At 44.9% G+C, this 60948-nt stretch overlaps 1 protein-coding gene across 4 annotated transcripts; it reads left to right on the top strand.

The window, feature by feature from the left end:
- Positions 1-22813: 22813 nt before the first annotated feature.
- On the top strand, positions 22814-60537 carry LOC138774550 (protein unc-93 homolog A-like). 4 transcript variants are annotated; one of them, XM_069955528.1, is made up of 8 exons: positions 22814-23044; positions 34837-35018; positions 44312-44541; positions 45040-45177; positions 53425-53636; positions 55044-55179; positions 59144-59275; positions 59823-60537. In XM_069955528.1, exons 1-8 carry the CDS (start codon positions 22955-22957, stop codon positions 60104-60106), a joined length of 1404 nt encoding a protein of 467 aa, XP_069811629.1. In that variant the 5' UTR covers positions 22814-22954; the 3' UTR covers positions 60107-60537. The 4 variants fall into 4 exon arrangements, with proteins under 4 accessions (XP_069811629.1, XP_069811630.1, XP_069811633.1 ...); XM_069955529.1 differs by having other exon boundaries at positions 34842-35018; XM_069955530.1 differs by lacking the exon at positions 22814-23044 and adding an exon at positions 32951-33024 and having other exon boundaries at positions 34842-35018.
- The last annotated feature ends 411 nt before the right edge of the window (positions 60538-60948 follow it).

Genomic DNA, 60948 nt, shown 5'->3' on the forward strand with positions numbered 1-60948 from the left:
GATGTCAGAGACGTGACTTTCGTCGGTACTCTTGACATCAAGAGCTTATATACTAATATACCATGCCCTGAAGCCTTGGAAGTAGTACGTGAGAAATTATGTGAAAATGCAACAATAGACAATTCCACAATAGGCTTTTTACTGTCACTTCTGGAGATTATATTAACAAAAAATTATTTCAGATTTGGTGAAGAATTTTTCTTACAAACGCAAGGCGTTTCAATGGGGTCCCCAGTGGCCCCCAGTATTGCGAACATCTTTATGGCAGCATTAGAGGATAGATGTCTCTCAACGCATGAGCACAGCATTCATTTGCATACTTGGTTAAGATTTGTGGACGACGTCCTATTGCTGTGGACCGGTACCAGAGAAGAATTAAATTCTTTTATTCTGCATCTGAATGCTGCCCATGAGTTGATAGAATTTACGGCGGAGATACATAGTACCACAGTTCAATATTTGGATGTTGAGTTGACAGTACAGAATGGTCAAATAGATACAAAACTGTACACTAAAGAAATGGATAGGAGTAACCTTTTGCACAGAACTAGTCACCATGCCCCCATGACGTTCTGGGGGATCCCTAGGAGTCAGCAAATGCGGGTGAAACGTATCTGTAAGGATGAGACAACATGTGAAATGCAAGGGGTTAAGATGGTGCAGAAGTTCTGTGCGAGAGGTTATAACAAGAGTGAAGTAAAGAAAGCATGGGAAGAGGTTAAGGTAATACCAAGAGAGGAACTAATGAAGACACGAGAAAGAGATAAAAAAAGAGGGACAAATAATGTTTCAATCTAAATTTGACAAACATTCTAAAATGGTGAGAAAAACTATTTTGAAGTATTGGAGTATGTTGAAACATGATGATAAATATGGTAAACTGTTTGGAGAACCACCAGTGTTTGTATATAAAAAAGGACAATCAATAGCTAATATGGTAGTTAAATCTGATATAAAAGGGCCACAAAAAACTAGACAAATGAAACTAAGAACTTGCCGCAAAGGGACCTTTGCTTGTCTGTCCTGCCAGAACTGTAATGGGATTATCAGAGGAGATAGTGTTAACCACCCTCAAAAAGGGAATAAAATCATGATAAAAGGCATGTATACATGTAGGAAGACTAACGTTGTCTACATGTTGCGATGTCCATGTGGGCGTGTGTACGTAGGGCAGACTAAGAGAGAAATTAGACTAAATGAGCACAAATCTGCCATACGTACATATGCACAAAAATCACAGAAAAATGAGAGATCGGAGGATACCAAAAAATTCGGGGAAACGTCAGTGGCACGTCATTTCCACGAATTTAATCATAAGGTTTATGATCTTAAATGGCTCATACTGGAGGAAGTACATGGGATAAACAAAACAGAGATAAAAAAGAAATTGTTGCAGAAAGAGACATACTGGATATACTTGCTAGAAAGTCTGTACCCGAAAGGGCTTAACGAGATGTGTAATTTTGCTGTATTTTTGTGAGTGGGGTGTATATACCATCTTATATTGCTTATGATGACGTTTAAATAATGGTGACGTATACTAAAGTGAAAGAAAGAGCTTCTATTAAAAGTTTAGTAGTCATCTTTATTAGTGTATAACTTCTAATTTTTATATCTGATTGTTTTTAGAGTAAATGATATGCAAATGATCTACTAGTATAAATTGGTGAAGGGTGCACTACTGGATTATGCTTGAAAAAGGGGGCGGACCCCGAAACGTAGCAGCACGCTCAGTCATCATACCATCTGAAGAGAGTAAGAGTCTCAGAGGAGGAATGGAGCCGGCCAGAGATTTGGCATGAACATCTGAAACTCCTGAATCCTGCGCACTGTGGTGATTTATTTTGTTATATTTTTGTATAAGAAGATTTGTTCTATCGCATAAGAAAAAAGAAAAAAAGTAAAGTAAGGAAATTTCTGAAGATATAAGTGTCCTGATTACTTTATTTTTACTGTTGGATTGACCAAGGGGAGGCGACTTGGTATAGGACTGTGCACACACAGTGCGATTAGGCACATGATTTTCTAGTTTTTGCTATGGCCTTATATACACGAGGAGGGAAAAATGAAAACGCAAAAATGAAAACTGGCTGTGTCCCCTAAGGGTTAAAAAGCCCCACAAAGCACCCCATTTCAGAAACTACACTCCCCAAACTCTGCAAAAGCACATCCAGAAAGTTTTTTTTAACCCATTAGTTGAGTTACCCAAATAAAAGCTAAGTGTGTAAGAAGTTTGAAAATTTTTATTTTCTGTGCAGATTTTATTGTAATCCAATATCTTTCATAATTGTAAACCTATTACCAGATAAATGCACCCCAATAATTATTGCCCCGTTTCTATAGTTTATAGAAATTTCCCATATGTGGCCCTATTGCGCTAATTGACGCAATTACAAGCCTCAGATACAAAGGAACACCTAGTAAATTTCTATTATATTTGGTCATTTCTGACTGTACCACTTCAGGTTGGCAGAGGCTCTGGGGTGCCAAAACATAAAAAACACCCCTAAAGGGACACCACTTAGAAAACTACACCCCTCGAGGAATGTAACAAGGGGTGTGGTGAGCATTTGGACCCCACAGGTGCATCACAGATTTTCATAACAATGTGGCGTGAAAAAAGTAAAAATGAAACTTTTTACAGTAAAACATTGTTCTAGCCTTCAATTTTTCATTTTTACAAGGGTATAAAAGAAAAAAAACACACGTTTCTCCCGAGTACGGAAATACCCCACATGTGGACATAAAGTGCCGAGCTTGCGCAGCACGAGCGTCCAAAGGGTAAGGAGCGCCAATTGGCTTTTGGAAGCTGGATTTGACTGGAATGGATTTCAAGGGCCATGTCGCATATACAAAGCTCCCATACAGACAAAACAGTGGAAACCCCCCACAAGTGACCCCATTCTGGAAACTACACTCTGCAAGGAATCTAACAAGGGGTGCAGTGAGCATATGGACCCCACTGGTGACGGGTACAAATGTTGAACAATGTGACGTGAAAGGGAAAAATTTCATTTTTTCTCTTTCATGGCACAAATGTGGTCTTTATCAAGGGGTCCATATAATCACTGCACCCCTTGTTCGATTCCTTGAGGGGTGTAGTTTCCAGAATGGGGTCACTTGTGGGCGTTTTTCACTGTCTTGGCAGCACAAGGGCTCTGTAAATGTGAAATGGCATTCATCATCCATTCAGGCCAATCCAGCCTCCAAAATCCAAATGGTATTCCTTCCCTTCAGAGGCTTGCCCTGCACCCACATTGCATTTTATGTCCACATGTGGGGTATGTATGGACTCGTATGGGAAAACGCTCTACACATATTATGTCTTTTTTTTCTCTTTTAACCCCTTGTGAAAATGAAAAACTCAAGGCTAGACCAACATTATAGTGTAAAAAATTTAATATTTCATTTTCACGCCACATTGTTCCACATTTTTGCCCGTCACCAGTGGGGTGCATATGCTCACTACACCGTTTTTACATTCCTTGTGGGGTGTAGTTTCCATAATGGGGTCACTTGTGGGGGGTTTAAACTGTCTTGGCAACAAATGCAACATGGCCCTCGAAATCAATTCCAGCCAAATCTAGCCTCCAAAAGCCAAATGGGGCTCCTTACCTTTGGAGGCTTACCCTGCACCCGCATGGCGCTTTATGTCCACATGTGGGGTATTGTTGCTCTACACATCAAGACAAGATCAATGATTTAGTGTAAAAATTAAAATTTTTTACACAAAATGTTGGTCTAACCTTGATTTTTCCCATTTCCACAAGGGGTTAAAAAAAGAAAATGAACGTAAAACGTGTAGGGTAATTTCCCTTTGAGTACAAAAATACCCTACATGTGGACATGATGTGTCATATGGGCACAGGGCAAGTCACCAAAAGGACAGAGCGCCTTTAGAGTCTGGAATGGAGGATGGAGGCCTTGTCGCAATTACAAAGCCCCTGTGCTGCCAGGACAGTAGAAACCCCCTACATGTGACCCCATTCTGGAAACTACACCCCACAAGGAATCTAACAAAGGGTTCAGTGAGCATATGAATCCCACTGGTGATGGGCACATATGTAGAACCTGTGGTGTGAAAATAAAAAAACATTTTCACGGCACAAATGTGCTAGTCACCAGGGGGCCATATCCCCGCTGCATCTCTTGTTAGATTCCTTATGGGGTGTAGATTCCAAAATAGTCACTTGTGGGCGGTTTCTAATGTCCAAGGTCCACACAGAGGCTTTGTAATTGCATCATGGCAATGGGAATGGGGGCCATGCCGATTTAGTTGGGGAAAAGGGACAATTTTTAATTTAGGGTCCATTTACACAGAAAGATTATCTGACAGATTATCTGCCAAAGATTTGAAGCAAAGCCAGGAATGAACTATAAACAGAGATCAGGTCATAAAGGAAAGCCTGTGATTTCTCCTCTTTTCAAATCCATTCCTGGCTTTGGCTTTAAATCTTTGGCAGATAATCTGTCAGATAATCTTTCTGTGTAAATAGACCCTTATTTGGGGGTATTAGGCCAATTATTAGTTTATAAGGTTGAAAAGGACCGGAGTCCATAAAATTCAACCTATGTTGATCCAGTGGAAGGCAAAAAACCCTTGTGAGGCAGACAACAGGGAATCACAGGAAAAAAATTCCTTCCCGACTCCAAAATTGCAATCATAATAATCCCTGGATCATCGTGACACCTGAAATAGGAATAAGGGGAAGAATTTAGAAAATCCTGTATGCAGAGGTCGGGGTGATCAGGACAGGTGTCACACTGTAAAATGGTGCCCCCCTGTTACGGCACACTCTGCACTTCTTCTGGGGTCTCCTGTTCTCCAGTGTGAGGGACATCACTTGGAAAATGTTGCCCTGGTACGATTTGGGGTCCTTCATATCCAGAAGCGCTTGGTCCGCTCCATGGATGCTAAATATTAGGGCTCTAAGTACTGCTTCTTATATTTTCAGATCGTGCAGCAAGCTACAGTAGCTCGGGCAGCGAGGGACCGGAAGAGGGGGATAAAAGTTATCCCTGTATGGGTGGTAACCTTTATCCAGCAGTGGAAAGATCAGTTCCCGAACAATCTTCACACTCACTCCAAGGATGGGGGGGCATCTGGGGGCTTGATTCGGGTGTCCCTTCCTTCATACACTCTAAGGCTGGGTTCACACTACGTATATTTCAGTCAGTATTGTGGTCCTCATATTGCAACCAAAACACAGAAAGGATCTGTTCACACAATGTTGAAATTGTGTAGATGGCCGCCATATAACAGTAAATAATGGCCATTATTTCAATACAACAGCAGTTGTTTTAAAATACCAGCAAATATTTGCCATTAAATGATGGCCATCCACTCAATTTCAACATTGTGTGAACAGAGCCTTTCTGTGTATTCAATCCACTCCTGGTTTTGGTTGCAATATGAGGACCACAATACTGACTGAAATATACGTAGTGTGAACCCAGCCTAAGGGTACCTGCCCAATGGCGAAGGATAACTCGTTGTCCATTCCGTAGCTGGCACCCGTCGGTGGACTGATGCGGGCGCACGCGTTTCCGCACGTGTCATGGACTCCATTCTATGCACTGGCGGATTCCGCCCTCTGTCCAAAGAATGAACCCCCCCCCTGTGAAGATGAGCAGAGATGACCTGCTATACATTATGTACACACACAGCGATCGGGGAAACCTCGGGCGTAAATGTAGGCCCGTTTGCGTTAAGGCACGGGCTGCAGGGGCGTACGCCCGCTGTCGTTTAGGGGTTAATAACTCATCAAATTCAATTTAATCTTTCATTTATTTATTTTTATTTATTTATTATATCGAATCAAATTGAATATTTGAGGCACCCCGTGGCAACAGGCTAGGGATATCTGGCTGACGTCCAGGGACGTCATGAAAAGCAGTGGCAGAATGCATCATGACGTCCCTGGACGTCATGCTTTCCCTGCCTCCCCCCTCTGTCCCTGGATGAGATCGGGCAGCAGGAGGAGGCTGTGTCACACAGCATCCTCCTGCTGCCACTGCCCGGAGGGGAGCCGCGCTCCCCCCCGGGCAGTTAACCCCATAAACGACGCGGTCAATGCGACCGCAGCGTCTATGGGGAGATTCAGTGTCCCCCGCCGATCGGGCGGCGGGGGGAGGCTGCAGAACGCTGCCTCCCCCCACCGCCACTAACAGTGTGTCCCCCGGCCCCCTCCCCTCGTCCTCCGATACCGGCGGATCGCCGCTACTACCTCTTTAGCGGCGATCCGCCGGTACCGGGCATTACCGGCGCCGCCGATAGCTTTCATCTCCCCCCACCGTGGATTCACGGTGGGGGGAGATGAAAAATGTCCCCTCAGACCCCAGATCAGCCCCCCGATCACCCTACCCGGGCGGCCATCAGATCCAAGATGGCCGCCCCCATCCCTGCGAACAAACGATGTTTGTTCGCAGGGATGGAAATGAATAAGTGATCAAAGCCCCATGCTCTCCGCCACTGGAGGTAGCGGAGAGCATGGGGCAGTGATCGGGGACCCCCCCGTGTGGTCCCGGAGCAGGCGATCGGCGGTATATACTATATACCGCCGATCGCCTGTTCCCAGTGCTGCCGGCACTTTTTATCCCCTGTCACCATAAATCATTGGTGACAGGGGATAAAAAGTGTCACCGTGCCCCCCCCCAAGTCGCCCCCCACCCCCCCAGTCACCCCCGTCCCCCAGTCACCCCCCTTCCCCACATACGTTACCTGATCCACGGAGCTCCGTCCTCCTCGACGTCCAGGCTGATTCTGAAGTGCGCATGCGCTCCAGAAGCAGTTAGCTCTGAAAATTTAAAGTGACAGAGACCAATTTGGTCTCTGTCACTGAACTATGATTACTGTGATAGAAAATATCACAGTAATCATAGTAATACAGTGAACATGAATGTATAAAGTACAAAAAGTGACAAACATACAAAAAAAATAAAACACACACTTTTTATTATAGTAATAATTGCAGTTTACTCCCAGATTACCCCTAGCCCCCCCAAATTACCCGTAACCACCGCAGGTTGCCCATATCCGCCCCAGATTGCCCGTATCCACCCCAGATTGCCCGTAATCACCGCACGTTGCCTATAACCACCGCACGTTGCCCATAACCACCGCACGTTGCCCATAACCACCGCACGTTGCCACTAACCACCGCACGTTGCCACTAACCACCGCACGTTGCCCATAACCACCGCACGTTGCCACTAACCACCGCACGTTGCCACTAACCACCGCACGTTGCCACTAACCACCGCACGTTGCCACTAACCACCGCACGTTGCCCATAACCACCGCACGTTGCCCATAACCACCGCACGTTGCCACTAACCACCGCACGTTGCCACTAACCACCGCACGTTGCCCATAACCACCGCACGTTGCCACTAACCACCGCACGTTGCCTATAACCACCGGACATTGCCTATAACCACCGCATGTTGACTATAACCACCGCATGTTGCCCGTAACCACCGCACGTTGCCCATAACCACCGCACGTTGCCTGTAACCACCCCAAATTGCCAGTGAGCCCCTCCAGATGGTCCGTAATCAGCCCCGATTGCCCGTAACCCCGCATATTGCACGTAACCACCGCATGTTGCCTCTAACCACTGCACGTTGCCTCTAACTCACACACGTTGCCAGTGACCCCCTCCAGATTGCCGTAACCACCCAAAATTACATGTACCCACCCCTGGTTACCTATAAGCACTTCCGTTTATCCGTAACCACCCCAGATTGTCTGTAACCACCCCATGTTGCCCGTAACCACCGCAGATTGTCTGTAACCCCCCCAGGTTGCCCCTAATCACATGTAATTCCCCCCAGATTGCCTCTGACCACCGCACGTTGCCTCTGACCACCGCACGTTGCCTCTGACCACCGCACGTTGCCCCGACCACCGCACGTTGCCCCCGACCACCCCACGTTGCCCCCGACCACCACACGTTGCCCCCGACCACCACACGTTGCCCCCGACCACCACACGTTGCCTCCGACCACCGCACGTTGCCTCCGACCACCGCACGTTGCCCCCGACCACCGCACGTTGCCCCCGACCACCGCACGTTGCCCCCGACCACCGCACGTTGCCCCCGACCACCACACGTTGCCCCCGACCACCGCACGTTGCCCCCGACCACCGCACGTTACAGGTTCCCATCCCAGATTACCTATAAGCACTTCAGTTTATCCGTTTATGGCCCCCGTTCCCTGGCTGTGCACGCCTGCGGGGTTGGTGGCCACTGACTGGCACGGTGTGGACTTAGTGTAGGGACCCATGTGTATCAGATACCGGCACGAGGTACATGGGGCAGTATGGCTTGATCAATTCATACACAAAATTCTGATGTGTTTTTTATTTAGCCAAGCGGCACTAGTATCAGCCATAGGTGTGATGTGCAGCACTCTGTTTCTTCCCTGAGCCACATTTTGTTTCTCTCTTTTCTCCGTGTATTGCACTCCTCCTGGTGAGACCCACATGACCGCAATTAGCAGGAGACACCTGAGTGCACATGGTTTTAATCCCTCCTGTTTTTTTCCCATTCTGTTTGCTGCAGCTATGGTGAGCGCAATACCTTATCCAGACTTGTGCTGCTTGGGGGCGACCTTCTCCGCCGGCGGTGCTGGCCGGGTTCTGGTGTGGTGTTTTTGGGTCTGGTCCTGTGGCATGGGGGTCGCAGGGCCGTCCCATGGCCCCCGTTCCCTGGCTGTGCACGCCTGCGGGGTTGGTGGCCACTGACTGGCACGGTGTGGACTTAGTGTAGGGACCCATGTGTATCAGATACCGGCACGAGGTACATGGGGCAGTATGGCTTGATCAATTCATACACAAAATTCTGATGTGTTTTTTATTTAGCCAAGCGGCACTAGTATCAGCCATAGGTGTGATGTGCAGCACTCTGTTTCTTCCCTGAGCCACATTTTGTTTCTCTCTTTTCTCCGTGTATTGCACTCCTCCTGGTGAGACCCACATGACCGCAATTAGCAGGAGACACCTGAGTGCACATGGTTTTAATCCCTCCTGTTTTTTTCCCATTCTGTTTGCTGCAGCTATGGTGAGCGCAATACCTTATCCAGACTTGTGCTGCTTGGGGGCGACCTTCTCCGCCGGCGGTGCTGGCCGGGTTCTGGTGTGGTGTTTTTGGGTCTGGTCCTGTGGCATGGGGGTCGCAGGGCCGTCCCATGGCCCCCGTTCCCTGGCTGTGCACGCCTGCGGGGTTGGTGGCCACTGACTGGCACGGTGTGGACTTAGTGTAGGGACCCATGTGTATCAGATACCGGCACGAGGTACATGGGGCAGTATGGCTTGATCAATTCATACACAAAATTCTGATGTGTTTTTTATTTAGCCAAGCGGCACTAGTATCAGCCATAGGTGTGATGTGCAGCACTCTGTTTCTTCCCTGAGCGTCAGTTTATCCGTAACCACCCCACGTTGCCCGTTACCACCCCTCGTTGCCCGTAACCACCGCAGGTTGCCCGTAACCACCGCAGATTATCCGTAACCACCCCACATTACCTGTAATCTCATTTTTTTTTTGTATTTTAGTAACTGCGCTATTCTAATAACCATTACTAGCTGCGGTTTTGCTCCAGCAAATTGGCGCTCCCTTCCTTCTGAGCTTCGCTGTGTGCCCATACAGTGGTTTATGCCCACATATGGGGTACCGTTGTACTCAGGAGAACCTGCGTTACAGATTTTGGGGTACATTTTTTCTCCCATTCCTCGTGAAATTGAGAAATTTTAAACTAAACGAACATATATTGGAAAAATTCGAGTTTTTCATTTTTACTGTCTTATTTTAAATACTTTCCTCTAATACCTGTGGGGTCAAACCGCTCACTGCACCCCAAGATGAATTCTTTGAACGGTGTACTTTCCTAAATGGGGTGACTTTTGGGGGGGTTCTCTTCTGCTGACACTACAGGGGCTCTGCAAACGCACCTGGCGCTCAGAAACTTCTTCGGAAAAATCTGCACTGAAAATGCTAATTGGCGCTCCTTCCCTTCTGAGCCCGGCTGGGTGCCCATACAGTGGTTTATGCCCACATATGGGGTACCGTTCTACTCAGGGGAACCTGCGTTACAGATTTGGGCATGCAGCTTCTCTCCTCTTCCTCGTGAAATTGAGAAATTTCAAACTAAACAAACATATTATTGGAAAAATTCAAGTTTTTCAATTTTACTGTCTTATTTTTAATACTTTCCTCTAATACCTGTGGGGTCAAAATGGTCAACACACCCCAAGATGAATTCTTTGAGGGGTGCACTTTCCAAAATGGGGTGACTTTTGGGGGGGGTCCTCTTCTACGGACACTACAGGGGCTCTGCAAACGCACCTGGCGCTCAGAAACTTCTTCAGCAAAATCTGAACTGAAAATGCTAATTGGCGCTCCTTCCCTTCTGAGCCCCGCTGTGTGCCCATACAGTGGTTTATGCCCCCATATGGGGTACCGTTGTACTCAGGAGAACCTGCGTTACAAATTTTGGGGTGCGGATTCTCTCATGTTCCTTGTGAAATTGAGAAATTAAAACTAAACGAACATATTATTGGAAAAATTTGAGTTTTTCATTTTTACTGTCTAATTTTAAATACTTTGCTCTAATACCTGTGAAGTCAAAATGGTCACCACACCCCAAGATGAATTCTTTGAGGGGTGTACTTTCCAAAATGGGGTGACTTTTGGGGGGGTTCTCTTCCACGGGCACTACAGGGGCGCTGCAAACGCACCTGGCGCTCAGAAACTTCTTCAGCAAAATCTGCACTGAAAATGCTAATTGGCGCTCCTTCCCTTCTGAGCCCCGCTGTGTGCCCATACAGTAGTTTACGCCCACATATGGGGTACCGTTGTACTCAAGAGAACCTGTGTTACAAATTGTGGGGTGCAGATTCTCTCATGTTCCTTTTGAAAAGGAGAAACTTTAATCTAAACATATATATTATTGGAAAATTAAAATTTTCGATTTCTTTAAGGCCTAATTGTGAATACTTTCCTCCAGCCCCTGTAGGGTTAAAATGCTCATTATACCCCTAGATTAATTCTTTAAGGTGTCTAGTTTCCAAAATGGGGTCACTTATGGGGTTTTACAGCATACAAGCCTCCTAAATCAACTTAAAAAAAGAACTGGTCCCTAAAAAAAAATCAGTTTTGGAAACTTTCACAAAATGTGATAATTTGCTAATAAATTTCTAAGCCCCATAACAGCCTAAAAAAGTAAAATATGTTTCCCAAATTATGGCAGAATAAAGAGGACATATTGGTAATGTGATTTAGTAACTAATTTATGTGCTGTGACTTCCTTTTTTAGAAGCAGAGAATTTCAGAAGTTCATAAAATGCAAAATTTTCACATTTTTCATGATTTTTTGATGTTTTTCACAAAAAACACACAAAGTAGTGACCAAATTTTGCCACTAATATAAAGTGCCATATGTGACAAAAAAACAATCTCAGAATCGCTAGCATACGTTAAAGCATTACTGAGCTATAAGCGCATAAAGTGAGACAGGTCAGATTTTGAAAAATGAGCTTGGTCATTAAGGCCAAAACAGGCTGCGGAGGCAAGGGGTTAATGGGGTTTGAGTTTGAGTCGAACTTCGAACTGAACTTCACTACTGTTCGAGATTCCACTCGAACTGGAACATTTTACTTTTCAATCATCACTACTATGAACTCTCAAGACTTACTCTTCTCCACTACTTTGAACTCACTCTACCTTCTCAGCACGCAACCAAGTCAGCACTGTTATTTTACTTCTACCTCAACAGTTCTCGGTGCAGGCCTAGCACCTACACATCAGCTACACCGTCCTTGGGTCATCTCCCCTTTTTTGTGGGGGCGGTACTGACAGTCTGGGTGGGTCATAACTCCACTCCGGGCCACCGTGATAAGTGCTCAAAGGACCCCCTCACAGCCCGGCAGGTAACCGACCATTGGGGGAAGGGTAAAGCCAGGTGAAGAACTAAAAGCAGGTGTGCCTCCATACCTGTGTGCAGATTCAGCACTGGCGTCACAACACTATACCATCTGCCTGAGTTATACTTCACCGACCAACCACCAACACACCACACATTGTCCTCTGGGAAATACAAATATGCAGAAAGAGTCTGTGAAGCCTCATTTAAGAGTCTTGAAACACAGGACTAGCCAAAGGGTGGCACCTATAAAGAGACCTCCAAAACCACCATATTAAGTTGCCTTTTCGGTCATTTAACCCCTTTCTGTCAGTAACATGTATATATATGTTCTGACTGCACATACCCCGTGCAGTAGGAATGTATATATACGTTCCTGACTGAGGGGCTTCTGATGTAAGCGGGACCGCTGTAGTGAGAGCGATCGTGGCATTTAGGGTACTCAGTGACAGCCACTAAGTGATCAGTCCTGATCGCTTGTGCCGACAGGCGGGGGTAAGTCACTTACCTCCGTCCTGTCGGATCGGCGATCCATGTATAGAGTCTGCTCTTAGACAGGCTCTCTACATAGATTGCCGATGACACTGTTCTATGCTATGCTATTGCATGTTTTACAGTGATAAAAAGTGTAAAAAAAAGTGTAATCAAAAAAGTTTTTAAAAGTATTATAAAACCCTTATAAACCCTCTCGCAATAAAAGTTTAAAATACCCCCTTGCCCATTATAAAAATAAAAATGTTAAAAATTAAAAAAACATATTACATATCATAGCGTGCGGAATTGTCCGAACTATTAAAATATCATATTATTGTTCACGCACGGTGAGCGGCGTAAACAAACAAAAAAAACCCAAAACACCAGGATTGCCGATTTTAATAAATTATATATCAGAAAAAAATGTATAAAAAGCGATCAAAAAATGACACCCCAACCAACCCTGTAGGTGAAAAAATAAAAGCGCTATGGCTCTAAGAAGGCGGGGAGAAACATTGCATTAATTTGACCCGGACTTTGGTGCATCAAAGGGATCTGTCTTGAAGGGGTTAATGATAGGAGATCGTTGCTATATTATTGCTCACCAGTATTCTTTGCAGCACAGATCTCCATTCCAACACAAAACAGTAACACATATGTGTGTGCTTATATAGAACCATAGAAATGAATGGGTCATTATTAGTGATGAGCGAACATGCTTGTCCGAGCTTGGTACTCTTCGAGTATTAGGGTACTCGATGGTACTTGTTACTCAGACGAGCATCTTGCGATACTCGAGAAAATCGCATCATCGGTTTCCTGTAAGTTTGGGCGCAATTTCTTAGCCAATCGACATGCAGGAGACTCTTTGGTACATCCTGCGATCACATGGGACCCATACATGTCGATAGCAGTGATTGGTTGGCCAGATCAGATGACCCTGCCATATAAAAATCTCGTCCGCCGATGCTCGGCTCACATGCATGCTGGAAGAGAATAGGGACAGAGCTGCTACTTGTCAGGGAGAGCGTTCTGGAGGAAATTAGCGTTCCACTAGGCAGGAAATACTAGAGAAAGACGCAAAAAGCCCTTGTAAGGGCTTAAAATTGTTTTTTTTTTTTTTGTTACTCCACACTGCTGGCTGGGACTTGCAGTGCAGCTACCATGATTCCAGCAGCACACTGTAGTGATCGGCTGCTGGCAGAAAGGGGACAGCAGGTGTTGCATACAGATCCCTAAGAAGTGCTCAGTACTATTTTATTATTTTGTGGCTGGTGCTGCTGCTGTTGTACATTGCTGTGATTTGTAGTACACATAGAACTTCACTGCTCATTGTCCTGTGTAACAGGTGGCATAGACCACAGACGACCACTTACACACAAACTCTATACGACAGCCTCCAAATACTAGTGTGACCACCAGTATATTTTCTTATTTCTTAGTGAAGGCACATCCAGGCTCTCTGCTGATTGCCCTGTGTGAGAAGGTGTCATACACTAAATAGCTGCATTCACCAACAGATAGTATATGACAGCCTCCAAAAAAATAGTGTGACCAGACCACCAGTATATTTTCTTATTTCTGTATTTCTTAGTGAAGCCATATCCAAGCTCACTGCTAATTGCCCTGTGTGAGAGGGTGGCACACAGTATATAGCTGCACTTACACACCCAGACTCTATACGACTACCTCCAAAAGTAGTTTGAGTATGCTTTCTGTGATCTTTAGTGCAGCTATCTCAGTCTTGACTGTGCAGTGTCCATAAAATGGTGAACCCCAGGGGTAAGGACGTGGGCGTGGGGTTTCAAGCGATGCAATGGGCAGAGGCCGTGGTTCAAGGCAGGGTGACACAGCAGCACCTGTTGAGGAGGAAGCAGTGGCACAGCGCAGACATTCACTCCCTAGCTTCTTCTCGCAAGTTACGGGGTCTCAGGGTACACCGCTATTGAAACCGCAGCAGTGTGAACAGGGGATCATGTGGATAGCGGATAATGTGTCCAGTAACTTATCCACCAACCAGTCTTCCACGCAGTCCACCCACGCTACCTAAGGGAGTGGAACCCTTGCTCAGCCTCCTTCCCCACAACCTGGCCCCTCCAAAGAAAGGAGGGATTTAGATCCACCACCATGCTCCCAGGAACTCTTTTGTGGACCCTTTCCTGAGTCTGAGCAACCAGAGCAGTCGATATGTCCCAATGCCCAAACTATGCAGCTCACGCAGTCAGTGGGTGATGAGAGTGGGGACTTGCACGCAGGGTTTGAAGAGGTGTCTGATGATGACCATGGGACGCAGTTGTCAGACAGTGAAGTTGTTGTCATGGATGTAACTCAAAGTGGGGAGCTGAGTGTGGAATTGGAAGAAGAGCTGGTGAATGAGGACGAGGTGACTGACCCGAGCTGGGTGCATAAGCCTAGTGAAGACAGTGCTTCTGAGGGGGAGGCAAGTTCAGTCACAGGACCAGTTGGAAGAGGAAGAGGGGTGGGCAGAGGGAGAAGCAGGGGCAGAGCAAGTAGATCAGATTCAGCAACTGTTTCACGGAGTCAAAATCCCGTGGCCAGGCCTAGATGTTCCCAAGTCTGGAGGTTCTTTAAAGAAGGTGCGGATGACCTGCAGACTGTAGTGTGCAACGTGTGCCACACGCAGGCATATGAGTGCTCAACACCCCTCTCAGTTCAGTGACTGCAAGTCACACCTCTGCTACTTCCCCGTGTCACGTGTTGGCTCTGTCAGTCCACTCGCCCAGGCCCCAGGCACGTGCGCCTCCCGCCCCGACAGCCTCCAAAAAACTAGTGTGACCAGTATATTTTCTTATTTCTTTATTTCTTAGTGCAGCCATATCCAAGCTTACTGCTAATTACCCTGTGTAATTAGCAGTGAGCTTGGTTGCGTGTGAGAACGGGCGGAACCTGTTGGCGGCTCTGCAACTCGGCAGCCTCACACATGTACTATGCCTGGCCCACGCCTTCAACCTAGTGTTGCTGCTGTTCCTTAAAACCTACCCCAATTTGGCTGACTTGCTCACCAAGGTGCAGCACATCTGCGCGCATTTCCGCAAGTCAACCAGGGAAAGTTACCCCAACTGCTACAGTCAAATTCAAAGTCAAATTTAAACTCAAATCTGTGGTGGGGAGAAGTGGTGAGTCACATGATGCAGGGAAAGTTACCCCAACTGCTACACACCCCACTCAGTGGAACTAAGGCCATTCAGTTACTGCAAGTCACACCCCTGCTCCTTCCCCTGTGTCACGTGCTGGCTCTGTCAGTCCCCCTGCCTAGGCCCCTGGCACAAAAGCCTATTGCCCTACACCCACCCCTTCACCTCCACTATGCTCCACACCCTCCAGCAAGGTGTCCAAGCGCAGCGTTCAACTGTCCCTACAACAGACGTTTGAACGGAAGCGCAAATACACTGCCACTCATCCACATTCACAAGCCCTAAATGTGCACATAGGCAAACTGCTGAGCCTGGAGATGCTGCCCTATCGACTGGTAGAGACAGAGGCTTTAAGGAACCTCATGGCGGTTGCTGCCCCTCGGTACTCTACTGTGTCAGGCCTAATTTTTGTGAGGTTCCACGTCTGCCTTATCTACCTTGTTCACTGAGTTCTCACTGCCATGCTGTGTCTGGCCTCATTTTTGGAAGGTTCCACGCCTGCCTCATCTAAAGGCCGGTAAAGGCCACTTTATGGTCTTTTTTTTATTTTTATTTAATTTTGACTTCAATTCAAGTGCTATTTTGCAGTGCAGTCAGGTCATCTATTGTATCTCCAAGATACACGCTACCGTTCAAAGGAACAGACAGTGAAAATGGTGGATCCTAATTTAGCATCCTTGTGTTATCAATTTCAAACCATACTATCTGTGGATGTCAACTTGCGGGTGTCCTCTGCCTTCCTTTCATTTTTTAGCTGTTTCAAAGGCAGTAGTCAGCTACTGGTCAGTCTAGTAATTAAAAAGACAAGTTTTTAAGGGGAGTAGGAGGGAAGCTGTCAGCTTGTCAGGCACTGGCACCATTCAAAGGAACAGACAGTGAAAATGGTGGATCCTAATTTATCATCCTTGTGTTGTCCATTTCGAACCAATCTGTGGATGTCAACTTGTGGGTGTTCTCTGCTGTCCTTTCATTTTCTAGCTATTTCAAAGGCAGTAGTCAGCTGCACGTTAAAGTCCACTTCATGGCCTTTTTTTTAATCTTCAATTTAAATTTTCAAATCAAATCAACTTCAATTTGACTAATAGTCAAATTCAAAATCGACTATTTTGCAGGGCTGTCTGTTCATCTATTGTATCTCTGTGGTGTCAGGCTAAGTTTTTGTGTGGTTCATATGCTACCTGTGTTTTAATGGTTTCCTGTGTTCTCACTGCCATGCTGTGTCAGGCAAATTTTTGGGGTGGTTCACGTGCCCACGTGGTGGAATTCCACCCTCCAGATGGTAGCCAGGTTTTACCAGCAACGCAGAGCCATTGTGGAATGCCAGATGCCAGAGTGAACGTGGATGTCTGCTATCTGTCAGGTACTGGGCCTCTTAAAGGAGTCAACACAGATGGTCAGCGGTGATGCCGCCATCATCAGCCTCACCATCCCGCTGCTGTGTCTGATTCAAACCTCCCTGCTCAGCCTGAAGTCTGAGACTTTGCCTTCATCTCAGGAGACGGGGAAGAACATCCGCCGCTAGATAGCCAGCCCACCCTCACATCTGTTTCTTAGCACGAAGTAGAGGAGGAGGAAGAGGAGCAGACTGCTGCCGTGACTGAAGAGGGTACCCATGCTCAATCCTTAGCTGTTGGGCGTGTATGGCCTGAAGAGCATGAATTGGTGGAGGAGGAAATTGTGACTCAGCCTATTTAGAAGAGGGAATTCTTGCGTGTTGGGACCCTGGCGCACATGGCTGACTTTATGTTAGACTGTCTTTCCTGTGACCCTCGGGATAAAAAATTTTTTGACAACACTGATTACTGGGTGTTCACCCTCCTGGACCCTCGGTACAAGCAGAACTTTTCCACTCTCATTCCTGCCGAGGAACGCAGTATGAGAATGAATTAATATCAACAGGTCCTGGTGCAGAAGCTGAAAATGTACTTCCCATCTGACACCACTAGCGCCATACGACGTAGTTCTGTGGGCCAAAAAGCAGGGAGGAGGAGGGTTCGAGCAGGCAGCTTGTGAAGAGGCAGGGAAACACTCTCCAAGGCCTTTGACAGTTTCATGGCATCCCAGCAAGACTATGTCACACGTCCCCAGTCTAGACAGAGTATACAATCTGTGGGTAACTGCAGGTATATAGTATATGCCACCCTCTTACACAGGGCAATTAGCAGTGAGCTTGGATGTGACTGCAGTAAGAAATGAAGAAATAAGAAAATATAGTGGTCACACTAGTTTATGGAGATTGTCGTATAAAATCTGTGGGTAACATACAGCTACATAGTATATGCCACCCTCTTATACAGGGCAATCAGCAATGAGCTTGGATGTGGCTCACCACTTCTCCCCATCGCTGATTTCATTTTGAGTTTGACTTGGAGGTGCTGGGCTGCCCTGCCGGTAGCGTGTTGTCAGAGCGGGTCTTCAGTGCAGCTGGTGGCATCATCACTGTCTTGCATACTTATTGGGAGGCTCACCTGCTACCGCTTCTACCTGGGTCACTCTGTCCTCACCGCAATGCTGTGTCTGGCATAATTGTTGGGAGGCTCATCTGCTACAGCTTCTACCTGGGTCACTCTGTCTTCACCGCCATGCTGTGTCTGGCATAATTGTTGGGAGGCTCACTTGCTACCTTACTTTTAATGGTTCTCTGTGTCCTCACTGCCATGCTGTGTCTGGCCTAATTTTTGGGAGGTTCCACGCCTGCCTCATCTAAAGGTCGGTAAAGGCCACTTTATGGTCTTTTTTTTAAACGTTCAATTTCAATTTTCAAAGCACACCACAGACGTTCACTCCCTAGCTTCTTCTCGCAACTTATAGGGCCTCAGGGTACACAGCTATTGAAACAGCAGTAGTGTGAACAGGTGATCACGTGGAGAGAACATACAAATTTCTTGCAGATGTTGTCCTTGGTGGTATTTGAACCCAGGACCCCAGTGCTGCAAGGTTACAGGGCTAACCACTGAGCCACTCAAATTCAAACTGAAACTCAAATTCAAACTGAAGCTCAAATTCAAACTCAAACTCAAATCAGCGGTGGGGAGAAGTGGTGAGTCACATGATACAGAGAAAATTACCCCAACTGCAAAAGTATTCACGGGGTGTCATGCCCCAGCCCAGGTCAGTCTAGTAACTTAAAAAGACAAGTTATTAACCCCTTCAAGACAGAGCCCTTTGATGCACAAAAGTCCGGGTCAAATTAATGCAATGTTCCTCCTGGCTTCTAAGAGCCATAACGCTTTTATTTTTCCACCTACAGGGCTGGTTGGGGTGTCAATTTTTGCGCCATGATCTCTAGTTTTTAATAATATCATATTGGTGTAACAGAAAAATTTTGATTGCTTTTTAAGATTTTTTTTGTGATATATAATTTAATAAAATCAGCAATCCTGGTGCATTTTTGTTTTTTCCATTTAGTTCTTTCACCATGCTGTGTCAGGCAAAATTTTGGCATGGTTCATATGCTACCTGTGTTTTAATGTTTCCCTGTGTCAGGCTAAATTTTGGGGTGGTTCATATGCTACCTCTGTTTTAATGGTTCCCTTTGTCCTCACTGCCACAATGTGTTAGGATAAATTTTGAGGTGGTTCATATGCTACCTCTGTTTTAATCCTTCACTGTGTGATCACCGCCATACTGTTGGCCATAATTTGGCATAATGGTGGGATTAGGCAGCCTCAGAGGCATCCATGCATGCTGTCCCTGCTGTTTCCTATCCATTTCCGTAGTGTTTCCATCATTTTCTGTGGTTGACAGATTTTCACACGACCTACCCTCTGCCGAGCTTGGGTCTCCTGCAAAAATGCTTGAGTTTACCATTTACTTTAATGGGGTTCGTTACTCGAAACAAGCACCCGAGTATCGGGAAATATTTGTCTCGAGTAACGAGCACCCGAGCATTTTAGTACTCGCTCATCACTAGTCATTATTCTTTCTGAGCGGATGTGTGAAAGGGGTCTTACTGTGTTCAATATTTTTTACAAAATCATAGAATGCGCACTCTGGGGTCACATGGCCAAAAAGTATATGAAGTATATGAAATCAAGCAAAAGGTAGAAAATGATACAAACAATAATAATAATAATAATAATAATAATTAGGGATGAGCGAACTTTTGAAAAGTTTGGTTCGGTTCGATCCGGCGAACTTTCGTGAATTTCAGGTCGGTCCGAAATGAACCAAAAACGAACCTTGCTCTAACGGCTGAATAATTACAGCTACAATAGTGGGAGTGTGATAGGGTATAGTTTTGTTTAGTTGCAGTTGCTATTACAATGAAAAAAGTGGGAAAATAAAATTTCCAAGAATAATGAGAAAAAAATAAAATAAATTAATAATAATAATAATAGGAACAAAATTAATAAAATATAGTGAATAAAAGTGCAAAAATAGTAAAAAAAAATATTGGAAAAAAAAGTTTACAAGGAGGATGCGGCAGCACTTGATTGCACCCAGGCTAGTATTGTTGAGAAGAGACAAGTTGAGCAGCAGGAGGAGGCAGCAGTTGATTGATTCCAGTCCAGTGTTATTGAGGAGAGGCTACTTGAGGAGGAGGCAGCAGTTGATCGATTCCAGGCCAGTATTATGGAGGATAGGCTACTTGAGGAAGATGAGGCAGCAGTTGATTGATTCCAGGCCAGTATTATTGAGGAGAGGCTACTTAAGGAGGAGGAGGAGGAGGCAGCAGCAGTTTATCGATTCCAGGTCAGTCTTATCGAGGAGAGGCTACTTGAGGAGGATGAGGCAGCAGTTGATCGATTCCAGGCCAGTATTATTGAGGAGAGGCTACTTGAGGAGGATGAGGCAGCAGTTTATCGATTTCAGGCCAGTCTTATCGAGGAGAGGCTACTTGAGGAGGATGAGGCAGCAGTTGATCGATTCCAGGCTAGTATTATTGAGGAGAGGCTACTTGAGGAGGATGAGGCAGCAGTTGATCGATTCCAGGCCAGTATTATTGAGGAGAGGCTACTTGAGGAGCATGAGGCAGCAGTTGATTGATTACAAGCCAGTATAATTAAAAAGAGACTACTAGAAGAGCAGGAGGAGGCAGCAGTTAATTGATTCCAGGCCAGTATAATAAACCTTTTTTTTAAAGTTTTCGTTTTTAACTTTTTTGGTTGCGGGTGGCAAGAGGGGTTTGACGGCAACCAGCAGAGCACAAACGGACAGCTTTTGTGGGGCGCTGACTTTGCCTTAAATAGAACAGCTGATCACAAACAAACAAACCAACTTTTTTTTTTTTTTTTTTAAGGTTTTCGTTTTTAACTTTTTTGGTTGCGGGTGGCAAGAGGGGTTTGACGGCAACCAGCAGAGCACAAACGGACAGCTTTTGTGGGGCGCTGACTTCGCCTCAAATAGAACAGCTGATCACAAACAAACAAACAAACTTTTTATTTTTTTTTTAAGGTTTTTTTTTTTTTTAACTTTTTTGGTTGCGGGTGGCTAGAGGGGTTTGACGGCAACCAGCAGAGCACAAACGGACAGCTTTTGTGGGGCGCTGACTTTGCCTCAAATAGAACAGCTGGTCACAAACAAACAAACAAACCAACTTTTTTTTTTTTTTTTAAAGGTTTTTTTTTTTTTTTTACTATTTTGGTTGCGGGTGGCTAGAGGGGTTTGACGGCAACCAGCAGAGCACAAACGGACAGCTTTTGTGGGGCGCTGACTTCGCCTCAAATAGAATAGCTGATCACAAACAAACAAACTTTTTTTATTTTTTTTTAAGGTTTTCGTTTTTAACTTTTTTGGTTGCGGGTGGCTAGAGGGGTTTGACGGCAACCAGCAGAGCACAAACGGACAGCTTTTGTGGGGCGCTGACTTTGCCTCAAATAGAACAGCTGATCACAAACAAACAAACAAACTTTTTTTTTTTTTTTTAAGGTTTTCGTTTTTAACTTTTTTGGTTGCGGGTGGCTAGAGGGGTTTGACGGCAACCAGCAGAGCACAAACTGACAGCTTTTGTGGGGCGCTGACTTTGCCTCAAATAGAACAGCTGATCACAAACAAACAAACAAACTTTTTTTTTTTTTAAGGTTTTCGTTTTTAACTTTTTTGGTGGCGGGTGGCTAGAGGGGTTTGACGGCAACCAGCAGAGCACAAACGGACAGCTTTTGTGGGGCGCTGACTTCGCCTCAAATAGAACAGCTGATCACAAACAAACAAACCAACTTTTTTTATTTTTTTTTAAGGTTTTTTTTTTTTAACTTTTTTGGTTGCGGGTGGCTAGAGGGGTTTGACGGCAACCAGCAGAGCACAAACGGACAGCTTTTGTGGGGCGCTGACTTTGCCTCAAATAGAACAGCTGGTCACAAACAAACAAACAAACCAACTTTTTTTTAATTTTTTTTAAGGTTTTTTTTTTTTTTACTTTTTTGGTTGCGGGTGGCTAGAGGGGTTTGACGGCAACCAGCAGAGCACAAACGAACAGCTTTTGTGAGGCGCTGACTTAGCGTCACCTACAACAGCTGATTACAAACAAACGTCTAGCGTCTCCTCTCTGTCACGGAACAGTAGCTGGTTCAATGCTACGTGTCCTGAGTGACTCTTCTCACTTTTCTCTCCCTATTTCTTTATTTTATCTCCCTATCTCTACCTAGATATCACGATTTTTGAGTTAGATGGCTATATCTATCCCTCTCTCTACCTAACTCTTGATTTCTCAGCCTCTTTCACTATGTATGAGCTTATCAAGCTTTCCCTGGATCTTGCGATTTTTTTTTTTTTTATCTTCCTCTCTCCGGCTTCTCTCACAAACAATATATACTCCTTCTCTATCTCTCCCTGTACTTTTCCAGTTGTTTGGATATGTAATCTATGTGTTTTCCCTCTCTGCCTAACGTACACCTCCTCTCTCTCTGCAGTCTAGACACACAATGAGAAAGAGCATGGACGCTCAGGCACTTCCTGTTCCTGGAGTGACGTCACACACCTTGATATTCACATATTAACAGGATACAAAGGATTATAAGGAGTAATAATCCCTTGTAGCCTGTTCTATTCTCTGATTAAAGTACAGTTTTGCGACACCGTTGCGATTTTAACGAACTTCGTCACAAACTTTTTGAAAGTTCGTAACAAATCTGGTTCATAACGGTTCGGTTTGCTCATCCCTAATAATAATAATAATAGTCAAAGCAGGAGCCAAATTGCCTGTTTGAGAGCTGTCTTATTTATAGGTTCGTAACCTTAATCCAGTTTCATAATCTTCTATGTGATTAGTCAACTAGGAAGTAATTTACATACTACAACACATTAGCATTGAAGTGAAGAAATAAACCACAATATTTTGCAGCCCGGAATCCTTATATTACTCTGAACCTCGTCCATTTCTAACACTTGTTTTCTATGCTGGCATTAGAACAATAGGACGTTATAGTTCTCACCTATAAATACAGGAGGAACAGATACTAATGGATATAAAACACCTCAAGAATATTATTATTCTTTCTTTTGGATTTCTTTTGCTTTCCACTGCATATGGAGGACTGCAGACTATACAGGTAAATTACTAGACATACTGGTAACTGAGGAACACGTAACAGAATATATTGTTTCTTGTCTGTAAGCATTTAAACTTGGTTAAGAGCAGAAAGTGTTATGACTGCGTGTTAAGACTTGTTTATGCATTTACTCTTCCTGCATGCTCCTACAAATAGTGACCTTATCAATTAATTCAAATACCAATTGGCATAAAGAAGCTGCTCACTGGCATTATCCAGATATATATTGACTTGTTTAAATGGGGAATTCTGAGTAAAGATACTTATTCTCTATGTACGGGATAGGGGATAAGTCTCAGATCTTGAGAATGGGGACCTGAGAGTTTGTTTTGAAGTGGTGAATTGTGCATGCGGGTGAGGCTGCTCCATTCATTGTCTATGGCAGGGATGGGGAACCTCCAGCCCTCGAGATCTCCTGATGCAGCCTGATCTCCCGTGTCCAGCAGTAGTGTTGATCGCACTGTTCGAGAAAAGTTAGGTTCAAGTCGAACATCTCGATTTTCTCGAATTTGAACCGAACCGAACATTTTACTGTTCGAGTTAGTGTTCAAACGCCTTTCTGCCAGCCAATCAGTGCAGAGCACATAGAAGTGTCAGAAAACTCATTCCTGAAGTGTAGGGGTCTCATTGACTGCTATAATCACATGACCATCTCAAATAAAAGTCACTGTGCTGAGTTCCAGACATTATTTTCTGCTCACTCACTGTGCTGGATAGAATGCTCTCTCAGTGTCTCCTGGTTTCATAGCATGCTGCCATTTCGATTAGTCAGATAAGAAGTGAGATTAGTGAGATTAGTCAGATGTGAAGTGAGATTAATGAGATTAGTGGGTTAGAGTAGCATTTTTGCAACAAGCATTTTCCTGTCCATAGAGAGCATTGCAGTCACAGCAATACTTAGCTTTGGTATTGCAGGCTGCATATTGGATTTGCCAATTTATACATAGTGCCCAAAAGTGTATTTTGGTCTGCTCACATCTGTTATACAGTAATTACATGTACATCTGATTTGTGTACTTGCATTTGTTCAGTGATTACAGCTGTATTCTTATCAGCTCAAAAACGTCCTCTGTCCTTCACCAAAAACACAAAATACTTGACATCTGTTATACAGTTATTAAACGTACATCTGATTTGTATGTGGATTTGTTCAGTGATTACAGCGGTATTCCTATCAGCTATCATACGTTCTTTGTCCTTCATAAAAAAATATGGAATACTTGACATCTGTTATACCCAGTAATCCATTGTACATCTGATTTGGGGATATAGAGTAGCTGGACCGTCAGGACTGTCCTCTCTTGCTAAGTTTTCTGTGCACCTTATTAATTAACAGCATTGTCAATCTGTTCTTCTGTGGTTATCGGACCCTGAATCAAGCGCTTTGACCTCCTCTTCCTCTCAGTCATGGCCACAAATGTCATCATAGTCATCATCATCAGTCCAACTGGAAGCAAACATGCGTAGAATGTCCCTACCCAATATACAGGCCACAGAAAATAATCCAGATTCTAAAGAGCTCTTACCACATAATGCATTTGGGGTCAGAAGAAGGTTCAAATGATCAAGAGGCCAAAGAGGATGATTTAGTCTTCTCTGACGCCCAATTGCTGATGCCCTCAGAGGAGTATCAGGAAGCTGGTCTGTCGTCAGAAATACCAAGCGGTCAGCATCACCATCTCCACTGAAAGACAATGTCGGCCGCTTCCCACCGCCACCAACAAAGCTGACACCTTCTTCTACCACCAGTGTGACCTGCACATCTATACAGCTGCAAGTCCGGCAACCAGCCTTCTGTGCACCAGGTGTGGGAGCATAAGAAACACTTTTACCCCAACCATCCCAAAGCCAAAAAACTTAATGTTGGCATTGCCAGACAGTTAGCTTTGGAAATGTTGCCTTTCCACCTGGTAGACACAGATGGCTTCCGCCATGTTCTGGCCCTGGCATGTCCCCAGTATCAGATGCCTAGGAGGCATTTCTTTGCAAGAAAAGCTGTCCCGGCCCTGGCCCAGCACGTTGCAGAAAATATCTCAAGCGTGCTGGCTGCATCTGTGTCCACCAAGGTCCATCTGACTACAGACACATGGACCAGTAAGCACAGTCAAGGTTGTTACATATCCCTGACTGCTCACTGGGTGACTTTGGTGGCTGACACTGCCTCTGGTGCCTCTGGGTCTCTGTCAACAGTCTCCAAAACTGCTGGGATGGTGCACAGCCAGGATCCCCAACCTCAACAGGTAGCATCACGTGCTAAGAGAAACCAAGCCTTTAATTTGTCTTGGAAACCGTCAACACACAGGTCAAGAGCTGTGGAGGGCTCTGTGCACTCAGACTGACCACTGGCTGGGTGCTAAGAACCTGTCACCACGTAAGATGGTGTGCGACAATGGGAGCAATCTCCTTGCTGCCCTTAGGATCAGCAGACTTACACACGTGCCTTGTCTGGCACACGTCATGAACCTGGCTGTGCAGAAAAGTGCTACCCTGGTGTTGATAGTCTTCTGAAGAAGGCTCGAGGTCTTAGCTCCCACTTCCGACGTTCGCACCATGCTTCGCCACAACTGGCATCGTTGCGATGGGGTCTTGGCCTCCCCGTCAACCGACTTATCTGTGATGTGGCAACATGCTGGAATTCCACATGCTCCACATGCTCCAGCAGTTGTGGCAGCAGCGTAATGCCATTATGTAGTACGAAATGTTGCATGGCCTGACTAGCAGTGTTGCGGACCTCAGGGTGTTCACTCATAGAGAGTGGAGACAGGTGAAAGATCTGTGCACCATCCTTGCCAGTTTTGAGGCCACCAAAATGGTCAGTCGAGATAATGCCCTAATCAGCATCACCGTCCTGGTAATATTTTTACTGGAATAAACGTTAGGCACTCTGCGGCAGCAGGTCTCAGCAGTGATGGAGGAGGGGGAGGAAGAGGAGGAGGAGGCAGACACTTACTCACTAGAGGATGTAGAGCACCCAACTGTTTCACAGTTGTATAGGTCTCCTTTAGGCACTGGTTCTAGGTCGAGGGTGGGTGCAGGATGACAGTACAGCTCCCACGGTAGCCAGGCCTCTGTTGACGATCAGGAGGAAGAAGTGGAGGAGGATGAGGAGGCAGGAGTTGACACCACCGGTACTGATTTCCTTTCACTGGTAAAAGGTTGGCACAGATTACAGGGGGAGGACGAGGAGGAAGAGGATGAAGATCCTGTTAGTGCCCCTCAGCCCCCTAGGCTTGGGAGATCCCGGGAGCATCTCACACATGAGTGCTTGGATGCTACATTACTTCCAACATGATCCACGCATTAAGGCCATAAAAATGAACAGCGATTACTGGGTGGCAACCCTCCTTGATCCACCTTACAAGACCAAAGTGAGCAATTTCCTTCCACCCACAGAAATTGATAGTAGAATGCAGGATTTTGAGACAGTGCTCATTGACCAACTTTTTTTGGGTCTTCACATTCTAATATCACAGCGGAACAGCGTCGGCAACGCAGCAGCAGTAGAATTACACATAGTTGCAGCAGCAGGTAGTGTGGCACAGCCCTACTGGGTGACATTTGGCAATCAATTTTTACCATCTCACCAACGCCGGCAAGGCAGGGCAGCATTATGACACACAAAGACCACCTTAAGACCCAAGTTGTTAGTCTGTAAGCTCCAACGAGCAGGTCTCGTTTATACTTTGTATTTTTTATTTTTTTATTTATTCTAATTATTTAACTGTGTATTATGTACCTCTGTACTGTATGCATAGAAAAAAAAAAGCGCTGCGGAATCCGTTGGTGTTATACAAATAAAATTATTATTATTATTATTATTATTATTATTATTAAGACCATGCTCCATGACTATCTGCGCCTTAACATTGATGTTTTTGGACTTGGTCTTGACCCATTCAACTTCTGGGTGTCCAAACTGGATGAATGGCCTGAGCTTGCTTGACACGCCATAGAAGTGTTATCTCGCAACGCACATTCAGCACAGATGGCGGGGTGATAACTGACAAACGTATCCATCTATACACTGACAATGACATTTATAAAAATGAATCAAGCGTGGATCTCTGACCATTTTGATGCCCTGATTGCTGATGTCACTGACTAGTAAACTGTAGCATGTCTTCTTGAAAATCTGAAATACACATTTCCACTACAGTACATCTCACGTCTGTAGTTCCTATGCCTACTGCTTCTAAAAATTGGATTCTACTGCTGCCCACAGCTAGTGTTCCAAGTGTTATAGCTGAATGTATTTTTGAAAAATACACCTGTATAACCTTGATGCGCACTGCATACACCTCTTTCTCCTCATCCTCTTTGTAGGTCTCTAAATGGTTATTTTTTAAATGCTTCCATCTCTCCTGCCATGTTCTGATACCTAATTTATTTGAACCGCAATCTCCGTGTTCACCGCTGAGCTCTTCTCGCTGCCACCAATGGTACCAATTTTTCAGGAGTGGGAAAAAGCCCATTTTTGTCAGTCTGCTTTGCAAAATATATTTTTTTAATTAATCTGAACATCTTTTAGATTAATAAATTTTTGGTACAGAGGAGTTGGTGGTCAAATTTTTCCTGAGTGGCTAAAAAGCCCATTTTGATTAGTTTATATTGCTGAATAATTTTTTGAAAAATCAATTTCAACATCTGTAAGGGCCGTTCACCCAACCTGCCACCCCAACCCCATAAACATATTGCCACCTGCCCCAATTGCAGCTGGTCCCACTACCAGCCCAGCCCCCCACCCCTAAGCCCTTAATGGTCCATGTTCCAGTCCCAGCACCCCCCATTGCCTAAGAAAAATAACTTAAATGTTAAAATGTCTCACTCAGACACAGGCTGCTCCTGGGCTCCTGCTGCTGCTGTTCATTCGGCTCAGTCCTCTCCTCTTCGTCATGGGCGGCGCAGACACAGTCAGCTCACGTCACGTGACTCACGTCTCCAGCTTCTTCACAGCGCAGTGCCACGTCCCGCCCACCTGGAGCAGCGTACAGCCGCACTGACACTGTACACAGGGGAGCTAAGTGCTGCGACAGAGGGGGAGTTCCTGTTCAGCCACAGGAAATCTGGGAGGGGGCGCGGCAGACTCCAGGGACAGCGCACACCACAGCAAGCGCAGCACATCACTCAGGGCAGGGCCGACTCCAGGTTTTTGTGGGCCCTTGGTCGAGAGAGCCTCAGGGGGCCCCTTTGTATAGCACATCTCGGGGCACACCTAGCACACCTCAGGGCACACCTACCAAATAAAGTTTGACAAAATACTGAAAAAAAACGTAATTCAGTAACTCACAGGTGACGTCTTCTTTGATCTAAGGCGATCGCTCTCCGTTTCCTCTCCATCTTGCCCAGACCACCATGATGATTTCTTCAAGCTACAATTCATCTCTTCAGAACCTGTCAGACAAACATCTTAGGCTCCGCACATTTCCAGCAACTTCCTTCCCTTTTTCCCACCCATAGGCTCCCATACAGTAGTAACTCCACTGTTTGGTGTCATGTGCAGTAAAGTAAGGAGGTTTGTGGGTCCCGTGCTGTGCCCCCATATAGTAATAATGTCCCCATGCTGTGCCCTCCATATAGTAAAAATGCCCTCTGTCCCCATAGTAATGCCCCTGCCATATATATATGTATATATATATATATATATATATCAAAACCGATGTTACCAATAATACCAGTATATAGGAAATATTATAACCATACATATTACCACCATACTGTTACTGATTAAATCCTGTATACTGAGACCAATAATACCAGTATATAGGAAGGAAATATTACCACCACACCACAAACACTACCATCACCACCATATTGTTACTGAGCAAATCCAGTATACTAAATCCAATAAAACACAGTACCAGATAACACCAAAAAATATTACCACCACCGCTACTGAATAACACCACCAAATAACTGACTAATAACACCACATACTGACTAACATCACCGCTGCTGCTACTAACACTACCACATAATTACTAACACCACCACATACTAAGACCAACATATACTGACTAATAACCCCACCGCTACTACTGAATACACAGATCACTATCACCTCATACAGTAATCTAGAGGTAGCCCCAGCCCTACACAGGCTCTATACACCATATACTTTACAGTGCTGTTACATCAGGTGACTCACAGGGGGTGTCTTCTCTGATCGGAGTTCTTCCCTTTTCATCTTCTCCATCTGCCCTGGGCCATTATGAGAACTTCTCCGAGCCACGAATCCACAGAATCTGCCAGACAGACATATTAGGCTCCTCACTCTGGCACCATCCTCATCTCTCTACAAACTGCACATCTGTATGGGCCCCTTTACACCCCTTTTTCAGTTTGTGGGCAGCCCTGACACTATGTGATCCACCTTATTGTATATGCCCCCCTCTGTGTAGCCACCTTATAGATGGCCCCTCTGTGTCCCCCCCCCACACACTTATAGATGGCCCCTCTGTGTGTCCCCCACACTTATAGATGGCCCCTCTGTACCCCCCCACTTATAGATGGCCCCTCTGTGTGTCCCCCACACTTATAGATGGCCCCTCTGCCCCCCCCACACTTATAAATGGTCCCTCTGTGCCCCCCCCACTTATAGATGGCCCCTCTGTGTCCCCCACACACACTTATAGATGGCCCCTCTGTGTCCCCCACACACACTTATAGATAAACCCTCTGTGCCCCCCTACACACTTATAGATGGCCCCTCTGTCCGCCACACACACACTTATAGATGGCCCCTCTGTGCCCCCCCTCACACACACATTTATAGATGGCCCCTCTGTGCCCCACACACACACTTATAGATGGCCCCTCTGTGCCCCCCCACACTTATAGATGGCCCCTCTGTGCCCCCCACACTTATAGATGGCCCCTTTGTGCCCCCCCACACACTTATAGATGGCCCCTCTTTGCCCCCCCCCCCCCCACACTTATAGATGGCCCCTCTGTCCACCCCCCACACTTATAGATGACCCCTCTGTTCCCCCCCACACTTATAGATGGCCCCTCTGTCCGCCCCCCCCCCCCCACACTTATAGATGGCCCCTCTGTGAGCGTACGAGAGCGTACCGGAAGTCCCAGGCGACAGCCACAGTAAGCTCCCTGGTGCATGTGCTGCCCGGGAATCCCCGGGACACCCCCGGGGAGCGGAGCTGAGTGTCAGCCGGGGGCCAGTCGGACTGAGCATCTTGTGACCGCAAGCAAAACACTGCTTGCGGTCACAACATTGCTTGATTCGGGGGGAAGTGCCAAGACCGGGGGGACCCACGCGAGCCCCCTTCCCCATTGCCCCAGGTCATTCCCCATTGCTCTGCAGCAAACAGGTCCTTCTAACAACTCCATGCTAGCATTTACAATACAAGCAGCGCTGCGGAGCTGATGCCAACCCTGACTCAGGGGCCCGCTGGGCCCCGAAAGTGACGTGCTACCGTGTAACATCCTGCATACTAATACATTATAATCAACCACTGTCTGTAAGATGAATCAATCTTTGATACAGAGGAGATGGTGGTCAAATTTTTCCTGAGTGGCTAAAAAGTCCATTTTGGGCAGTTTACATAGCTGAATAATTAAAAAAAATAAATCAATCTCAACATCTGTTAGATGAATTAATCTTTGGTAGAGAGGAGTTGGTGGTCAAATTTTTCCTGAGTGGGTAAAAAGCCCATTTTGGTCAGTTTACATTGCTGAATAATTTTTTTTAGAAATCAATCTCTTCATCTGTTAGATGTATCAATGTTCCCAAGTATTTTTCTTCCATAGACTATAATGGGATTCGATATTTGTCCGAATATACGAATATCGGGAGCTATCTGAATCGAATTTCGAATTATCGAATATTTCACTATTCCTTCATCTGCAGTATTTTATCCCCCTTTTATTTTCCTTTCATTCTTAAAGCCAAATTTCAGGCTATAAGTTGCTTCATGTTTCCAGTTTACTCTTCTGGATGATAATTACAGTTTCTCCTACTACATATAGGTGTCAAAATTAACCCAAACATCTCCCATTGACTTTAATGGGGTTCGAGTTCGAGTCGAACTTCGAACCGAACTTCACTACTGTTCGAGGTTTGACTCGAACTCGAAAATTTTCTGTTTGATCATCAGTATCCAGCAGGTGCTGTAAACAATATAGCATTGAATGCAGCGGCCACCAGGCACAGGAGGATGCTGTGCATGCTTGCTCATGCCCTACCAGAGCGGCACACATTTTCTTTCTTCTGCGGGCCTCACACGATGGTGTCATTACATTGCACGCCGCCTGAAGGACAAGACCAGCTCCCACTAAAGGAGAGAGAAGAGGACCTGACTAGCACGAGAGCAGAGTAAAGGTGAAAGGACTACCAGAGGTGTCACTGGTGGTTAACTAAACTACCAGGGACATCACTGGGGGGAAGGGGGGGTGCAGTGTCCCAGAACACGCTGTCTGTTTCTTACTGTCAGTTTATTTTTGCTATTACAGCCATGCCTGTTCTGGAAACTATTTGCACTGCAACTGTGACTATATAGTCCCTATTACTCTCAGGTTCCTGTATATTGTATATGTGTTTAACTCTGTGCAGTGGTATGCAAAGGCTGAGGATCACGTGACCCTGCCCTGTAACCATGGTTCCTCCAATGGGGAAACAAAACTACAAGAGGCATCACTGATAATTAGTTAGGCTACTAGAGGCATCACTACGGGGTTAACTAAAGCTACCTGGAACCTCAATGGGGGTTAAATATGACTACCAGAGGCATCGTTGGAGGGTTAACTAGGGCCACTAGGGGCATCCATGGAAGCTTAACTATGGCTTCCAGGGGCATCACTGGGGTTATCTATGGCTACCAGGGGTATCACTGGGGTTAACTACGGCTACCAGGGGCTGCATCACTTGGGGGTTAACTACAGCTACCAGGGGAACATTAAGTGCATCTGTCGTGTAGTTTATGGCCATTGAATGATTTTATAAATTCCCTAATGGCCCTCGACAGGAAAAAAGTTCCCCACCCCTGGTCCATGTGGTGCTGTATTCCGGCATCTTCTTCATCTTCTTCATACACAAGAAAAAGTAGTGGTGGTGCACATGTGCGATTTGCAGCTCTGCTGAAAACAAACTCTTAGTTCTGAACAGTGGAGCCTCCATGATCTCGAAAATGGGAAGCCGAGTGATATACTTACAATACATCTTTAAGTATATAATAGCTGTAATAATATAGGGACAATTTTTGTGTCATTTTTAGAGATGAGCGAACCTTGAGCATGCTTGAGTCGATCCGAACCCGAACTTTCGGCATTTGATTAGCGGTGGCTGCTGAAGTTGGATAAAGCCCTAAGGCTATGCGGAAATCATGGACATAGTCATTGGCTGTATCCATGTTTTCCAGACAACCTTAGAGCTTTATCCAAGTTCAGCAGCCCCAGCTAATCAAATACCAAACGTTCGGGTTCGGATCGACTCGAACCCGAACCTGGTTTGCTCATCTCTAGTCATTTTCATCAAAAATACAATTACACCAGTTACTTACACAAATCTTGAAAGGAAATATTGATCTATGAAATTATTATATATACAGTCGTGCCTTGGATTACGAGCATAATCCATTCCAGGACGGCGCTTGTAATCCAAGTCCACTCTTAAACCAAAGCAAATTTTCCCATAAAAAATCATAGAAATGCAGACAATTGGTTCCACACCCCAAAAATAATAATTTATTATTCTGAATTCTGAACATGTAAAACAGATGAAACAAACATTCAGAAACAGCAGAATATGTGATATTATAAGTTACTGTACAGTAATGGAGAGGATGGGAAACACAAGGGTTGACAGAGACTGCAGGGAGTATGAAGGAATAAGCAGGGCAGAAGTGAGCACATATATGCAGCACTCTCTGTCCAGGGAAAGAGGGCTAACAGCTATGAAGAGATTACCTCCACCGTCATGTCCTCTGATGCAAGCCCCAACCTGAAGCGGATCTGCTATGATTTGAAAGGTGAGGGAGACTTCCTGGGTCAGAGTACAGTGCTGTAGACCACGCTATGCAGACCATGCCCCTCTCCCACTCGCGCTCCCACCCGGTACAGGGAGCTCTTAAACCAAAGCAATGCTCTTAAACCAAGTCACAATTCTGAAAAACTGTGAGCTCTTAAACCAAAACTCTCTTAAACCAAGTTACTCTTAAACCAAGGTACCACTGTATTTTTTTTTTTTGCAGAGAATAGAGCGAAAATCGTTTGCATATGTGGATATATTAAGTTCAGTATGTGGTTAATGTCTGTCCCATTCTGTCTTTGATAGCTATGGTGAGTGCAATACCTTATCCAGACTTGTGCTGTTTGGAGAAAGCTTCCTCCGCCGGTGGTGCTGGCTGGGTTTCGGTGTGGCAATTTTGGGTCTGGTCCTGTGCCATGGGGGTTGCAGGGTCGTTCCATGGCCTCCCTTCGTTCACTGTGCACGCCTGCGGGGGGGGGAGGGGGGGTCACTGACCGGAACAGTGTGGACTTAGTGTAGGGATCCATGTGTATCAGATACCTGCACGCGGTGCATGGGGCAGTGTGGCTTGATCAATTCACATATAGAATTCTGATGTTTTTTATGCAGCCGAGAGGTACTAGTATCAGCCATAGGTGTGAGGTGCAGCACTCTTTTTCTTCCCTGAACCGTATTTTGTTTCTCTCTTTTCTCCGTGTTTTGCACTCCTCCTGGTGAGACCCACATGACCGCAATTAGCAGGAGACACCTGAGTGCTCATGGTTTTAATCCCTCCTGTCTGTCCCATTCTGTCTTTGATAGCTATGGTGAGTGCAATACCTTATCCAGACTTGTGCTGTTTGGGGGCAGCTTCCTCCGCCGGTGGTGCTGGCTGGGTTTTGGTGTGGCAATTTTGGGTCTGGTCCTGTGGCATGGGGGTTGCAGGGCCGTTTCATGGCCTCCCTTCCCTGACTGTGCACGCCTGCGGGGGTGGTGGTCGCTGACCGGCACAGTGTGGACTTAGTGTAGGGACCCATGTGTATCAGATACCTGCACGCGGTACATGGGGCAGTGTGGCTTGACCAATTCACATACAGAATTCTGATGTTTTTTATGCAGCTGAGAGGTACTAGTATCAGCCATAGGTGTGAGGTGCAGCACTCTTTTTCTTCCCTGAACCGTATGTGGTTAAAGGGGTTGTCTGTGGAGCAGAAAATGGCTAAAGCCTATATAACAAAAATACCATCTGTGGCCTTGTGCATGTGTCCATTCTATGGTAGCACATACACACACAAATGTGTTTTGTGGCAGTAACCAATTAACCCCTTAATGAACAAACTATACTTACATATCCTCATGCCCCGTAACACAGTTCCCTGCTGAGCAATTGCCTGCTCAGCCAATCAGTGACTGGGGTGGGACACCACCTCAGCCACTAAGTGGCTCAGCAGGCAGTTGAACAGCAGGCCATAATATTGCAGCTCAAAGAGCTGGGTACATAATGTACCCAGATTCCAGCCGAAAATGACAGCCGGTGGCCATCAGAGGGACCCAGTAGCAGCGCTATGGAGGCACGGGGACATGTAAGTATACCTTGTTTATTAAGTCCCACACCCCTGCTGGTCTGCTTGTTTTGAATTTCACAGGACTTCACTTTTAATGGGTTAAGTTGAAAAAAAAAAATCTTGCTTGCAGAGATAAAGTCTATAGAAGTAATAAAGAAAAATGTAGTTTCTTACAATACACGATGGTTAATTTTTAAATGTTTAGGTTTGTGTTTAGTATTTATAAATGTTTTAATGTATATATTATTCTAAACAAATTCTTTTCGCAGAGCAGCCTTAACTCTGAGAAAGGTCTTGGTGTTGCCTCATTGAGTGTTGTCTATGGGTGTCTGATTGTCTCTTCGCTATTTCTCCCCCCAATCGTTATAAAGAAAATTGGATGCAAGTGGACACTTGTAATATCAATGTGTTGCTACGTCTCCTATTCGGTTGGAAATTTCAAACCAAACTGGTAAAGCTATCTCATGGATATTCTTCAATAGATGTTTTAACCTTTGAGAAAAGTACAGTGTTGTTTTGCATATTTGTCACATGTCACATTTGTCAGATCATCAAACCTTTATTACTGGACAAATATAAACCTGGTAACCATGGGGTTATGCCTAGGGATGAGCAAACCGAACCGTAATGAAACAGATTCGTTACAAACTTTGCAAAAATTTCGGTTTTGTACTAAAATGAACTTTAAAAAGTTCATCACGGATCTGGTTAAAATAACAACGGCGATGCAAAACTGTACTTTTTTTCACAGAATAGACCAGGATACAAGGTATTAGTACTCCTATAATTTCTTGTATCCTGGTTTTCTGTGAAAATCAAGATGTGTGACGTCACCTCACAGCCCCTGAAGTGGCTCAGCGCGCCAGTGTGTTGCCAGACTTCACAGAGATAGGAGCTCCATATTAGAGAGGGAAAAGAGATAGATAGATAGATAGATAGATAGATAGATAGATAGATAGATAGATACAGGGAGAGATAGAGAAGGAATAAAAGTGTTAGTGAGAGAAGCAGGAGGGAGGAAGAGAAAAAAACAAATAGCAAGATCCAGAGAAAGCTAGATATAGAAGATTAGGTGATAGATAGGGAAAGAGGCTGAGGAATCAAGAGATAGGTAGAGATAGAGAGAGAGATAGGCATCTAAATAAGAAAAATTGTGAGATCTAGGGAGAGATAGGGAGATAAAAAAAGAAATAGGGAAAGAAAAGTGAGAAAAGAGCCAGGACAGGTAGCATTGAACCAGCTCCTGTCCCGTGACCGAGAGTAAACGCTACACGTTGCTGCTCTGCTGGGTGCCGTCAACCCCGTTTAGACAAAAAAAGTTTTTAAAAAGTTATAAAAAAATAAAGTTTAAAAAAAATACAAAATATTTCAAAAAAGTAACTTAGAAAAGTTTCTTTCTCATAAGCTGTTATAGGTAAAGTAACCTATAGCAGCAAAACTTGTTCAAGCCCTCCATAGAGTGTCACACTAAGTCAGCGCCCCACAAAACCTGACCATTTCTGCTTTGCTGGGTGCCGTCAACCCTGTTTAGCCACAACAAAAAAAGTTAAAAAAAAGTTATTAAAAAATAAAGTTTAAAAAAGTAAAATAAATACAAAATATTTAAAAAAAGTAAATTAAAAAGTTTCTTTCTCATAAGCTGTTATAGGTGAAGTAACCTATTGCAGCAAAACTTGTTCAAGGCCTCCATAGAGTGTGCGCCCCACAAAACCTGTCCATTTCTGCTTTGCTGGGTACCGTTAACCCACAAAGCATCACTCATTTAAACTTTGTGCCTTCTGGCCAATAACTCACTTATCACCAATACAGGTGTAAAGCTCTCTAAGGTGAAGTAACCTATAGAAGCCTTTTTTTTATTCTTATTTCATTTTTCCTCACCCAAATAAATATGTCCAAGCGTCCTAGTTTCAGCACTTCCCAGGCAAGGAGTGCAACAGCAGGCGGTGAGGGTAGGAGAAGTGGTAGCACCAGGCGTGGCAGCAGGGTGCAGTTACCCCTGATGCCCACTGGTCATGTAAGAACCACACAGCCAGCGGTTCTAGATTGGCTTACCCAATCCTCCAGTTCCCCCGCCCAAAATTTTCCAAACGAGGAGTCAAGCATCGTCTGGATCATCTGACACCACCCTTACATGGGACGGTCAGCAAGAGTCCTCTGCCCCGTCCCCTGTTATTAGAATGCCACTCACCTTTAGGGCAACTTCTGCCAGGGAACTCTTGGCAAACCTTGATCTGCCTTTGGAGTCTCTACCACTTTTTAGTGATAAGGAGGAGGAGGAGGATGAAGTCCACCAAAATTAGGGGGTGGAATGTACTGAGACTTCAGAGGTGGTGTTGGCTGTAAGCAGTCAACAGAGCCAGGGAGGGGCATCCAGTGCCACACCTGATATCCTGTCCCAGCCACCGGAGGAAAGTAGCAGTGGTGATGACTGTGATGATGATGTCGCTGATCGGACGTGGCGCCCCCAAGCAGCATTATCCTCAGCATCATCAGGGGAGGAAATAGAGGTGCCACCGACGCAGCAACATCCCACTGTTGCAAGGAACCAAGGCACAAGAGGAAGGGGTAGAAGACCAGGCAGAGATCATTACCTCAAAGTTTGGTCCTGAGAGGGAACCCTCATGCAGCAGTGGCAGTCAACAGCCAGCAAAACATCACTTTGTGTCCTGGAAGAACCATGACCCCACTACCACCTCCTGTCAGGATGCACCATACACTGCAGATCCCATTATGCAGCATCCTCTCAGTGGAACTCAGGGCTCGTCAGCCTCAAGTGCCAGCAGCAGCACAGTGTCACTGCCATCTACACTGCTAATGAGGCAGCAATCCGTGACCGAGTCCATGGCCAGACATCAGTTCTCTTCCAGCAGCCATCCCATGGCCCAGAAACTGAACGGACACCTGGTTAAGCTGCTGGTGCTTCAGTCCCTGCCCTTCAACCTTGTGGACTCCCAGCCTTTCAGGGATTTCATGGCGTGTGTGCACCCCAGATGGTGAGTCCCCAGCCGCCACTACATCTCTGGCAAAGCTGTTCCATCACTGCACAGTTACGTGCAGAAAAAGGTTGGTGACTCATTGGGACTCTCGGTGTCCAAGACCTGATGCTGATGTCTGGTCCTCTAATTATGGGCAAGGGCAGTACATGTCTGTTACTGCCCATTGGGTCAACATCCTCCCAGAAGACCATCAGGAAGTTTGCCCATTCTAGCCACTGTCACCTCCACGGTGCTTTAGGAGGCCAGCAGCGGGAAGCACAAGTTATGCCTCCACTAGCTTGCAACCATCCACTGCTTTGACTGCAGTCCAACCTGCCCCAGTGTCTTACCACCGATGTCAGGCCAGGCGCTCTCAGGCTGTCCTCCATTTGATGAGCCTGGGTAAACTGAGCCACAGTGGGCAGGAGCTCCTCCGGACCATCAGGGAGGAGATAGATCCCCATGTCAACTAACGGTGGGAAGTGTTGTAGCGGCAATGGGAGGAACATTGTCATTGCAGTGCAGTGGGGAGGGCTGAGTCATACACCTTGTATGGCACATGTGATAAACCTCATAGTGCACAGGTTTCTTCGATCATTTCCTGCACTACAAGACCTTATGAGGATGTCACAAAGAGTGTGCAAACATTTCAGCCACTTCTACACTGCAAGGAACACCCTGCTCAGGATCCAGAGACAGCGCAGTATGCCCCAACATCAGCTAATTTGCGACGTGCCAACACGCTGGAATTCTTCCCTACATATGCTGGACCGCCTGTACGAGCAAAGGTCAGCCGTTACAGACTACCTCATGGGGCAATCAGGCAGATTCACGCCACACTGGGACTTTCAAGTCACACATTGGCAGATGATGCGTGAAGTCTGCCAATTGTTGATCCCTTTTGAGGACGCAACTCTCTTTGTGAGCAGGCATGACTACGGGATCAACGACATCATCCCACTCGTCCATGTTCTGGAAAGTGTGCTGAACAACATCATCAGCGAGGATTCCCAGGCCACCACTACGGGATCAACGACATCATCCCACTCGTCCATGTTCTGGAAAGTGTGTTAAACAACATCATCAGCGAGGATTCCCAGGCTGAACATTGCCTTGAGCCCAGAGGTGGATGAAGTGCCGATAGAGGGTGAGGATGTCTATGCCCAGCCATTCCACACCGCCACCTGGCTTTTCTGCCTCTCAATCACAGGAGGAGATGGAGGATGAGGTGGTAGAGGAAGAGGAGGAAGACCCCAGCAGACCCTGGAACTATACCGAGGACAGTGTCCTTGGTGCAGATGGCAAGGTTCCTGCGAGAGTGTCTCAGGAATGACAGACGGATTGGGGACATCTGCCAGAGGGACCAATACTGGCTGGCCACCCTGGTTGACCTTCGTTTCCGCCGCAAAATGGCTGAATTTTTTCCGCCATCACAGAGGGAAGCAAAACTGGTGTACTACCGGGACCTACTCACCAGTGAGTTGGTCTCATCTTACCAGCAAGACCAGCCAGGTTCCCCGACAACATCCTCTCGGGGGGAACTAGCGCGCTCCACTCCCACCACCACTAGGGGAGGCATGAGAAGTCGCTTTAGCCTCCAATTCTGATGAGCGATTTCATGCAGCCAGCTGCTGAAGAGGGAACACAACATCAGTTCATGGTGTGGACCAGCATGAGCTCACCCACCTACCTCACTGCCTACCTGGATTGTACCCTGCCCCAAAGTGTCATCGACCCCGTGCAGTACTGGGCAGAGAAACTGGACATTTTGCCTCAACTGGCAGAATTTTCTTTGGCTCTGCTGTCCTGCCCAGCCAGTAGTGTTGCAGCAGAGAGGGTGTTCAGTGTGGCGGGTAACATCGTAACACCGCAAAGAACGAGGCTCTCTTGCCACAGTGTTGAGATGCTGACTTTTGTAAAGATGAATCGTGCCAGAATATACCACCCCCTGTCTGATGTAAATGAGTCATCAGTCATCAGTCACCCGTCTTGCATGGCAATCCATGTGTCCAAGAAACTGTTCTTAATATCCTAAGAATTCCTACTTATTAGGAATGTTCCCCCCTTAGACCCCAAATTAAATAAAATCACCTTAAAAATTTCCTACTTAATTCGGATACATTTGAATAAACAGATCCCCATCTCCAAATTTAATGCCCATGGTGTGTTGGCCATTTAACATCTCCACACCAGCTTAATGCCTCACACCAGTGCACCGTCCAACCCATACCCCAAGAACAGTACAATCCCTAAAATAATCCCTACGACTATGCTTCACAAAGTGGGGATTTCACCTTTTGTGAACTATAGCCGTGGGATTCTATCCCTGGCACTGTGGCAAGGAACACTACTCACTGTTTTGTGAGCGGGTACTAACTGTTATATCACAGTTAAATGACAGCAGCCAACGCCAACAGCCATAGGCCCATATTCAGCAGGTTTAAAATCAGAGTAGTTGCGTCAATTTGTAAAGCAAGTGCCATTGAGGTGTCCATTTCATGAAAATTGGACACATATTTTTGGATAATGGAACTGGTGTAAAGCCTTCTTGAATCTGTGCCTTATTAAATGTCCTTTCTTCACCTCATGGTATCTGTGGGTGAGGTTCTCTGTCTAATTAACCATACTCATATCCTACTAGACTAGCTGTAATGTTAGAGGGTTTTTTAACATTGACTGTCCTGTGCTGAACCCTACATCAGCATTTTGTCATGTATAAAAACTGATTTTTACAAGCGTGCATATTCTTAGCTTCCAACTTCAGTTCTCTGTACTAGGCCCTTCTGGGTCCAAAAGAATACTGCTCCTACTAATGCCCCCACCGTCAGTTGCTGCCTCCTCCTCCTCCTCAACTTGTCTCTTCTCAACAATACTGGCCTGGGTGCAATCAAGTGCTGCCGCCTCCTTCTCCTAAAAAATTTTTTTTCACTATTTTTGCACTTTTTGCACTACGAATCCAAACTTCATGAAAGTTCGCCGGATCGAACCAAAGCAAACTTTTCAAAAGTTCGCTCAACCCTACTTATGCCCTTTGCCCTTATGCCCTTTTTTTTTTTTTTTTTACTATGCAAGGGTAAGGTTCTAGGTACTTGGACACCATAGGGGCAGTTGTTAGAAAATTTCGGTCTGGATCTAAGTGTTCAGACCCTTATCAGTTGTAAGAATGAGCGGGGATAGGACTGTGCTCCTGCATGGTACACAGTTGGGCCCCATAGACTTTCATTAAGAGTCCAACTAATCACATGACACAGAGACGGTAGAGGACCACATAGAGCATGCACTTCACAATCAGTAGGGGTCTTAATATGACTTTAACCTGCTGATAGCTCCCTATTGCACATGGGGCACTGAGGATAATGGGAAGTCTATTACCTTCATCCTCAATGCTGTTTCCGGTCTATTTATCTGTCTAGTATGACTATTTGGAGCACTGGGATGGAGCTGCCATTCCTAGAGCACTGATCCACCCCTGATTAGCTCACCTGGATCAGTGCTCTGGGGACTGTAATGTGGTGTCCTACCACAAGTGTTACAGATATATACACCCTTCGAAAAGTCTGTACTTATTGTACTGTTATGGTGATGAAAGAAGTACTTAAATTTGTCAGTAGAGGTCGCGATATTATAGATGTATATGGAAGCTGCACAGCTGAAGGATTGTAACGGGTTATTGTTTTCCTGTTTGTCACCTGAATCTGTAGACCATTAGGAGTCTTGTTTTCTTCTTTCCTATCATCTCGCTCCTTTCTTCTTCTCTTGCACTCTTTCACCCACTCACAGCAAACTTTACATGCTGGGAGGAAGTAAGTCACATGGGTGGAGGAGGAACATGGGGTCTTTCATCCTTGACATTGTGGAAGAAGGACCCAAGCTAGATAGCTCACCACAGTGGTCCTATCTGGGCCCTTGCCCTCTGTTAGGTCCTTGTACCTCAGTTCAGTCTTAGCTAGTACCCCGTATGAGAAAAACGCAAGACAGTACACTGCTAACAATTTCTTCACTAGTAATGCTATACAGTACTATGCACTGTTAAACTCCTCTTGGGAGAGGTCAAGCCAGAGACAACCTCAAGCCTGTGTCACCCATTAGAAAGGTTCAGCTGAGTCTAGTGGGCATAAGGTGGTGTGAAGACTAATTCAAGGTCAATACACGGGCACAGGTCTTCTTCTTTTTCCTCTTCTAAGTATTCTACCTCATCCTCCAACATCCCGGCAGAGCACAGTACTACATGGGTTGAGAATCTCACAGCATCCTTCACTCTGCTACTCTGCTTCTTATATGACTCAGCACAACTCAACCATCCCGACTATCACAACTATATCCTACCCAGCACTTCTACTACAGATCTGTTTGTTGTATTGTCAAGTATTTATTGGGAACTTTGTCAAGTGTTTCAAGTGCTTTATCTAAAGAAACCTCATATTGCTGAAGCTGCATTACCTGCTTCACATTTACAAGTAGTAAACTAGCTCAACTATATTCAAAAAACTGTGATTATTCGCAACCTACCAACACAGCACACACCGCAACCTTGGGACATTTCCCCTTTCTGTGGGTGGTGGGTCCTATCATCCTGGAGGGTCACTATACCACTCTGGCCATCCGTGATATTCACCCAAGGGACCCGGTAGCAACCCGGCAGGACACTAACCACAGGGGAAAAGGGTACAACCGGCTTTCAAAACTAAAAGCAGGTGGGCCATGACACTTGTGTTTCCTTCAGGCACTGGCGTCACAAGACAACACTACACGTTCCAGCTGTATCTCCGCCCAACCACCATGGGAGTGACGTCACACTTCAACACCTGGCAGTTGACCGGTACCTCCTCCGATAAAACGTCATCCCGTGGGTACACCACATTAACCCCTCTTCCAGTGCTCCAAATGGCCTTTCTAGATGGTGGATTAAAGTTCAAACTGCACATAAACAGCGCAGGGAATGAAGGTAAGCCATGTGCCTTCATCCTCAGTGTCCTGTGTATAGTAGGGAGCTATCAGCATGTTCAATTCGTCTAACCTGCTGATAGTTTCCCTTTACCTTCTCAATTTTCAGACAACTTGGGAGTCCCGTGACAAGTAATAACAGACAGATGAGATTACTGAAAGCTTGTTTTACATGCAGCGCTTAACCCCTTTGGGACCAGGCTAATTTTCGTTTTTGCGTTTTCGTTTTTTCCTCCTTGTGCTTAAAAGGCTATAGCACTTGCATTTTTACACCTACAGACCCACATGAGCCCTTATTTTTTGCGTCACTAATTGTACTTTGCAATAACAGGCTGAATTTTTGCATAAAGTATACTACTTGACCAGAAAAAAATTCAAAGTGTGGTGAAATTGAAAAAAAAAACACATTTCTTTTATTTGGGGGGAATGTGTTTTTACGCCATTCCCGCTAGGGTAAAACTGACTAGTTATTCATGTTCCTCAAGTCGTTACGATTAAAACAATATATAACATGTATAACTTATATTGTATCTGATGGCCTGTAAAAAATTCAAACCATTGTTAACAAATATACGTTCCTTAAAATTGCTCCATTCCCAGGCTTATAACGCTTTTATCCTTTGGTCTATGGGGCTGTATGAGGTGTCATTTTTTGCGCCATGATGTTTACTTTCTATCGATACCTTGATTGTGCATATATGACTTTTTGATCGCTTTTTATTGCATTTTTTTCTGGATTTGATGCGACCAAAAATGCGCAATTTTGTACTTTGGGATTTTTTGGCGCTGACGCCGTTTACCGTGCGAGATGAGGAATGTGATTAATTAATAGTTCGGGCAATTACGCACGCGGCGATAGCAAACATGTTTGTTTATTTATTTGTTTACTTTTATTTATAACCTGGGAAAAGGGGGGTGATTCAGACTTTTATTAGGGGAGGGGGCTTTTTACTAATAACAACACTTTTTTTTTTTTTTTACACATATACTAGAAGCCGCCCTGGGGGACTTCTAGTATATATACTTTGATCTCTCATTGAGATCTTTGCTGTATAGATATACAGCAAAGATCAATGAGATCGGCGCTCATTTGCTTTCGGCTGCTGCAGCCGAATACAAACGAGTGCAGAGTCGGGGACGGCGCCATCTTGGACGAGTCCCCGGCCGGCATCAGACAGGGAGATCGCTCCTCTGGGACAACGTCCCAGAGGAGCGATCTCCCCCACTAGACACCAGGGAAGTGCTGCAGCCGGTAATCGGATGCAGCTGTCATGTTCGATGTCGACCCCGGCCGCCATCTTGGGACAATCATGTCATCTTCAGGAGGCCAGCCGGATCCTCTCCAGCCCTCCCTCATGCCGGCCCCCTTCCAGCGCGTCATCAGCTGCTCAGCCGGGATTGGCTGAGCATAGTTGTGCTAAGCCAATTGCGGCTGAGCAGCATGGGTGGGGGTAAACATGGGGAAGGGGGCCATTCACTTAAATAACACACATTACAAAGTTGTATAACTTTGTAATGTGTGTTATTTAGTGAATAAATTCTTTACACTGCACTACCCCTTTAAAAGTTTATGGAAGGGGGGGGGGGGTTAGCTTCAGCACAAAACAAATGACAGAGACAATCTAGTGTTATACCTCACCCCAGGGCTTGATTTACAACATTGCTCATTACTCCTCTATAATGTCCCCCCTCTATAATGTCTGCAAAAATAAGAGATGAAGAGAGATACAAGATATACAACAGCCATTGCTCTTTCTTATATACAAGTGACAATCCTGAAAAAAAATATAGACAGATTGACATAAATATTCTCTTTTATTTGCAGGTATAGTATATTAATCACCTCAGCAATTCTAGGAATTGGAGGTGGGCCATTATGGGCATCAAAATGTACATATCTCACAGTAAGCGGAATTCGATATGCAGAGCAAACAGGAAAAGAGAAAATGGATGTTGTAAACCAGTACTTTGGAGTATTCTTCTTAATTTATCAGACATCAGGCATTTGGGGAAATCTAATTTCATCCCTTGTGCTTCAACAAAATCCCAATAAAGGTAAGTGTCAGGATCAGCGGACGTGAGCTCACGTTGTCACTTGCACGTTTGTCCCTAAGGGCATTGTTTAAGTGTATTCTCCATACTTTAAGAGATACCCAAGGAGGATACACCAGGTCACTACAGCTTGAACTCAAATGGGACATGAGACAGCTGGTCCAGGCAGACCAGATGTCAGGAGGTGTTAGCCACCTGAGTTGCCAGACAGACATTTCAGGGACATTAGATGCATGCAGGTTCAGACTGGGGTACCTGGGGCCCACCTGAGGAAATGATCCTTGGGGCCCACCAATATAGAACCAGTGAGACACGACTAACACACGCTGCCTCTGCCGGAAGTCTCCGCTGTTGGCGCACACTGCGTTCAGTGATGATGAGTGCGTCGGCCGGGACACAGGGAGACGAGCAGGAGCCGGGAGCCAGGGTACCTCTTGTGACTGCAAGTGAAAAACTGCGGTCAATTTTTGCTGTTAATGGCTTAATTTTTTTTCCTTGCAGAAATATATGAAAATGCTACTTATTTCCATTGTGGGGCTAATAACTGTCCAACACCTTCGACTGGCCCAAGCAACTCTACAACATCATCCCCTGGTATAGCAGACAATCTACGTTACACACTAATGGGTATTTATACAGGTAAGGAAATAATCTAGTAAAATATCATTATGCTCTTTTATTCATTTATCTCATACATTAGACAGCAAAATGTTTAACAGTAGTTCTTTCTGGGCCATTAAAAAGACAACAGCAATAAATCTGCAAAGCTGAAGGTACTGTTAGTGGTGGTGCATGCAACTGGTCAAACGAACCAGTCAATGAGTGTATACAGGTCACTGGTAACACTGGCATCATTACTCACTGTGGAAATTATAAGAGTACATGTAAGCGAAAATAGTCAACCAGCAATTAGGTTCAAGTGGTGGCTGCAGTTAAATCTCTCCGTGCCCTACATGTATTGATATTTACCTGTACCCCTTTAAACACCAGGTAAGGGGGACCCCACAAACCTAATAAAGGTAAGATTAAAATTTAATTTTTACATAAAAAAATTCTACACAAAAATAGTGAAATAGGAGGGGAAAAAACACATTTCTTATAGCCACATTAAAGGGGCTCCCGGTCTACTCCTGCCTTCTGCTCTCTCGCTAGGACCGTGCGTTACAGCTTCTCTGAGCTGACAGGCCGCTCAGCCAATCAGTAGTGGATTTCAATAGGTCCGTTTCAGGCGGTAGCCTGGGGCCCTGAGCTCCTGGGGAGCCCATGGCCACCCAAAAAGACTTATACTTTCAGTAGGGTATTGTCTCCTGGCTACAGTTCTGCCATGATTTGCAAAAAAATGCTGCTTTTTTACTGCAGTTCTGTACAAATCAGGGCATCATGGCATTATTTATCCTGTACTATGAACACCATGCTACTGCTGCCATAGTTACAGCCGCCTCTGCAGCCAATTACTGGCCCTGACCACCCTGACCGCCTCGACCAGTGATTGGCTGAGCGACCTGTCAGCTAGAGAAGCTGCAACTTACGTTCCTAGGAAGACAGATGAAGGCAGGAGGAGACCGGAAGCGTGGACAGTATCTTAATGAAAATAATCTTATGACGCAGCACCAGCATGGATTTATGAGGGATCGGTCCTGTCAGACTAATCTGATCGGCTTCTATGAAGAGGTAAGTTATAGACTGGACCTGGGGGAGGCTGTGGATGTTGTGTATCTGGACTTTTCAAAGGCATTTGATACTGTGCCGCATGAAAGGTTGGTCTACAAAATGAGGATACTGGGACTCGGGGAAAACGTATGCAAATGGGTAAGTAACTGGTTGTGTGATAGAAAACAGAGGGTGGTCATTGATGGAACATATTCAGATTGGGTTTTAGTTACTAGTGGGGTACCACAGGGGTCAGTGTTGGGTCCACTTCTTTTTAATATTTTTATTAATGATCTTGTAGAGGGGCTACAGAGTAGAATCTCCATTTTTGCAGATGATACTAAACTGGGTAAAGTAATCAGTACAGAGGAGGATAATATCATATTACAGAGGGATTTGGAGAAGCTAGAGGCTTGGGCGGAGAAATGGCAAATGAAGTTTAATGTGGATAAATGTAAGGTTATGCATTTGGGCCATAGAAATAATAAGTACAGTTATGTGCTAAATAATAAAACACTGGGTAAAACTACTTCCGAAAAGGACCTGGGGGTATTGGTGGACAGTAAACTCAACTTTAGTGATCAGTGCCAGGCAGCAGCTGCCAAGGCTAATAAAATAATGGGGTGCATCAAAAGAGGTATAGATGCTAAAGATGAGAACATAGTTTTGCCTCTTTATAAATTACTGGTCAGACCACACATGAAATACTGTGTACAGTTTTGGGCACCGGTATATAAGAAGGACACAGCTGAACTAGAGCGGGTGCAGAGGAGGGCAACAAAGGTCATTAAGGGAATGGGTGGGTTACAGTACCAGGACAGGTTATCACGCTTGGGGTTATTTACGCTAGAAAAAAGACGTCTTAGGGGCGATCTGATCACAATGTACAAATATATGAATGGACAGTACAGAGATTTTTGTAGTGGTCTTTTTACTCCTAGGTCTGTAACAATGACAAGGGGGCATCCTCTACGTCTAGAGGAAAGAAGATTTCATCATCAGCATCGACGCGGGTTCTTTACTGTACGAGCGGTAAGACTGTGGAACTCTCTGCCACATGATGTTGTCATGGCTGATTCATTAAATAAGTTCAAGGGAGGCCTGGATGATTTTCTTGAAAAATATAATATTACAAGTTATGGGCATTAGATTTCTGGTGATACGTTGATCCGGGGATTGTTCTGGTTGCCATTGCAGTCGGGGGAGGGGGGGGGGTAGTTTCTCCCTGTAGGGGGGCGTTTGTCTTCTGCCCCATAGGGGTTTTTCGCCTTCCTGGATCAACACAGTAGGATTTTCCTAGGTTGAACCTGATGGACTCTTGTCTTCTTTCAACCTTATTTACTATGTTACTATGTATGACAGGTAATGTATGAACAGTTTAGAATTTACAATATTGATCAGGCCGCTATCGGACCAAGTAATAGGACCCTAACTTGTCTCGGGAGTGACAGCCTGCTCAGCCAATCACTGGCTGGGGAGCAGTCCCATCTCTTTGAGTGATTGGGTGAGTGGGCTCTCACTCCTGAGACAAGTCATGGTGCGTTTACACAGACATATTTATCTGACAGATTATTGAAGCCAAAGCCAGGAATGGATTTGAAAAGAGGAGAAATCTTAGTCTTTCCTTTATGACCTGTTCTCTGCTTATGGTCTGTTCCTGGCTTCAAAGATCTGTCAGCTAAATATCTCTGTAAACACACCATTAGTCTTGAAAGTGGAGAAGCAAACAATTAGATGGAATGCTCGGCACTTCTAGCTCCACATATTGATTAAGTAAAGGCAGAGTGTGTAGATGGAAAACTGAAGGACCTTTAGCTGCAGAATATACCACAGGTGCTAGACGTATAGAGAAAATCTTTGTATAATCTTTTACTGTAGAAGGACGTGACACTCACCAAGTAGAAGTAGAAAACTTTATTTCATCACTCGTGTTGGGATGCGGACAAGCAGGTGACGATCATTTCTCGCGTACACTTGACACACACTTCCTCTCTCAGTGCTTCCTCTAGGCCGAAAGGAAGCGCGCCTCAGGTGTGCACACAAAACTATCGTCTCCGGCTTGCCTGGTGTGTTACAGTATAATCAGAAACCTATGTATTTTGTGTTAATGTTAATGATCGAGGACTGCTTTTTGCAAAAATGAATTACTTGTTTCAATGGGGTTCATACTGCTGAAAATTGGCACACCACAATTGAATAGTCAGGACACAGCAGGACATTGAAACTGGATTTGTTGCCATATTTATTGTGCAGGTTGCGTATATACAAACATAAATCATAAACTAAAATTCCTAGCCGTGTCCAGGCGCTAACTAAACAGAAATACAGTCCCTGACTATAGTACAAATCTGAGCTAGCCTCAGCCCAGCCAAACACAATAAAGCAACCTGTGTACTTGCATGTTTTAGCAGCGTCTCTCTGTGAGATCCAGCTTGTCTCCCCCCCCCCCCACCCCAGGCTAAGAGACCCAGAGAAAAGCCTGGCTCCAAAACATACCTAGCCTGGTGCACCTCATCAAGCAACAGGCTCAAGCTTTAGAATTGAAAATGACTCTGTATCCACCAACTCACCCCACCAAACTGCTAGCACCATCCGTTTGATGAGAGTAGATCCTTACGGGACGTGTCTTTTGCGCCTAGTGCCTTGGTTAGAGCATAAAATGATCTTTTAAGCTTGAAGCGGGTGTCATGCTGGTGTGACCTAGAGTGTCTGTGCTCCAGGTCTGTGACGACTCTCCTTTCTTCCTCCCTACCCTCCTCACCATTAGGAACACCCCCAGACAGGATTTCTATCCATTGCTTGTCTAAACAGTGCACTTGTGTCACTATGACACATGTGCACTATTTAGACAGGTGATTTATAGTCATTGCAGACCTGGGGTACAGGAAAAAAAACCCTGCTCTGTCTTATAAGCCAAAACAGAGCAAGTCTTAAAGGAGGAATATCAGAGGCATCCACAACGAATATAAAATTATTCTCATCATAAATAAAAATAATATTGAGTGTAACCTTTGCTTCATTGTGCACATTTATAGACTGGTCATAAAGTACAATAGTTAAGCTTTACAGCCTTTGAATCACTGCCATTTTTAAATTAAAATGAAATTGGCCAGACTTTGACTGCAATTAATGGAAAGTTGTGCTGTGTCCTCTGATCAATAAGACATTGAAGCAGGACACAGAGAGAAATCCCTCCTATTCCCTCTTTTTCCCTCTCTCATCTCTGTTGGATCTATATTAATACAATGAGCTTCATCTTTTATGGCCACTTAGAATTCATCACTTCTCTTTTTTTGTCATGGTAGCATCAGCTGACCCCTGTGTACGGACTTTCTACTGTGCCCCCCTCTTTTAAGAACATATTCATTCATGTACATTATATAAAATTCAAGCTCAGAAGAGTTTACTTGGCTTTTTTTTTATATTACTGCACAAGTTATGTGTTGATATAGTTACTGTACATAGTTACATAGTATGGTTGAAAAAAGACACATGTCCATCAAGTTCAACCAAGGAGGAGATGGATGAAGGGAAGTTGGAAAGATGATGGGTAGAATGTATACATACACATTAATGTTCTGTTGTTTTAATTTTCTAAGCCTGTTGGGAAGCCCTTCATTGTTTGCTGTGACTAGATCCTGGGGTGAGTTTTCTACAGGAGTACAAACAAATAGGGCCCAAAACTCACTCCCAGATTTGTGGGTGAAGATAAAAACCTGCTAAAGCCACCTTATGACGACACCCCTATTGGTGTTAAACTAGTTGAGGGGCATTGTGGTGGTGTGAATTAGTCTTTCACTAGAAACTAGTGTGCAGCTACTCGCATGGCCATTTCTAGGACCACCGCACAGGTCACTGACAGCTAAGGGGCCAACACCGCCCAGCTCCTGCCCTGACCACGTAGCCGGCGCCCCCTCCACCTCCCCTCCCCTACAGACCTCACTGATGATCTCCTCCAAGCTGCCGGCACCAGCCTCCTCTCCCCCTGTGCGGATCTCACTTGCATATCTGTGAGACAGATCCTCCAGCAGGCCAGTGATGATGTCATCATGCCTGATGGAGGATCCATGCAGCAACTGACAGGCTGAAGAGCAGAGGCCAGAAGAGAAGAGAGGAAGACCGGGGCTATAAGGTGAGTATATTGGGGGTTTTTTTGTGTGTGTTGAGGCAATGAAGGGGGTCTCTTACTAAGGGGTTAATGCAGGGTGTCCCTATACTGTGCTCCTGTCCCCTAAACTGTGCTTCTTTCCCCATACACTGTGCCCCTGTGCTCATATACTGTGCCCCTTTCCCCATACCATACAGATAACCCTGTGTTATCTGTGGGGTTACATAGGACTGCAGGTGACAGCTACTACATTATCTGTACTCGGAGATATCACGGTGTTATCTGTGCTGTTACATAGGACTGCAGGTGACATCTACTGCATTATCTGTACTCAGAGATATCACTGTGTTATCTGCGGTGTTACATAAGACTGCAGGTGACATATCCTACATTATCTGTACTCAGAGATATCACTGTGTTATGTGAGGTAATGCATAGGACTGCAGGTGACATCTACCAAATTATCTGTACTCAGAAATATCACAGTGTTATCTGTGGTGTTACACATGACTGCAGGTGACATATACTACATTATCTATACTCAGAGATATCAATGTGTTATCTGTGGTGTTACATAGGACTGCAGGTGACAGCTACTACATGTTTAGGGGGGTTAGATGGGATACTGTGTTTAAAGGGGGGGGCAGGTGGCATGGTGTTTGAAGAGGGCATCAGGTGGGATAGTGTGTGTAGGGGGGTCAGGTGGGATAGTGTGTGTAGGGGGGTCAGGTGGGATAGTGTGTGTAGGGGGGTCAGGTGGAATAGTGTGTGTAGGGGGGTCAGGTGGAATAGTGTGTGTAGGGGGGGTCAGGTGGAATAGTGTGTGTAGGGGGGGTCAGGTGGAATAGTGTGTGTAGGGGGGGTCAGGTGAGATAGTGTGTGTGTGTAGGGGGGTCAGGTGAGAGAGTGTGTGTAGGGGGGTCAGGTGAGATAGTGTGTGTGTAGGGGGGTCAGGTGAGATAGTGTGTGTGTGTAGGGGGGGTCGGGTGAGATAGTGTGTGTGTGTGTGTGTGTAGGGGGGGTCGGGTGGGATAGTGTGTGTGTAGGGGGGTCAGGTGGCATAGTGTGTGTAGGGGGTCAGGTGAGATAGTGTGTGTGTAGGGGGGTCAGGTGGCATAGTGTGTGTAGGGGGGTCAGGTGGGATAGTGTGTGTGTGTGTGTGTGTGTGTGTAGGGGGGGTCAGGTGGCATAGTGTGTGTAGGGGGGTCAGGTGGGATAGTGTGTGTGTGTGTGTGTGTGTAGGGGGGTCAGGTGGAATAGTGTGTGTAGGGGGGTCAGGTGGGATAGTGTGTGTAGAGGGGTCAGGTGGGATAGTGTGTGTAGGGGAGGTCAGGTGGGATAGTGTGTGTAGGGGGGCAGGTGAGATAATGTGTGTAGGGGGTCAGGTGGAATAGTTTGTGTACTGGGGTCAGGTGGCATAGTGTGTGTAGGGGGGTCAGGTGACATAGTGTGTGTGTAGGGGGGGTCAGGTGGAATAGTGTGTGTAGGGGGGGGTCAGGTGGGATAGTGTGTGTAGGGGGGTCAGGTGGAATAGTGTGTGTAGGGGGGTCAGGTTAGAAAGTGTGTGTAGGGGGGTCAGGTGGCATAGTGTGTGTAGGGGGGTCAGGGAGGGGGGGGGCTGGAAAACAGCTTTTTGAGTACAGAAAGAGGTGTCCCATTTACACAGCTTCTGTGTTGCCAAGACAGTGGAAACCCCCCACAAGTGACCCCATTCTGGAAACTACTCCCCACAAGAAATGTAACGGGGGGTGCAGTGAGCATATTCACTGCACCAGTGACGGGCACAAATGTGAGACAATGTTCCATGAAAATGATTTATTTTTTTATTTTTTCATTTTCACAGTATAAATGTGCCCGTCAACAAGGGGTCCATATGTTTACTGCACCCCTTGTGACATTCCTTGGGGAGTGTCATTTCCAGAATGTTGTCACTTGTGGGGGGTTTCCACTGTCTTGGCAACACAGCAACAATTGTGTCAGGGAGCTATGTTAAGTCAATTCGAAAGTTGAGTTGAATGTGTCATTGTCATCAAGTTAACACAGGCTACATCTGTATGTGTCAGTCACCAGTGGGCTCCATATGCTCACTATAGGGTATATTTTCTAGAATAGGGTCACTTGTGGGGGAGTTTTTCTTTTAACCCCTTGTGAAAATGAAAAAAAATCAAAGTTAAATCTTTTTTACGCTAAAACGTGTGTAGAAATGTGTAGAGCCGTTTCTCCCGAGGGCCACCTGATGGTACATTCGCTTTAATGTATAACCGCTACTTTCACATATCAGAGGTTGTGGCCCTGTTATATTACCCTCTTTAAAGGGGTTATCCAGTGCTTCAAAAACATGGCCACTTTTACACCTCTCTTTTCTCCAGATTGGGTAGGGTTTGAACTCAGTACCACTGAAGTCAATAGAGCTTAATTGCAAACCGCACCTGAACTGGAGACAAGAGTGGGGTAAAATGACCATGTTTTTGTAGCGCTGGATAACCCCTTTAAGACTACTTGTGATGTTTTGCTCCTAGCATAATCAAATTTGGTGTACGGTTTTGCAGATGAGGTGGCACTTCCAATTGTTTGTTTTGTCCTGCACTTAAAGGGGTACTCTGGCCAAACATTATTTTTAGAATAATTTTAAAATATTTTTCTATCAATTTAACTGGTGTCAGAAAGTTATATAGATGTGTAATTTATGTCTATTTAAAAATTTATTCCAGTACTTATCAGCTGCCGTATGTCCTGCAGGAAGTGGTTTATTCTTTCCAGTCTGACACAGTGCTCTCTGCTGCCACCTCTGTCCATGTCAGGAACTGTCCAAAGCAGTAATAAATCCCCATAGAAAACCTTTCCTGCTCTGGACAGTTCCTGACATGGACAGAGGTGTCTTTTTGCCTAGAGTCTCCCTTTTTCTGCATGTGCATGGTAATCTCTATATCTTTGGCTTTTCCCCAGGCGACACTGGTACAGCATGTAATTTTGGCTTCAGATATTTTTGATCCTTCCTCTGTTATACATAGGGCTTGCTAATCGCTTCTCTGCCTTTTGGCCAAGATCAAGTGTAATACATAGGGCTTGCTGTCTGTTCTTATGAGTCTGCATGCTGAATATTTTTAGTTTGTCTTACTTTTTCATAGGGTGCGGAGTGCTTGCTGTCCTGCTTATTGCAATTCTATTAGAACAGATTGATTTAACAGATCAAAAGAATGAAGGAGAAGCAAGTTTTTCAATCTGGAAAACATTTCTTGGCACTATACGTCAACTTAAGGATATACGACAGTGTCTCCTTATACCCTTGACCATGTTCAGTGGCTTCCAGCAAGGATTCCTCTCCAGCGACTACACAAAGGTAAAACCATAGTGTTATTCTAGAGCTCTAGTCATTACTTTCGATCTATTCCACCATTCATTTTTGTAGTTACTATGACTCATTTTGGGAGGTGAGAATAAATCTGATATTTAACAAAAAAACACAAAAACTTAAATGTAAGCCTGTGTATTTAAAGTGTTTCTGTCGTTATAACATTCAAAATCTAAATCAACAGTAAATGTAATATAAAGCAAGTTTGCAATTTACATTCATATTTTTTTTTTTAGTTATCATGGAAAACACGGCACTTCTTGTTTTTGCCTTTTTTTCTCAAAAAACAGGATACAGTCAGAAAAAGTCCTGTGTTTCTCAGGCCGTCTGAGCACTCACAGAGAGAAGGCAGTCATAGGATTGATGGACACATTGAGCCTTTACTATCTGTACTGGCCGGAATTCCTGTGTTTAGTCTGTTTAAACCAGCACAAGTCTGAAAATCTGCCTTCAGGAGACTGGACCTGGATTTCTGGTAAGTTCAACTTTGTTTTACAGCATGATAACAACAACAAAAATAATGAATGTATATTGCAAACTTGCTTTATATTACTATACTGTTGATTTAGATTTTGAAAGTTATAACGACAGTTACACTTTAAGTACAGTAGACAATTGTCCTTTAACCTCTTGATGCAAAATGACATACCAACACGTCATGAAAAAGAGTGAGTTCCCTCATCAGGACATAATGGTACACCGTAATGCACAGGGGCTCAATGCAGCGTGCTCCATTAAGGACCAACTGCTATCATGCTCATGTTGTTGTCAGATGTTGTGCTCCTGTCGTTGTCAGATGAGGACCCCCTCAGTGTAACTGCAGGGGTCTTGATCGTTTTTCCCTTACTGCCAGAGGAAAAATACTTACCTCCATGCAGTCAGCTTGGTGATCTTATCATAGAGTCTGCCTTAAGCAGGCTCTATGTAAAGATTGCAGATAACACTTATCAATGTTATGCCATGGCAAAGCATTGAACAGTATATGCAATTTAATGCATGTAGTCCCCTAGGTTGACATAAAAAGTAGTGTGGGGGAAAAAAAGTAAAACATTTAAAAAAAAAAATATGATGTAGTCCTTCCCCCAATACAAGTTAAAATGTTTCCACTTAACCATTTTATATATAATACACATAAAAATAAATAAACATATTATATATTGTATCGTGCGTAATTGTCCATACTATTAAGATACAACAATATTATTTCTGTATGGTGAAAGTAGTAACATTATCTATCAGAAAAAGATTAAGAAAAAGAAATAAAAATAACAAAAGTAAACTAACAAATATGATATTAATAAACACTAGACATTGGGGGAGGGGGGAATTATGTAAGTAGTGATAGAATTATACTGTACCAAGTGGTTTAGGATTTTTATTTTTGATGACTTTCAGGCATATGTAACTTGCGTTCTGGGAATACATTTTGTAGGATATGTGATGATTTGCTTTGGAGCCACTAATTCCATTTGTTCTATGCTGTTTGGAAAACTATCCCAGTACACTGGACGGATTGCTCTTTTTATGTTTGGTAGGACATATCTCTTTACACTTACAGTATGCTACTCTTCTATGTTTATTATTACATTGAAAAAGTACAGTGTGGTGTCTTTTCTCAGACAGTGTGTGAGCTACATGCAGCTACAGCCACACGCTATATACTTTGCTGTAGTCTCATCACTAATGTCCCTTATAGGGCCCCATTACACAGAGCGGTTATCTGCCAAATCAGGCCAATTCTCCATATTATTGCTCAGTGTAATAAAGACAATGATCAGCCAAAGAAACGATCATTGGCTTATCCTTGTCTTTTAACAAGCAAATATACCACTTTGTTAACTGATTTTTTTTTTTTTTAAAGTACCTGGTTGGCGCCAGCGCATAGATCGTGGTGATGCGGTCCATTTTTCAAACTGCCGCCCGGTTTCTCAAACTTCAATTCGGCCCACTCTATGCACTGGAGACGGCCAAGTGCCCAAAGTACACCAATATCCTTTTCCCTCGGTGATGTGGCCAGACATGATTCTGATGGGGAGGGGATTCTGAAATGGAGGGGATAACGGTGCACTGGTGTGCAGAGAGAGGACCGAATTGCAGATCTAGAAGGCAGAGCAGATGGCAGGAACCAGATGGCAGTTTGAAAAATGAATTACGCCACTGGGATTGACATGCAGGTCTCAACCTACGTGTAATAGCAATGCGCGGCTGACGGCTGAGGAATGTGTACAGTAAAATAATAAACTTTAAACATACCTCTCCACACTCCCCGGTGTTCTTCTAGTTTCTCCCCACTCACCAATTGCTGCTGGCATGTCTTAAGCTATCTGTGCAGTGACAGAATATTTAGCCAATCACTGGCTGCAGCACTGTCCCATCTTGCCCTGTGATAGGCTGAGCAGCCTGTCACTTCAGAGACGGCTTCAGCAGTGCCAGCAGAGGCTGTGGGGAGAAGTTCGAAAGACACCAGGGAGCATGGATAGGTAAGTATATACTTTTTATTTACAATATACACCAAGGGCTGCATGGACATCACTAACAACATATATACAGCCCTTGCTTCATGATCCTCAAGCCATCCAACAGGCTTGGTAAGCAAGCGCCGATCTAGGAGATTGGCTCTTACTTACAAGTGTTGGGCTGTGTAATATTACACGGCCCTTCCTCAATTTGAAATCAGTACTATACATACAGTACCTTGGCTTACTTTTGCAGTGTCCCGGAGCAGGGTCCACTGTCTTTTTCTAGTAACAGGTATAGGTTGGTACCATGTGTTAAAGACTAAAGTATGTGTAATGCTGCTCCCACCACCAGATGTCACTTTTTATTACTGTCTTATCTGCACGGCTAAAGGTATATATAGTGTGGCTGGGACTTAGCTAGTCAGTCAGCAAGTCTGCAGTTAGTTGGAGTGTATACGAGAGACAACACTACAGGGAGCCTGCTGAGAGACTCCCCTGAGACTGGCCAGGTGGCCAGGGCCCATGTGTGGGACTATTATTTTTATGGCTAGACACCGCAAGTAAGAGGCTGTGGAACACTGGGTCTAATCCTAATCCAGGCTGGACTGATGTCTTCTTTTATCAATCTGAGGATCATGCTAGGTACAAGTTGAGTTTAGCTAAGTGAAAAGGCAGAGTCTCTACTGCAAGTTGCTAGAGTGTCCCTAGAGGGTCTCCCGAACCACTAGCTCTACCCACAAGGTGGGGCCTACATCATTGGATCTGTGTCACTCTGTGCCCATAGACAGTGTTAGGCAGGGAAGTTCAAACCCATGGGTGTAGGCATCTCTTTTCTCAAGACCCCCAGCTGAGTGCCAAAGTATGCCTGGATAGGATAGGATCCCATTCACAATCCACAGTTCCTTGAACCTCTTACTTCAAAAACCAGTTCAACTTATACTACAAGTACTGCTACACAAACTCAGGTCACTTCCGTTCAACTCACACTACAAAGGGTGATTTCAAGTTATTGACAACAAGCTATACAGAGCTTGTTGTCTGCAAATACTGTACCAGTACTCCTACATACAAGAATTTCTCCAGCTGCAACGCTGTGCAAAGTGTCAAAGTGATCACTCTTATCTTACTACTGTTTTAACTGTCTTCTATCGTTGAGAAAGAGCACCCAAGTCTATTGTTTGACCAAGGATTCTTATATTGTGAGAGACTGTTTATTATTGTACTTGAAGCTATACTTGTATATAACCATTCACCGCTGTCTTGTACTGCAACATTACTCACTAAAATTGTTAAAGTCCCAGAATGTGTCTCTTTCTGTGTTGTGCAAGTCTACACAACTCAATCCCTACAACCAGGGCTGTGGAGTCGGTAAGCCGCAGCTCCGACTCCAACTCCGACTCAGACTCCTGAATTTTATCAGGACCGACTCAAACTCCGACTCCAACTCCTGAATTTTATCAGGACCGACTCCAACTCCCGACACCAACTCCTGCTCCTTCATAAATGGCCAGTCATATACCAGGGGAGTTACTTATCACACTGGCTCAGCAGCTTCTCCCTAATGTATTACATGATCCTGGGGCGACTTCTGAAACATACAAAGGAAGCTTCTCCTGTGTGTGCAGTGGATGCAGCCAGTCTCCAGCCTCCATGTCCTGAACAACTCAGAACTAGACTAGATGGAGCAGGTGGTCTTTTCCTGCTTACAGTCTTCTATGTTTCTAACTAAATATTCACCATATTTAAAGAAACACTGTTAACAATGCCAGATATCTGTAATATAGAGGTCAGCCATAGTGATATACAGGGGGCCACACATAGTGATATAGAGAGGGGTCACACATAGTGATATAGATGTCACACATAGTAATATAGAAGGTCACTGTGGGGGCACGCAATAGCACTCGCACACATACAACACACACACACACACAACCTGCTGCAGCCGTAGCATATACACACACACACACACACACACACAGCCTGCTTCAGCCATAGCACACACACACACACAGCCTGCTGCAGCCATAGCACACACACACACACACACACACACACAGCCTGCTGCAGGCATAGCACACACACAGCTTGCTGCAGCCATAGCGCACACCACACACACACAGCCTGCTTCAGCCATAGCACGCACACACAGCCTGCTGCAGCCATAGCACACACACACACACACACAGCCTGCTGCAGGCATAGCACACACACAGCTTGCTGCAGTCATAGCACACACAGCCTACTGCAGCCATAGCACACACACAGCTGCAGCCATAGAACACGGAAGAAAATCGCACAATCTTCTCCCAGAGAGAAAACACCACAGTGAGGACAGAGGTTACTGCTACACTCCTCCTCCTCCTCCTCCTCTATATTACACAGGATATCTTCATATTACACTGCTGCTCATATACAGTCATCAGGCATCCAGGAAGAGAACAGCACAGATCTCCCCCCCACACAATGGACTCTTCCAGCTCAGAAACAAACTGCCAAATAGTGACCGACAACTTTTCCATGACCACCCTTATGTAATAGGGCCAGTGTTCTATTACTGATATATTCTCCGACCACCCTTATCTAATAGGGCCAGTGTCCTATTACTGATATATTCCCCGACCACCCTTATCTAATAGGGCCAGTGTTCTATTAGAATGTTGCTCACAGTATGTATTCATGAGCAAAACTTGTAAAATTCATATCAAAATTCAATTCTACATTTTTTAAATATTTTCTAAAGCTGGAGTCGTAACATTTTTTTCCAACTCCGACTCCAGCCAAAGCTTGCTCCGATTCCGACTCCAGCCAAAACTAGCTCCGACTCCACGACTCCGACTCCACAGCCCTGCCTACAACTCCTAAGAAGTGGCAGTGCCAAGTCAGTGTATCCAGGGGTGGTTAGCTGATCCCACTCATGGCGACCGTGACAAGTGCCCCCTGGGTCGCTGCGCCGGTCCACCTGTCCACACTCTGAGCAGAATTGTGTTTCAATGTAGCTAATGCTACATAATCTCTCTGTGTTTTTATTTATAGCTGCGGCGACAAGTGCCTCATGTATAGCTGCTCTTTTGCTCTGGAGGCCAAATCCTGATCAGTTTGGAGTGTTTTTCATCTTTCCTGCTTTATGGAGCATGTCTGATGCTATCTGTCAGACTCTTCTAGGTGGTAAGATACTTTATATAGTTATATTGAGGAATAAAAACGAATGCATCGGGATCAACCAGGAAAAAGATGTGGGTGACAGGAGGTAGTAATATTAAAGGAGTTATCCGTGGGGCAGAAAAAGTCCCATCTGTTTGTTTACAGGTCCAAAAATATGTAATAAGCAACGTTTTGTTCCTCCCAGACCATTCTCAAGCCAACAAGTCTCTGTGTGGAGTGTCTGGATCAGTTATGTCTGGTGGAATGTGTCCCATAGTCAATGCTCGCAATATGCGTCCTCCCCCTTGTCATCTCGGATGTTAAACTTCAGAGTTTCCAAAAAAGTAGGACACTGGACAGTGTAGGGACATCAAAGTGTATGTTACTGCAAGTTTCACAAATCAAAATAGACTATATATTCCATGACATGAATAATACACCTGTTATCAGGTTACAGAAAATATCTATGCCTTTGAGTCTATTGCAACTTTATATGAGAACATTTATGAAGAAAACCAATCCCAATGCACTGGAAAATGACTGACCTGTATCTTTGTCTTTTTTCTTACAGCTCTTTATGGAATTTTATTTGTGGATCACAAAGAAGCCGCTTTTGCCAATTACCGTGTCTGGGAATCTCTTGGTTTTGTCATTGCCTTCGCATACAGCAACCTTTTGTGCGTTTCGGTAAAGCTCTACATAGTGCTTTCCATCATGTTACTTGGGATGATTCTTTATTTAGTCGTTGAATGCTTGGAATACAGAAAACCCTCAGGGGACGACCAAAACACAACCGAGATAACAGAAAATACAGCCAGAGAATTAGCAGACGAAACACAAACAACATGTCTGTAATGGAATTCACATTAAGAGGCTATGTTTACACAACTTCTTTCTATGCAAAATAATAACCATTATTTTACAATGACAGCCGTCAATAATGTTTGTGAACAGAAACATGTTATTTTGCCTATAAAAGACATTGTGGGAACATTGGCTAGCTGACGGTTTTGCCACGTTGTAATCTTACAATAAATGACACAAATAAATTATTGATGTATAATAACACAATTTAAATTTATATTATTTCATGCACTTGTTTAATTTTCATAAAATGTATTTTATGTTTTTCATCAATAAGAGCTCTTATCTTCCTTTACGTTAAAAAAGTAGAAACTGATTTAGGGCAGCTATCACACATGCTGATTTTGACTTACTACTTTTTATTGTAAAATATTTAATTTAAAAGAATTAGTGTGTGAAAAAAAACATGGGGGGGGGGAGATTTATCAAACATGGTGTAAAGTGAAAATGGCTCAGTTGCCCCTAGCAACCAATCAGATTCCACTTTTCATTCCACACAGACTCTTTGGAAAATGAATGATGGAATCTGATTGGTTGCTAGGGGCAACTGAGCCAGTTTCACTTTACACCATGTTTGATAAATCTCCCCCATGGTGTACAAAACAGGATAAGGCTATGTTCCCACAACGTCTTGTTAGGAAAAATAAAGGATTTTATTTTGAAAATAGCTGCTGTTATTTTATAATGACTGCTGTCATTGTGATCATTATTAAAGGAAATCATCAAAATGACACAGATTTTTGTGGACGGCTATCATTTAACGGCAAATAAAACAACCATGAACGGCCAGAGCTGTGCGGGCTGTGGCTGCTGGAGAGGATGATGGCAGGGGG

Source organism: Dendropsophus ebraccatus, chromosome 15 (assembly GCF_027789765.1).
Source record: "Dendropsophus ebraccatus isolate aDenEbr1 chromosome 15, aDenEbr1.pat, whole genome shotgun sequence".
NCBI classification, from domain to species: Eukaryota; Metazoa; Chordata; class Amphibia; order Anura; family Hylidae; genus Dendropsophus; species Dendropsophus ebraccatus.

Bases quoted from the DNA above. Each gene is read 5' to 3' on its own strand.
- LOC138774550 (XM_069955528.1), top strand. From the start codon at position 22,955: ATGGATATAAAACACCTCAAGAATATTATTATTCTTTCTTTTGGATTT. The intron at 44,542-45,039 runs GTAAGTGTCAGG...TTTTCCTTGCAG, and splicing joins TCAACAAAATCCCAATAAAG to AAATATATGAAAATGCTACT. The intron at 59,276-59,822 runs GTAAGATACTTT...TTTTTCTTACAG, and splicing joins CTGTCAGACTCTTCTAGGTG to CTCTTTATGGAATTTTATTT.